General features: G+C 35.7%; 9 protein-coding genes and 2 long non-coding RNA genes across 12 annotated transcripts; 6 read left to right on the top strand and 5 right to left on the bottom strand.

Moving 5' to 3' along the window:
* Window positions 1–1,038: 1,038 nt before the first annotated feature.
* Window positions 1,039–2,875, top strand: LOC107042731 (the record flags this gene model as incomplete). The annotated part of the gene is given in 3 exon segments (XM_015263897.1): window positions 1,039–1,298; window positions 1,383–1,614; window positions 2,424–2,875. Coding segments are annotated over 3 exon segments (582 nt in total). The 3' UTR covers window positions 2,532–2,875.
* Window positions 2,876–5,982: 3,107 nt separating this feature from the next.
* Window positions 5,983–9,137, top strand: LOC107042729 (speckle-type POZ protein A). Its single transcript, XM_015263895.1, has 2 exons — window positions 5,983–6,036; window positions 7,987–9,137. The coding sequence occupies exon 2, from the start codon at window positions 8,008–8,010 to the stop codon at window positions 9,115–9,117; it is 1,110 nt and encodes a 369-aa protein (XP_015119381.1). The 5' UTR covers window positions 5,983–6,036; window positions 7,987–8,007; the 3' UTR covers window positions 9,118–9,137.
* An 82-nt stretch (window positions 9,138–9,219) lies between these two features.
* Window positions 9,220–20,870, bottom strand: LOC107042728 (intraflagellar transport protein 81 homolog). Its single transcript, XM_015263894.2, has 8 exons — window positions 20,616–20,870; window positions 18,068–18,210; window positions 15,703–15,814; window positions 14,110–15,190; window positions 11,348–11,496; window positions 10,318–10,398; window positions 10,090–10,253; window positions 9,220–10,018 (listed from the first exon to the last, which is right to left on the bottom strand). The coding sequence occupies exons 1-8, from the start codon at window positions 20,718–20,720 to the stop codon at window positions 9,922–9,924; spliced, it is 1,932 nt and encodes a 643-aa protein (XP_015119380.1). The 5' UTR covers window positions 20,721–20,870; the 3' UTR covers window positions 9,220–9,921.
* A 266-nt stretch (window positions 20,871–21,136) lies between these two features.
* Window positions 21,137–24,198, top strand: LOC107042730. Its single transcript, XM_015263896.2, has 4 exons — window positions 21,137–21,391; window positions 21,686–21,921; window positions 22,381–22,582; window positions 23,367–24,198. Exons 1-4 carry the CDS (start codon window positions 21,328–21,330, stop codon window positions 23,582–23,584), a joined length of 720 nt encoding a protein of 239 aa, XP_015119382.1. The 5' UTR covers window positions 21,137–21,327; the 3' UTR covers window positions 23,585–24,198.
* Window positions 24,199–25,606: 1,408 nt separating this feature from the next.
* On the top strand, window positions 25,607–31,961 carry LOC107042727 (protein AAR2 homolog). Of its 2 annotated transcripts, none has more exons than XM_015263893.1 (6): window positions 25,607–25,706; window positions 26,889–27,079; window positions 27,994–28,109; window positions 28,182–28,335; window positions 29,515–29,784; window positions 31,426–31,961. In XM_015263893.1, exons 2-6 carry the CDS (start codon window positions 26,889–26,891, stop codon window positions 31,832–31,834), a joined length of 1,140 nt encoding a protein of 379 aa, XP_015119379.1. In that variant the 5' UTR covers window positions 25,607–25,706; the 3' UTR covers window positions 31,835–31,961. The 2 variants fall into 2 exon arrangements, with proteins under 2 accessions (XP_015119379.1, XP_015119378.1); XM_015263892.1 differs by having other exon boundaries at window positions 26,886–27,079.
* A 5,278-nt stretch (window positions 31,962–37,239) lies between these two features.
* LOC107042722 lies at window positions 37,240–39,612 on the bottom strand. The gene is made up of 4 exons (XR_001461177.1): window positions 39,497–39,612; window positions 37,634–37,962; window positions 37,471–37,547; window positions 37,240–37,392 (listed from the first exon to the last, which is right to left on the bottom strand). It is a non-coding gene; the product is annotated as an uncharacterized LOC107042722 (long non-coding RNA).
* A 553-nt stretch (window positions 39,613–40,165) lies between these two features.
* On the top strand, window positions 40,166–43,858 carry LOC107042719. The gene is made up of 2 exons (XR_001461176.2): window positions 40,166–40,344; window positions 43,593–43,858. It is a non-coding gene; the product is annotated as an uncharacterized LOC107042719 (long non-coding RNA).
* On the bottom strand, window positions 43,771–46,811 carry LOC107042718 (apidaecins type 14). The gene is made up of 4 exons (XM_015263877.2): window positions 46,475–46,811; window positions 44,903–44,977; window positions 44,576–44,650; window positions 43,771–43,949 (listed from the first exon to the last, which is right to left on the bottom strand). Exons 1-4 carry the CDS (start codon window positions 46,607–46,609, stop codon window positions 43,941–43,943), a joined length of 294 nt encoding a protein of 97 aa, XP_015119363.1. The 5' UTR covers window positions 46,610–46,811; the 3' UTR covers window positions 43,771–43,940.
* Window positions 46,812–52,413: 5,602 nt separating this feature from the next.
* Window positions 52,414–56,527, bottom strand: LOC107042714. Its single transcript, XM_015263874.1, has 3 exons — window positions 56,211–56,527; window positions 52,956–53,267; window positions 52,414–52,730 (listed from the first exon to the last, which is right to left on the bottom strand). Exons 1-3 carry the CDS (start codon window positions 56,412–56,414, stop codon window positions 52,500–52,502), a joined length of 747 nt encoding a protein of 248 aa, XP_015119360.1. The 5' UTR covers window positions 56,415–56,527; the 3' UTR covers window positions 52,414–52,499.
* A 411-nt stretch (window positions 56,528–56,938) lies between these two features.
* On the top strand, window positions 56,939–59,275 carry LOC107042711 (mitochondrial import inner membrane translocase subunit Tim17-B). Its single transcript, XM_015263871.1, has 2 exons — window positions 56,939–57,039; window positions 58,569–59,275. The coding sequence occupies exon 2, from the start codon at window positions 58,601–58,603 to the stop codon at window positions 59,090–59,092; it is 492 nt and encodes a 163-aa protein (XP_015119357.1). The 5' UTR covers window positions 56,939–57,039; window positions 58,569–58,600; the 3' UTR covers window positions 59,093–59,275.
* Window positions 59,276–60,604: 1,329 nt separating this feature from the next.
* On the bottom strand, window positions 60,605–61,825 carry LOC107042721. Its single transcript, XM_015263880.1, has 3 exons — window positions 61,712–61,825; window positions 61,461–61,624; window positions 60,605–60,966 (listed from the first exon to the last, which is right to left on the bottom strand). The coding sequence occupies exons 2-3, from the start codon at window positions 61,572–61,574 to the stop codon at window positions 60,775–60,777; spliced, it is 306 nt and encodes a 101-aa protein (XP_015119366.1). The 5' UTR covers window positions 61,575–61,624; window positions 61,712–61,825; the 3' UTR covers window positions 60,605–60,774.
* Window positions 61,826–66,534: the final 4,709 nt, after the last annotated feature.

Below are 66,534 nucleotides of genomic sequence, written 5' to 3'. Positions count from 1 at the left end.
GATTTTTTTTTCGCCCGAAAAACGCGAAAATTTAATTTTTTCACCCCCTAGCACCCTCTTGGTCCACTCTGAAAGACTTGATGATTTTTCTGGGGGTAGGGGGAGTTGCACTGAGCATTTTTCCATTAACATTTATTTGTGGTTTTTTTTATTATGAGTCGGAGAATTTTTTTCCCCCTGAAAAACGCGAAGATTTCATTTCTCCACCCTCTAGCACCCCCTTGGACCAATCTGAAAGACTTGATCATTTTCCTGGGGGTCGAGGGTGTTTCGTTTAATCTTTTTTTATAACAATGTGCTGGTGGTTCTGGCTATTTATGGTGCACAAAATTTTTTCTTCCCAAAAAAAAGACAAAAATTGAGATTTTCATCTCCCTACCACCCCCTTGGCCTGAACAAAGGGGGTTGATCATATTGTGGAGAATGGGGAGGCTGNTTTGATCAGATTGTGGAGAATGGGGAGGCTGTTCCAGATCATTTCGGAATTTAGAACTTAAATAGGAACAATTTTCAGTTTTCGTATTAAGGTATGGGGCCCCACAGATCCTTGCTACGGCCCTGAACTTTCGCTGCCAAGTCGGCTGCTAACTTCAGCGTCATTTTCTTTGACCAGGTTCAAAGATGAAGGCGATAGCAATAATCGTTATTTTGATTTAGTCGAAAATTTTCAAAAATTTTTAAATGCTATTTCTCCATATTTTTTTTCTCACAGTGTATAATTGATAACGGGCCATTAATAATAATTGATAAAGAAAATCAGTGGTAATAATTGAATTCTATTAAAAAGTTTTCCGATCAAAGTTTGATCGAAGTTTTGGATCGAAATGACCCAAAAAATGATGGTCAATTGGCAACTATTAGACCATTTTTGGTCATTTTGTGTCGTGTCTAACGCAGCTTAACTGTGACGGTCAGTAATGAATTGATGGCGAAAAAAATGAGACATCACTCAGTGAAATGCTCACTGTCACATGCTGGCTGTCCCCACTTGTTTAGTATTCTATTATATTTTGTTTCTACTAATCGAATATTTTTCAGTTGATATACTAAATTAAGATGGAGGAGGCCGATCCCCTGGGTTTTACCAAGCACACAGCAATGATTCTGGAAGGCCTGAACGCTCAAGATTTGATCCCAGAGTTCAAAAAACGAAGTATTCCAACAGATGCTCTTCCAGAATTATCAAAAGAGGATTTAGTGGTGCTTGGAGCTAGTGAGGAGTTAGCTGAAAAATTACAGAAGCAGTTCAGGTCTAAAGTGAGGAAGATCGAGCCTATTGGGGACCATGATGAAGAGAAGTACTGAAAACATTATAATTGTAGATTATTTCTCACTCATGATTTTAGTTCTTACAGTACTAACTATGGATCTTATATTTCTAGAATTGGAAAAATATTGGATATCTTGAAGAAGGGAAGACAGCAACTGTATCTCATCGACACATTTCTATTATATTCACGTAGGAAATTGATGGAATCATCAGGGGATTATCTCATTGACAGGAATTTGAATGAACGAGCTAGCGAGGCTCTTGTTATGGCGATTAAGAGTACTCTGGGGGATTTGGAACGAGTGGAGCGTCAGTATAAGGAATTATCATCGTTTATTAATGAGGTATGATGATTTCAAAAGTAAAATTGTAATATCGAATCATTCAAATTTTTCACATCTTTCTAAAAGTTCTGTTAACATTTTCTTATGAAACCACTCGTTCTCAGGACAAATTCAGATACATGAAAAGTATCTAAAGTTGGTAAATTGATACAATACCCATCTCGATTTGTCTGATATGAAAGTTCGAAATGTCTGGTACGTTTCTGTTATTAAGTATTGATTTATGGATAATTATGGAGTTACTAAAAGTTGAAGAACCCAAATTTGACCAGAAGATTGGTCTGGGTTACGACGAATTAATTTCTCTCCTCCACAACATAAAATTGCTCATTTGTGAAAGCAACCGCTCTTTGCTTTTAACCCAGGAATCACGTCAAGGACGTGGCGGTGCTTCAGCTCCCGACGAGAAGAACCTAAAACAACACGAACAACCCTACGATAACGTGACTAATGTTTTTCAGACGAACCATATTCCTCCGCTGCCCTTCAACCAGCAAAATATTGCAAATAATTAATTGTGTCTAAATAGTTGGGAAATCTCCAAATCATCACACAAGTAACAATTCGACACTCGTCTCAGAGACTCAATTCATTACAACACCAAAACACGACTGAATAATATCGGACCTGTGTGTGGAAATCCTATAAATCCCCTTTTTTAGGATTTATATTATTGTTTGCACTGATAAACCATGAAGTTTGATGCATAAATTACTGAAATTAATTTGAAGTCATGTATTGTATCATATTACACTTAATTTTATTTATTCATAATTTTTATTTAACACAATTCTTTTCGTTTCTAATAGGAATCAGATGCTAAATCCTCCAAAGCCATTAAATATTCATTACTCACTGCTGCGGCTGTGCTGACCTGCTTCATGTTTACTTGGAAAATCTGTAAAGAATTGTCATAAAGTTCCAGTTTAGGATTATATAGAACTGTTGTCAGCGTCAAGTATATCGCAGTTCCACTTTCGAGTTTATCCTTCATTAAAGGGGACCCAAGTGAAATTTAAAAATCGTCGATTGATGAAAATACCTATCGAGCGATTTTTTATACATCATGGGATACATAAAAAACTAAGAAAAATTTTGTAGCCAACCCATTTTTTTCATCCGATTTAAACTTTTCGGTAGATTCCATAGAATAAAACTAGGGATTTTTTTTATTACCTCAATTAGATGATAGAAAAACTAAATTTTCTCGGTTTCGTCAACTAAAGATTTTTGTCAATTTCAAAAACGTATATTTATAATTTTTCTCCTGAAAACATCTTTTATTTATTATTTTGATGTTCAACTACTCAGAATAATGATTTTTATGCGGTATGGAAGAAGAAAAAAAATGAGTAACCCGAGAAAATAATAATTTTTCTATCTGATTGAGATAATCGAAAAAATACGTCCTTTTATTCTATGAAATCTAACGAACATTTTGAAAAAAAAAGTTTTATTCGGGCGAAAATTGTGGTACGAAGAGCATTTCAAAGCCAAAAACACGAAAAACGTTTTCGTCTGACATACGGAGTAAAATGGGTTGGATAAAGAAATTTTCTTAGTTTTTTAGATAGCCGGTGATATCTCAAAAGTCGCTCTATATCTATTTTCATCAATCGAACTTTCAAATTTAACTTGGTTCCCTCGTTAACGAGTTCAAATGAGTTTCTTATTATTCCATAATTTAAGAAGTTTCATCCAAGAAAGGAAAATGACATTGATTCAAAATATGTACAGGACGTTCATTGTAGTTACTTAATAACTTGATTATGCATTGATTTTTTCAAGGATTTTTCTAGATTTCGGTTATAATGTATTAAGTATGAGAGAAGAGTTAATCTCTTATAAGTGGACCCTTATAGTGATTTGTACAGTTAGTCGAAACTGTTATCAATTCAGATGCCAACGCAGTTTCGTACTTAACAGAAGAATCTCTAGGAGAGTCCATGTATAAAGGCAACTTTGATTGGTAATAACTTGAACGCACAATCTAGAAAAATTCAATTCATTATATCTGTAACTATAAACATCCTATATAAATTCCAAATTAATGTCATCACATATCTTTTTCAATCGAAATACGTTAAGAACATGACAGTTAAGGACAATTTCCTGCGTACATTATTTCAAAATGATTACACTAAAATGTATATATTTTGTAAACTTTTGTAAAAACAGAAATATGTGTTAGCGGTTGAATAAAAATGAGAATAAAAATACTTTGGTGGGTTTACTTTCAATGCGCATAAACATCATTATAAATCATTGATTGCACTAGCGCACGTGCGCTTCGCGCCCGTGGCTAGATAAATTTACATTATTTTATTTTATTTTGTTTTCTTTCCATTACCGTCTTTACAATTAGATTAATTTAGTTTTATCCCTTCTTATTCTTATTATATATATTTTGTTCCTAATTCACAAGTTATAACATTGAATGAAGCGGAAATATGTTAAAGATCAATCAAAATGGTTTTTTCTTGTCATCAAAACAAAGGGCATTCGAAATCTCATTCGGATAATACAAAAATCTCTCCATGCATTCCTAAAAATTTTTTAAATATATTTTTCCCCTTATATGGTAAAAGGATTCGTCACATTCCTAAGATCGGATTCCAATTATTATTATGAAAAGGAAATGAAAAAAGACCCAGAAAAGGATAATCGGCTAGAAAATAGTTATTTTCATCACAAGGTCCACAAAATATTTTATAAATCTTCACAGAAAAAGCACTAAATTTGAAACTAAAAATCTGAGATTTCGGCACATAATTGGTATTACTTTGGAATACTTGTGGGCGCAAATTCAGCTTAGTCGGTCAAGTAGTTTCCGAGATACAGCAATTTCTCAAAAATCTCAGTAAATCTAAGCGTCATGAATTTCAACAGGGGTCATTTTCCGGTTCAATCGATAAGTAATTCGTTGATTACATGTTGATTACACGTTGAAGACATTTTTTTTTCAAAGCATAAAATACCTCTTTGAGACAGAATTGTTGTGAAGAACAAATTTAATATTTACTGATTGTTAATTACAGACCGAGAAGACCATAGTTGTTTACCCTTGAGCACTCGCTCAATGAGCGCGGCGCCGCCCTTTTTCGTTTTTCTATATTTTAGCGTGTTTCTCGACGCTGAAAAATTCTGAAGAAATTAGAGTTCCTAGTTCAAACCTTTTATTAAGCGTTGGCGTTATCCGTTTTTTTCTCGGGAAATTTGTTTAGCTAAAAGAAGAAAAGAAACGTCGAACGGACAGAAACACGGCACCGCGCCGACCGGTGCGAGTGAGTTCCGGTCAACTCCTCGAGCGACAGCGTTGCTACATTCGCCGGCACCCGTGGAATGCGTGTATAGCGGTAAGCGCCAAGGTGGCAACAGCGCGGTCGGTTTAACCCAGCTGTGCCGCGCTAACCGTGCGACGGATGAAGGCTGGCGGCCGAGCGCGAGTGATCGAGGGTTAATGTTTTAATCACAAAATTCCTTAGAATTATGTACTATTATTATTGTTGTTTCTTTTTTGGTTTTTATTATTTGGTTTTACTTTATTTTGTTTTCTTTATATTCACTAACTCAAAGTTATCAAAAATACACCAGTATGAATACGCAAGTTATCTAATAAGAAAATTGAATCTATCCGTACGTGACTAGAATTTTTCCCTTCTGTTCAGCAAGGAGATGAGAATAGAGTTTAGAGCTAAATGCTGAGAGAGTGCTGACATTGCGAATATCGTGCGAATCGAGTTCTAGGAAGATGCGGCGGAAACTGAAAACGAACTACTTCCGAAATTTGTTTTCGCCTAATCCACTTTGAGATCGAGAGCAGACACTGTGTAAGCTCTCAGATTCATTTCGCTCTTATACCTAAGACGACTTGCGAGATAATATGATGATGTATTAAATAAAAGGCGAAGCGTCATTTTCCCTAGATAAAACATCCTTTGGTATTTGGACATAAGCAATTTCAAGTGACTACAGATTATGTGAAACTTATATGAAGTTTTTTTCCTTTCCATGAACCCTTATAAAGAAAATTTCACTCATTGACAAATGAAAAAATAAATTTGTTATGAAAAATATTTCAGATAAGTTATTGATTCATTTTATGATGATAAAATTGTAGTTGAAAAATGTTTCCTTTATACGTCTTCTATTACTCATCATTTGTAACCGTAAGTACGAATGGAGAGGAAACTCATCAATCAACTTTCTTATCATCCTGTAGTCAAAGGGCAAATTTTATGTATGTGAAGAGTTCGCCAGTTCAAAAGTTGAGTACACTTTTTATTTTGTGAGGAAAATGGCTGTGTAGAGATGATAAGCATAAAGTGAAGAAGTGGTGATTGCGTAAAATTAAAATTCCAACTCTCTGTTCGCACAGTCTGCTTAGCAACTTTGACCGTATAGCATACAGCATCTCAGGAAGTAAGTGATCAAAGATAATTTATTGGTAGTTGCTTATAATTTTAGCACTCAATTGTTAGTGGAGAGTGGGGTAAGATGGACCAGATTCAACTTTCAATATCTCTTGACCAAATGACACGATTTCGATGTTTCAAGTCTTAGATTTAATAATCATAAAATAACTTAAGAATGAAACAAAAAAATCACTCAACCCTGTTCAAGTTACCAATGATAAAAGACGGTCCGTTTTACCCCGCTCCAATATCGCAAGTTGAAGCAACTTTAATTTTATCGGAAAGTATAAATACAGATCAGTATTCCGGGATGTGGGTTCGATTCCAACTCGAAAATGTTCCCGGAAAATAGGAAACGGCGACGTCCCGAAGATTTTATCTCCCCAAAAACAAAAATAAATTTTTGCAAAAAAACTCGCCAAGAAGGGTTCCGAGTGTTCTGTTTAAAAAAGTGATGAAGTGCCAAGCACTGAATCCATACAAGTTCTGAAAACAACTAAGGAAAACGGACGGAAAAATGGAAATTATGAAAATAACTGATGATGATGTTTTGAAATTCACGTTTTTTGAAAAAACTTGTTTTGGCCATTACGTCGCTAAAAACGCATGACATAATTTTTTGTTGGACTCATTTTGAAGGTTTTTCATTATGCTATGAGCTCCGCAGTATGGAATTTCGGTACTTATGAAGGTAGCCCTGTTATCAGAGGAAATAGGAACGTTTTTTTACGAGTGAAAAAACCGCAAAATTTTTAAAAAATCATAGTTTGTACAAAAAACAATAATCTTTGACTAAAATTTTAACTGAAGCCTTATCTAATAATATCGAATCCAGGGAAACCATTACGAACATAATCGGAGACATCAATTTTTTTAAACTACTTATTTGAGGTGGAATCACTCATTATTCAATGAAAAATCGTTAATTGAAAAGTGCACTTTCTGAAGATCACGAGCGGACTGTGACGTCACAGCTGAAAAGACCCCGGAAGATGCTATGTCTCACTCACTCTCCTAACGGCGTCGCGCACCGTCTCCCACACGTTAGCAGGCTAGTAACTGTGGTGCACAATGTACTGGTCTCGGTAGCGTACATTTATGTGATCAACTTTGAATTCTTTATTAACGTGAATAAAGCATATAAAAATCAATTTTTTAAGGAATATTATTTATGACTCATAGAACGAGTTGAGAGGAAAATTTGATTGACAGAGCATCAGTCCGGCAAACTGGAGATGTGGGATCATACCCCACCTGAGTTCGACTGCATGTGCCTGCGAATTTTTTTGATTTGTGCATTGTTAATGATTTAATTGTTTCCCTCGTATGGAGGTTCGGAAAGTCGAAAGATAGCATATAGCATCCTGGTTTCCTTTGTAATTTGTACCTTAAAAAAACATCTAAGGTTTGACCGAGTAAAATAGCCCAGGCATAATACGGAAAATTTGATTGACTTAAAGGAAGTATATGTTTTGCATTTCCGGATGAAGTGGGTCGCTCATCACATGAAATCTTAGCGTTGTACTGTTTTCTTTTTTTGGTGGAAATTTTTTCCGAATTTATTTTCTTTGAGGTGTATTGGGACCGCTATTTACCGATGGTGGCGTGGTGATCGCCCTCATAACATGGACGACCGATAGTTTACCCGTTCAAACTTGTTCAAACCCTCACATTGTAGCTGACAGTAGTAGTTCCGCTTCGACTCATTCATTTCTGTATTGTTTTTTATTGTTGTACTCGAAGTACTTGAGGATTTGCAAAGTAATTGATTGAAGTACCAATGATAAACCATCGGACGGCCATTTTTCTTAGTGCAGGCGATACCCACCAGACATCGTAGCGATTTATAGCGTCCCCAATTGGACATTAACTGAGATTGGAGGAGTAACAATTTACCTAGTTTACCATATTTGATTCCCCAACAACATGCTAATAATATCCCATTCTTGATTTCCAGAGTACACATGCCAAATGAATTATGGCATTAAAACTCTTACTTTTCTTCCTTCTTGCTCTGGTGTCATTAAGCCATCCGGTCGGTTCATCAACAGTAACTACTATTAGACGTAAGAGCAAAGCTCGGACTGATGTGAAAGCAGAGCATCTCACTTACGAATGGACGATAAATGATTTTACTCTTCTCCCCCAAGAAAAGGGACAATACATCGAATCACCAGAATTTCATACTGCAAACAACGATGCAGGATGGAAACTACGCCTGTACCCACAAGGTTACAACGACGAAAACTATATGAGTCTTTATCTCCATCTTGCTTATCAGTCCCTGGGGAGAATGAGAATACACTGGAAAATTTTAATCATTAAATGCGACGAAGTTAAAGTCGATAAAACCTACGAGGACGTGTATGATAGGCCAAGATTGTTCGGTGATCCCCAGTTCCTGAATAGATCAGATCTCATTAATATGACGAGTCCTGAAGATACGTTCATCATTCGTGCTGAAATTGACATGCCCATGAAAACTGCTACAGTCCCAATCTCTATCACAGAATCCCTGAAGGAAGAAATGGAACATGATTTGGCGAAATACAGATGGACTGAACATTTTGCACGACTGTTTAAAGAGCCAAAGTTCAGTGATGTGGTAGTTATCGCCTCTAATGAAAGATTCTTTGCGCATAAAGTCATTTTGGCCACCCGAAGTCCTGTTTTCGCAGCCATGTTCGAGGACAATCGGACTAATGAAGTGAGAATTGAGCATATAGCGCCGGTCGGGGTCGAGGCGATGCTAGAATTCATTTACACAGATGAAGTTACGGATCTGGACAGACGGGCAAATATATTATTAGAAGCCGCTTACAAGTTTCAACTACCACGATTGAAAACCATGTGCGAAATGGTCATTTATAAAGCACTCAAGGCATCGAATGCTGCTGATTTGTTGATTCTCACGCACGAGTCCCACTCCAGCAAATTAAAGGACCATGTGATGAACTTCATTGTTGATCATTTTTCTGAAGTGATGATATCGAAAAGTTATGAGAGAATGGAAGAGTACCCAGAATTGTTGACAGAATTATTCCATTCAGCACTCTTGAAAAACGAGCCAAAAACAGAAAAAAAATAAACTTGAGCCATATATATAGACCTCATAGTGCATATCTTTTCACCCCCAGCGTATGGACTGAAGTCCAAATGATTTTATTCGAAAATAAATCTATTCAGTCCCTCTCATTTTTCTGAGAACTTGAGGCGGCAGTGGTTCAGGAGTGGGGGTCGGTGGAAAGTTGCGGATTTCTCGAAGGTACCCCTACAAGTCTTTCGATGCGCAACTAGCGAGAGTCTACTGTACACAATTTTCACATCGCTTATCCAAACACGTGATGTTTTTTATTGAATGTAACCCAGTACAAGCATAACTGAATATTTAATCAATTTTGTTATTCATTTCCATGTTTATAAATATTCAGTAGGGATTAAAGAAAAATTTGGAGAAATGAAAAAACACAACGTTCGTTAATTTGTCATGAATGCGACGTATTGCTAAATATTTTAACTTCTTCAGACTTTGGAAAGAAATTACAAAACAAATAAAAACTACTTGTCTTTCAAAGGAGTATTTACTCTTCGTTCTGTGATTCTTCTGGAAATAATCTATTTTCCACATTTGACTTTTTCAGAATAGAACACTTTTTTCCTCCCCCTATTCCATGATTTTCCTGGGCCTCTTTCTCTTCTTTAGCCTTCATTTATCTTATGTGTTCGGTTTCTCATTCTAATATGCTGACAACAAGACAAGATTATTCATAAATTTCCTGGACGACTTAATTCTCCAGACTCCAGATCACATCGAAAAGACATTCCTTTACAAGACTGACATCGAAGAATTTTTTCATCATTTATCGACAAAATGAAATGTGTCTGTAGTCATCTACTGAAGTATTAATGTCTCAGTGCCTTCTTTACGCACTACAATTCCATCTCGTTTCTTGCTTTCCCGCATGTAGTGTACTTTGCACTCGAAGATTCTAGAATAAAACGGATCAGTATCAGCTCATGGAATTCCAACCAGAATGATTATGTTTCCGAGACAACTTACGCGACCAGATGATTCCACTGTTGTGTTTGATATTCATTCTGCTCCACAAGTTCTCGCACTATTTTCTCCTCCTCCTTCAACTGCTTAGATTTCTTCTCCTCAGCGAGGATAGATTCATTTAACTTGTCTCTGAAGGACGGACCACCACTATGACTCGCATACAACTATTAAACAAACATTGCGTATGTCAATTACAGAAGTATCCTTCAAAATGAGAATATTACTCACTCGCATTTCCTGTTGAATTCTCTCCTGTGCCAATCGAAGTTTCGAAATTTCATCCCTCAGCTTCATTAACTCTGCATTGTCCTGGAAACACAAATGTTTACATTAATGACAGAAATATTAAGATCGTGATGACGTACAGGGTGACGTCAGAACGCTGTTTCCAAGTTTCAAGCAGTTAGAATAGAAAATCGGAAAGTCAATGGTACAAAAATTACTAAATTTGGATAATAGACTTTCAAATGGTGAACATTCGAATTTTTCAATACTTCAGCCAATTACATTGCGATTGACTGCCGCTATGGTTGGAAGCAATGACGCAGTTGTCAATGGGACTTGAAATGACAGTTTATATCGCTCCTCATGTTGATAAAGTTGATGGTTGCATTTGGCGATGCCGCGAGATGCGCGAGAGACGAGACGAGACAAATGAGACGAGAGACACGACGAGACGAGACGAGAAGAGTCATTCGAGACAATGACAGAAACGAGACGAGACGAGACGAGAAAAGCCAGTCGAGAACGAGAGAAACGAGGCGAGATGAGAGTCGAGAGAGCCTCCTCCTCTTTACCCCTCTACGTATTTTTTTCTGTGCATTTTGGATTATAGAGACGAGATAAGGCGAGACGAGACGAGAAGAGAGAATCTCTCAATTCTCGACGAGACGAGAAGAAATTCCTCTCGTATTTCGATACGAAATAAGAGAGTGGTTTCCTGACACCGAGACGAGACGAGAAAATGCATCGTCTCGTCTTGCGGCATCACTGGTTGCAATGAACATTGCTCAAACTATTGCACATAATGGTGCTCCAACTATCATGCATAATGTCGCTAAAATCGTGGCAGCAAACATTGCCATAATTATCGTACCATCATCATTTTCAATCATGGCGGCATGGCGGGAGACTACCATGATGTTATTGGGTAAATCATGGAAAAATTCTAACACTCACCATTCAAAAATTTATTATCGTAATTTCATAATTCTTATGCCATTGAATTACTGATTTTCAACCTGTGGATATTGAATACCTTGTCAATATTTTCTTGAAGAGTTTTAACTTCCTCGGAAAGAGTCGAAACTGTCCCGTTGACGCGGGCTTCAACAGCTTCGTGACTCCGCCGAGCGCGTTCATATCTGTCCTCTAAATCTTGTGCCTTGATCCTCAGCGGCTGTAGTTCTGACAACACGGAAGATTAATCAGTACTAGAGGGGTTCTGGCGAGCGAAGTGAGCAAAGTGACCAGCTCACTTCGCTCGGCGATCCAGGGGAAGGCTTCGCTCCCCCCCCCTCTCCCTATGACTTTGTGGCTGCTAGTTTTTTTATTACAGAAGAAATATTGTTCAACAAAGCTCCCACCAATGGCGTTCATTATGAGATGTAACGTCCAAAAATAATTCTTCATCATTTTATCGGGAATTCATCATCGTCTTAAATATTAGTGAATCCAGTATTGAGAAATGGCCGACTTTCCGTCGTCATTTCCCAATCTTACTTCTTTCACATACATTTTCCACCCGTAAACTCAACGGAATTGAGACCAGTTAGCATAGCCCATGCTGTTGCTACCTGATCAGCAAAAATTCAAGCGTTGCACCACACAATTTAAGAGGTTAATGCTCATTTCCACAATCTAAATCAAAAACCCAGCCAGTCGTTTATCGCTCCTCGTCCCGAGTGATCGAGTCTTAAAGGGGGCTTCTCTCCCTTTAGGAGAAATCCAAATTTCTTAGTGATCGCGAAATTATTGAACTACTGGTGGAAAATGTTCACAAAATCGATCTACCTTCGCATTTCTTCCCATATAGTAATTCGCTTAAGTTGATACTGTGCGTGGTAACCTATCGAATTAATAGTAGATAGTTATCGGGCGTGTTTGCGTAGGGATACAGCATCCTTAAATCGAGAATAGTGTCTTTTCTTGCATATAAGGGACCTTCAATATTTTATTTCGCATTTCATACCGGCCCATCAATTTATTTCTTTTCAATTCTACACAAACCTCTTATTATTTATCCAAGAGTGAAAGAGGGTAGACTAATTGAAAGTAACGCCACATGGTTTCGTTGCCGGTGATGAAATCGTTAGTTTACCGATGAATTCATATATTAATTTAAGCAACGAATATTTTTCCATATAATTGTAAAATCTTAATCAATTACTATAAACCGAATAATCAATGCAAAGTCATTTATACTAATGTTGCTAAAATTCCGACAGTAAAATTTATAGTTCTGATAAAATTATAACTTCCTAAATCTGAAAACGTGTAAACATCTAAATATTAAATTGGTTAGAACTTTGAAGCCGATTAAATACATATAATAAATTGAATCAATCTTTTGATTCTAAATAAAAATTCAATTTATTTTTACGCCTGAAAAGGACTGCATAGCGTCGCCCTCATAATAAAAACTAAAAGAGATGAAAGATAATCCTTCAGATTATTCTTTTATTGATAATTCTTAGATTATGTTTCGAGAGTATTAAAATTAAAATATGAAAGTTGTCCTCCGACGCTGACAACATCTCCGGACATAACAGAGATACAACCATTCCATATTTATTTTTTTACGAAATAAGTTTGCGAATTTCTGCGGGAATCTCCAACTGGCCATCGGCCAAGGGCCTTCAGGTAACCTTTCGATATTTTCTATTAATCTAAATAGAATATAACACAAGACAGATATTTCGATGCAAAAATATCCCTCTCGAAACTATACATAAATTAATGGAAAATATTATCGTTCATTTATCTCATCTTTCACCGCTATAAATCCCGAATGTACAAGAAGCTGACCTCTGACGCATTCGGCACTATTTCAATTGGCCAAAAATTATTTTTGTTCGATTTTTAGATATGTTGTAGAAGAGGTTCAGAAATGTCTGTAAACGCGAGGAAAACAAATTTTTTTTTCCAAAAGTTATGCAGAACACAAAATTGGAGGTGTCTCTAGGGAAGGTTACTGTATTTAACAGGTTATGCCAGCGTTTGGTCGCTGGGCCAATTTCTCCTATGCTTTATGACGGTTGGTCCAGCGGCAAAGATCATACGCTAGCTTAATCTGGTGAATCTAGTAACCTTAATCTTGGAGTAAGCAATTGTTTAAAACATCATTACTCGACAAATGTTGGTTGTATCGAAAAAATGTAGCAGATTCCTATAACAATTTTATTGTTGCAGGAATGTCTAATTTACAATACGTGCGTTAATAAACAAATTGAAAAGTTGATAAAAATACATGTTTGTAGGTCTCAAAAATTATGTCAGAAGACTCTAACTATTAGTATCCTGACCCCTGAGACCATTAAATACTTGGCCTTGATCTACATAAATATTAAATAATAAATATATAAAATATATAGCTTTAACCCGGCTGTGTGGCGCACTTAGTAGCAGCATGAGATTCACAACCTCAAGCTCCCAGGTTCGAGCCCCGGCCGGGCCAAAATTCCACAGCAATTTTTCATCATAATTTTCCACATAATATTCAACTGAAAATTCAACACAATTTTCAAATCGAATATTCCACGGAATTTTCAACTGAAAAATCCACTCCACATTCAACATTCCTTGGCTGAAGGCCCTCGGGTGATGGCCGCGTTGGCAAGTTAACCCTTGCAACGAAAAACCAGTGAAATTTGAAATTTTTTATATGGCTTTTAATACCCTGATCCTCATAACTCTGTCTAAGCATCACGAAAACTTTCATCCTCCTTCTTTCTTCATTATTTAGAGAGATACCAAACCTGATTCTAGAAAATCACAAAAAGCACTACATCGCATACTCACCATTCAATAATGGCGCCAGTTTCGCCTTAAAACTAATCACATCGTTCTTGAACTGTTTATTAATCTCCTCCGCCGTTTCCTCAGAATACCCATCCGGCAGAGTGCCCTCCCTCCCCAACTCCTCCTTGTCATCCTCACTGGTCTTGACCTTCCCCAGCTTTCCTTCCAGTATCGCAAGAGTTCTGCTCAGAAACCCGGCCTCGGCCCGTAGCCCCCCAAGCTCAGTTCTACATTTTTTATAAAGAACGCTCTTAGTCTTCAATCTAGTGACATATCGCTTCAGCTCCTCCCCCTTGGGGACTGAGTCCTGACCGAGTCGTTTGGTCTTGTCCCTCTTCTCCTCCAGTTTATTCATCAATTCTTCTAAATTTTGCTCCGTCTTCTCAAGACGCTCTAACGTATTCCTCTTGACGCCAGCAATGGCCGCCGCTTGTTGTCTGAACGGCGCCATCTGGTCAGTTCCACCCTCGCTGACTTTCGTCTCGGCTAAGGCTTGGACTTCTCTGGCTATCACATCTAGCTTCTGTCGCAGCTTTATTATGTCGTCAGGACCCACGTAAGTATTCGCCACTCCATTCAGAGCGTCCACTCGAGATTTTAGAGTCGCCAACTCTGACGGTAATCTTTCGTTCTTCACCGCTGTCAGCAGCATCACTTCTTCCGAAAGTCTTTGTTCCAAGATCTGAGGGGAAAGTTCCACTCCCGCTTCTTGGAGCAGACGAAGCTTCCGCTCTGCGCGTTCGAGGGACACCTGAAGGTTTGATATTGCTTCCTTTTCCTGAACTCTTTGGAGAGACAGTTCGTGATCCCTGTCGCGTTCCAGCCGGAGTTCGTTGGCCGCTTTCAGGAGATGGGAGTTTGACTCCGTACGAACCTTTACCTTCTCGAGACGGTCCAATATTACCTCACGTTCTTTCTCCATGGCTTTTAGGTCAGTTTTTAGTTCTGCGGCTGCCTCACCGCTTTTTCGACCGGCTTCACGCTCTTTGTGGACCATCTTGAAGTCTTCTATCAGGTTCTCGTAGCGCTCGTAGAGCGCTGCGGTTTCCGGGTCTGCGAGGTATTCCGGAGGAACTTCCACCTGATTTTTGCGGGATGTTAAAATTGAAGTCCACATGAAAGACATCACGAGACTAAATCGTGAACTCGCATTATGAGAAAACGACGGATTTAAGACCAGGTCTTAAAACGAGGAGGGAAAATGTTTCTGAGTGATTCTCTCCTCAGTTTAGGAAGTCAAATCACAAGATAAACTCCTGCGAAAGTTCAATCAGGAGAACAATAATTTGTTTTCTCGATGATTATATCAGTTATTTTCTCATAATTCGAGTTGATGATTTCGGTCACGTAACCTTAATGTCGTTATTAACCCTAGTCTGGCAGGCCAGGCATATGTAATGTCATAACATAGATTGTCACAAAGGAAGGAATTTTCCAATTGCATTTTCCAATGAAAAGTATGTATTATTTATTCGGAAAAGTATCCAAAAGTCTGTTTCCAAAAGCCTAAACTTTCATGAGATTTAAGAATTAGTGTTCATGTAAAAACCCTATTCAACAATTACCCCGTTTTAATCTTCATGATTTTTTTACCTTCACCAGAAATCTTGACAAATATGCTCGTTGCTTGGCAATGTCTTTGTTGGTGAATAACCATTTTAGAACCTCGTAAATAGTTTCTTGATCACCTTTCACCAATCTTTGTCTAGGGGAGGAAGTAAAAACATCTTTAATCTATTCAACACATGACTTTCGACGACTCATGTTTTCATGCTCAGGTTTTGGGTTTTGAGACCCAAAAACCTTGACCAACATTTTAGGGGCTGAATGAGGATAAAATTCCGAATCGAAAATTTCTCTTCGACAATTGACTTCGGACGATAGTTAATGAATCCTGAGTTGCTGAAGTTCGAAAATTACGGGAGCCGGGATGCAAAATGACGTCATGTTTTGAAATCCACCAGGTCAGAAAAAAGTGACCGTTACGTGACGATCATGTGACGTCAATTTTCTCATGTTATAATCTCGGTCATACTTTCTCCTGCTATTCAGAATCACCTCGCTAGATGTAAACTGACAGTCGTGAATTTGCTGATCATAAAAATTTGTCACACATGGTATAATGATCCAGACTTTTAATTACTTATTTCTTCTTGTTTTTTTATTGTTATTTTACATCGCTTCGATTCCATTGAGTATATTGCGATGATGATCAAAACTTTAAAATGGTTAAATCTCACCATTCTACCCAATCGGGATTTGAACTCGGAATCTTGCGCACGTGAGGCAGCGGCCTTACTCACTGCGCCAGGCCGTCGGGCTTTACTTATTTCTATTTGAATAAATTGATTGTATATGATTGATAATCCGCTGAACGCCTCGTCATTATGAAGCCATGAAGTTAATTCCGAATCCCAAATTATTTTACCACTAGTTAAATGTAATGTGACGGTTAAAAAAGTTTAACGTTGGGACAATGTTGACAACCAACGCAGGAACAATGTTGAATTCAATGGATCATTGAATTCAATCAAAAATACATCTTATAGAAATTCCAATTGGAAGCGGATGGCTAATTTTTTAGCAAAAGTATATTGACTATGCTGTGACGAGAGCACCTTCCCACTTATTATTGACAACTCTGAATTTTATTCACAGGCTACTAACGAAACTAAACAGAGATTAATCAGAGCTCCTGCGTTACGTGTTGCTACATTTTCACTGAGATACTTGGTGCCTGTCATCTCCTCTGAGACAATGACGGGCCAAAAAGTATTAATTAAATATTAAATAATTCAATACTGGAATATTTACTCTTTAGTCACTTTATTTCAAACGTTATTACTGCCCTTAATTCTGACCCTTTCGTTTAACCAGTATCTCTTACTCTTACGCCAGATCCTCGTGACCCTCAGTTTTGATCCTTGTATATTTTTGACTGTTATTCCCCCCCCCCCCGCCGCCCTTACCGAGTGGAAATTTCACTCAGTTAGCTTGGATCTACATTAGTTTTAGGTTCCAAACTGGTCAGATATTATTGGTTAGGCTTTCCGATCAGGATTTGATGAGATTCTGAATAGAGTATCTGTATCCATTGTGGCGGAGTGAATTGTGATCCCATTCTGATCAGTCAAATCTTGACTAGATCCGTATCGGATCCGGTACTGTTCAGGAAGATCGAATCCTAGAATTTTGACCAGGCATGGACCTAAACAAGCGTTACATTTCTGATTCAAAATTGATCAAAATCATTTTTTACTCGTCAGTCTCTTATTCTATCCTAATTTGAATTTCCACTCGAGTTATAGTAGATTCCTCATTTTACGCCCCCTCCTCTAACAAAATTTTCATAGCTAAAAAAGAAACAAATACTTGATACTAAGGACTAATAAATAGTTAAATGGATAAGTATTTTGTATTTAGGGGAGACCTAAATATTAAATAGTTGACTATTGTATATTTAAGAGTATTGAAAATAGTAAATATTGAAATATTTAATATTTTCCCAAGTTTCTAAGTACTAAATGAATTGATATTTAGTATTTAAATTGGCAATCAAATAGAAAAGTATTTAGTTTTGTCCATCATCGCTCTGAAACACGTGATTTTGGAAATATGCTCTGAGTTACGTAGTTTCCTTTAGGAGCCATCCAAATGATCCATCATCAGGGTTAGCCAAAACGTCGATGGAGTTCTTTAAAAAGTGGTGTAAAAGTGCCTGTGTTAAAGTAATTGCAGTTTATAATGTTGTCATGTGTCAACATTGTTATAATTAGACTAGTTAACTATCGCCCCAAGCCAAAAGGCGAAAATGAACTATTGACTCTGAATTTCATCCTCTTTCAAATGAACCCAGTGGAGAAGGAATATTAATTTTATGCCTAAAATCATTAGTTTCATTATAAGTTTCATTCCTCAAAATTGCAATCAAGCTTTTGGGAGCATCCTGCCGATCTACCTGAATAGAGCGGGTTCTTTACTGGGTTGATATTTCAGCACTCGCAAGATAGTGAGTATTCTCACTGCTGATTGATCCAGACTCTCGTCCCTCATATCCACTTTGGGAGTTTCCGTCACATCCGACAGAACATCACTCAATATCTAGAATATAGAAACGCATATGTACGGCCACTCTTCATTGTTTATCAGGGTGAACAGTCCAATTGCGGAACCTCCTCAGTTAACGTAACAATTGAATATTTTGCCAGATTTTTGAAATATTTACATATATATCGAATCGATTTTGTCTAAATTAAGTCGATATTTCCATTCATAATGTGAGAATACATTTGAATCATTGCTCATTACATAATGTGTTTTTTCTTTTTTTTTCTGAAATTTACTGAATTTGGAATCGAGCAGTATTTTTTTTTATATTTCTTCAAACAATAGTTTATTTCCAAACCATCGTATAAACCTCCGAAGATCCTTGAGTGTTCCATAATTAAACTGTTCACCATACTTCGTACGATTTTTTATCACACTGTCCGTAAAACGTCATTTTACGGACATTGTGATGAAAACGACTTTTCAGTTACTTTCGTTTACGAGTGAACGAAATAGTATATTTCGATACGAATGCGAAAGTGTTTCTCGCCTTCGGCTCGTGCTATAAACTTCCCACGAGCCAAAAAACACTTTTCTCATGATTGTTGAACGATATTTGATGTGTGGAAAAGGTACCTTTTCGCATAGTGTGATGAAAAATATGTTTTGACAGTGATGTTATATTCAGCAAGTGGCCAAACTGCCTTTTTCGTTTACAAGTAAACGAAGAGTTTTCATTTACGTTTTGTTTACGAGTCACCGAAAAGGCATTTTTCGGCACGAAGTGAACGTAGGAGCAGTGTCAAAATAGTACATTACATGCCTTGGAAAAGAGATCACCGTCCCCCACATGCAAGATTGCCTTCCGAGCCGAAGGCGAGGATGGCAAGCACGTGGGGGAGGGTGATATGTTTTCCATGGCGAGGTGCAGAGATGTGTGTATATTAATTTTCAGGTCCCGTGACACGAAATTAGTATATTTCGTAACGAGTGCAAAAAAGTGTTTTTTGGCGAGTGGGAGGTTTATATCACGAGCCGAAGGCAAGTGATATAATCCCACGAGCTAAAAAACATTTTTTCACGAGTTACGAACAATATTTTTCATCACAATGTGGCGGAAATTGGACTTTTAGGCACGCGGAGTGTGCCGAAATAGTATATTTTGTCACTGCTGCTAGGTTCAGCCCGTGTCGAAAAGTGGCTTTTCATTTACTAGTAAACGAAAAGTCGAAACATGTAAACGAAAAGACTTTTCGTTTACTAGTAAACGAAAAATGGCACAGTTCGGCACTCGCTAAACGTAACATCACTAACAAAAAATATAATTCGGATACACGTGCAACGGGGTGTTTTAACTCGTCGCACTTGTATCGAAATATACTATTTCGTAACGAGTGCGGAAAAGAGGCGCCTTCGGTTTGTGCTATAAACCTCCCACGAGCCAAAAAACACTTTTGCCACGAGTAGCGAACAATATTTTTCATCATAATATGTGGAAAAGGGACGTTATAGGCACGCGAAGCGTGCCTAAAATAGTATTTTCCGGCCTGTTGCGATGGGGTTTTTTACTCGTGTGGCATTAGCCTCCGAGCCGTAGGCGAGGACTGGCAAGCACGTGCAAGATTGCCTTCCGAGCCGAAGGCGAGGATGGCAACCACGTGGGAGAGGGTGATATGTTTTCCATGGCGAGGTGTGTATAATAATTTTCAGGTCCCGTGACACGAAATAGTATATTTCGTAACGAGTGCAAAAAAGTGTTTTTTGGCGAGTGGGAGGTTTATATCCCGAGCCGAAGGCAAGTGATATAATCCCACGAGCTAAAAAACATTTTTTCACGAGTTACGAACAATATTTTTCATCACAATGTGGCGAAAATTGGACTTTTAGGCACGCGGAGCGTGCCTACAATATATCTTTCAATATATTTACACCATTCATTAGAAATAATCAATTCCCCGCGAACATCAGCAATTGTGCACTAAAATTAAAAAACGAAAGACTTTAGCTGCACCGTTTGTTGTGATACTGTTCCCATAGCATTCAAATAAGGTTTATTACTCGTGTAGCGTTGGCCTCCGAGCCGTAGGCGAGGACTGGCCAACCACACGAGTAAAAAAACCCCATCGCAACAGCCCAGGAACAATATTTTTCTGTAGTGATTTTCAAGTTTTCGAGTTTGGGAAGTATGTAATACCAATTCCCAGACCAGAAATCGTGAGAAGCAGTACAGAAAAGTTACTTTTTCTCACAGCGTGATGAAAAATATTGTTGGAGACATGTGAGACGGAAATTGTCACGAGTGTGAAATTGGCGGCCAGAGGTGAAGCTGTCTCACTCGTATCGAAATATACTATTCTGACTCGCGTGATTGCATTCCGCGGCTTCGCCTCGGTCTGCAACCCTCACACTGCTGAAAAAAATTTTCGTCGGCCTTGTGACGTAGATAGCTATTCTCTCACCTGTAATAGATCTCCAGACTGCACAGACTTGAAAGAAATCAACGTATGAATCTTCTTGAATATTTTATTCAGCTCAGCAATGATAAACTTCAAATCTTCGTTCATTTTTGCAGCTTTTTATATCACAACTGCATAAAAAAACAACGATCCCTCAAATTTCTAGAACTCTTTAACTCAATATATTTACACCGTTCATTAGAAATAATCAATTCCCCGCGAACATTAGCAACTGTGCACTAAAATTAAAAAACGAAACGAAAGACTTTAGCTACACCGTTTGTTGTGATACTGTTCCCATAGCATTCAAATAAAATACATCTAATGATTATGGAATCGACCAATCACAGGGGAGCTAATAAAAACGCGGGAGCCACTCACCACGAAAAACCATTCTAGAAAGGACAAAAATCTGAAAACTTATTCAGATCAGTCGATAAAGTAGAATCTCCTTCGTAAAACTATGGAGCAAACATTCCTACTGGGTTTCCCACCGAAGGCAATCTCCGTATTCACAGACGTGACGTCATATTCTCGCATGCGCAATAGTGTTTTTACTTCGACGGTTGGACAATCCTGTCGAATCAATCGCCATAACAACGAAAATCGAAGCAAGAGCAACATCGAATTCGCCTGGAAATAAAATTACTTGACTTTGTATTTGACATTCAACGAAATTTTGACGCTTTTCGGAGCAAAAGAACATTGACACAAAATGTCTGGCATCTTCAATCTATTCGGGGGGACAAATGTGACCTCCAGGAATCAACAAAAAATTGGTGAGTCGAAATGTTTCAGCTTACATTTTTCCCGAGCAATGAACCTTGTGGAATCATCCATATCTGCTGACCCAACGATGCAATTCGAATAAAACAGCACTTATTTTAAAGGCTATGAAAATATCTTTGGCGTAAAAGCAAAACTATTCAATTTTACTCTGCCGATCTTGAGTTATTGCAGATTAAAAACTGATGTTCACTTCTCTCTTCATTCCTAAAGCTTTTCGATTTTATTTTCGGCTGTTGAATTTCATTTTTGGCTGTTATTTTCACCAATTTTTGGGATTGTTCTAGGGTCCACGGATGCACTGGGCAGATTCTCGGTGAAGACGAATGCCCTGGGGGCCGGTGGTGGGCCTCTGAAGCAGGGGAGCACTCCCAAGCCAAAGGGGCTATCCATTCGACCCAAAAGTGAGTTAAATGTTTGCACTCCATCCCAGAAGACATTCACTCTGGCCAAGGGCAAGGTCAACACTCTTGATTGTGCTATGCGTCCTTCAACACCTCGCCAGAAGGAAGTAGTGTCGAAGGTGATTGTTATTTTTGTTCTGTATTCTATTCCAAAGGTCGGAAATGGAAATTCTTCATTCTTTTCTATTATCTCTCCAACATTTCGATATTTCCTGATAAAACAAGGGGATTGCATATTTCTTTTTAAAACAAGGGTATCTCAAAATTCTCGTTAAGACTAGAGTATCTCAAAATTCATGTGAAAGCTGGTTGTTCACATCCATTTTGAAGTCTCATGGAGCTCGCAAATCATTTTATTTCTCTTCCAATGTGAACTACTTCATGTTATTTGTACTTTTTAATGCATTCATACCACTGATACAGCTATCAACAGAAGGAAAACTCGAAAAATGAATTTCGAGATACCCTTGTTTTAAAAATAAATTCGAAATAACCTTGTTCGTCGATTTCAGTGCCGCTAGAATTTTCCATTCGTATTGCATTGATATAATTTTTTATCTTCATTTTCATTTCTTCAGCTTCAGATTGTTCGTGAGAAACAATTGAAAAGTCTCTCCCCAACATCCAAATCCCCTTACTTCAATCTGACAATTAAGCAGAAAGGAACTGACGATCTTCTCTTCAGAAAGCCAGTGACACCGAAGAGTAGCGAGAAGACGAGATTCGTCTACCCAGAGCCTGAGTGTTTCCCCATCTATACAGATGACCACTTGGTACCCCGTATGTACCAATTAAATTCTATTTTTATATCTAATCCAATTAAATCAAATACAAAAACATGAAAATAGAATTCTCACATTTTACCAAATCTGAGTGACTCTAGACGAAATGAAGATTATTTTAGTGTTAGTGCAACGAAATATGGTCTAGAAAGTCTGAATATGCAATTTTTAGACGGTGTCTGTATGTATGTAAAAATGCAAAAAAAAAAGTGGGCGGAAAGAACTAAAAAAAATAATTTTTCAATGCCTCCAGAAGGTCTTAAAATTGATTTTTTTTTCGAATAATGAAAGAATACCCATAAATTCGATTTCGAATCCTTGTCTTTTGATAGAATGAATAGAATTATATAAATGGCAATGAATTGCAACAATCACGAATTGGAGACTGAAAATTTGTGAAGAGGGATAATCGGCTAGAAAATGGAGAAAATTTGTTTTTCTTCATTTGTGTCAGTGAAAACTTGGAATCACTGGTTTTTCTTCGAATATGAGCAGAATATAAATATTTTGGAATTTTATGATCCAATTTCCACGAGAAGAAATGAAAAAAATTCAAAAAACGTAGGCGAGAAGAAATAAAACATTAATTTTTCAATGTCTCGCAAAGTTTTAAAATCGATTTTTTTCGAATAATGAAAGAATACCCATCAATTCGATTTCGAATCCTTGTCTTTTGATAGAATGAATAGAATAAATGACAGAAATGGGAAATTGGAGACTACAAATTTTATCGGATTATTATTACGTTATTATTTATTCTCGTTTTTTATTGATTTTTTCAGCATATTCATTGGACAGTGATCTCGAGGCATTGAAAAAAATACGTAAGGCTAAATGTGAAGTACAAATCGTACCTGAAGGCTTCGACTCAGATCCTGAATTGCCACTAACACCACCAATGTCACCAGTATTATCATCGAAATTTGAACTCCCTGATGTGAGTCTTGATTTGGATCCACCAGATATACCAGTGTTCTCTGACAGCGATGACGATTGGTAGATGCAACGACAGATCATCCAAGTATTCATCCTAATTCATCCTGCAACACCACCCATCCATCATTCTACTATTTCATATTATTTTTGACAATTTCTCAAACTATTTTTTTCGATCAACTTCAGATGCTCGTCCCCTATTATTTATTACAATCAATTTCTGAAATTCTTATGATTTCTCTATTAAAGTAATTAATCCTGACCGAATTGACAATAAGAGATATTATAATTAAGACGTAATTTATTGACCATTATTCCACGACAAAGAAAATTGATATTAAATTACAAATAGTTCTCTCGAGTTTGAAGAGTGAATTCTCTTGAAAATAACAACGTTGCCCAATTATACAATCAGGACATTATTTCATGATTGAGGTAAACAGACTAAAGAATATTAGTGCCAATCTCTGAGGGAGTCTGATTGATACGAGAAGAATAATCGATAATTAATAAGCGAGAGTAATTTAATATTGCGTTTTCTTCTCTGGTCAGTATTTCGTAATATATTGCATAGTGATAAAATGTTATTATTGAAAGTAGCTTAAGATTTAATATTTAAAAATATGTTTTGTACTGAGATTTGTGGACATAAATAAAGTGATTCTTATTTTCATAAAGAAGAAAATTTATTTCCAGGTGCAACAATAAATTACCTAATCTTTCTTCTTGACTTCTCCTTCATTTTTGATAGTTTTTAAATTTTTTTTTCTTATGAATTCATTCTTATCCTCTACTTATTCCATAATCGATTGTTTTTTATATTAAATTACAAATTCTTATTCCAATTGTTTTATAATTTAACGAAACACACTGATGAATATTCACATCATCTCTCTGAGAGAATCTGCTTGAAACAAAAAGGGTTGATTGAGAGTTTAACCAGAGTAATTTAATATTGAAGTTTCTCCTCTGGTCAATTTCCGTAATATATTGCATAGTGATAAAATGTTATTATACAAAGCAGCCTAAGATTTAATATTTAAAAACGTATTGTATTCAGATGTGTGAACATAAATAAAGTGATTCTTCATAAAGAAGAAAATTTATTTCTAGATGCAACAATAGATTACCTAAACATTCTTCTCGATTTCTCCTTAATTTTGAATAGTTTTTGAATTTTTTTTTCTTATAAATTTTATATTCTTATCCTCGATTTACTCCTCAATCGATTGCTTTTTATATTAAATTACAAATGCTTATCCCAATTATTTTGTAATTTGACGAAACAAACCGATGAATATTCGTATCAACTCCCTGAGGGAATCTCCTGGAAACAAAAAACGTTAAATTAATAAACGAGAATAATGATTCCTATTCGCATAAAAAAGAAAAAATTATTTCTAGGTCGAGCAATAGATTATGTAAATATTCACCTTCATTCCTCCTTCATTTTTTAGTTATTGAAATCATTTTTTCGTATGAATTTTATATTTTTATGTTGTTTAATTCAGAATCGACGTCTTGAAAGTTAATCCCAAATTTCAATTGTTTTATAATTCATGCCAATTTCTGAGAGAATCTGATTAAAACTAGGAAAAATAAATGCATTGACAGGACTAATTTAATATTAAATCTCCTTCTCTGGTCAGTATTTCGTGATATATTGCATAGTGGTAAAATATTATTTAAGGACAGCCTAATATTTAACATGAAAGAATGTTTGGTATTCAAAATTGTGGACATAAATAAAGTGATTTTATTTTTGCAAAAATCAAAATAGTCAAAAAATTTTTTTTTATAAACTTTTGATTTATGAACTCAAAGTTCTATAGGGGAGGATGGGGTAAAATGGACACTGGACTTGTTTTTAAACTCATAACTCAGAAACAAATTTATCAATTGAGCTCAGTTTAGGCTAATTACAAAGGGAAAGAAATGTTCTTTGCATTGAAAAAAAATATTGAATTTCATCAACATTTCAAGCTGTCTTTAACATTTGAAAAAAGTCAAAAGTGTCCATTTTACCCCAAGCTCCTCTATATGATCATTTGATAGTGGTAGTGTCTCGACACTGCGCCCACGTGTCCATGCGATGATGTGATACAACACCACAGGACGAATGTAAACAACTTCCGAGTCATTCGGAGAATTTCATAGTGTGAATCATTTTAATCATCAAATATTCTGTAAGTATAATTTCCTCCCGTTCATTATTTATTCATCGCCATAATTAGAATAAATAGTAATCAATTTCGTTCAAGCATATATCATGGAATAATTTTTTGAGGTTAACATCAAAGTAATTTTACAGAACAAAATAAATTATTTCATCTTTATGCAGTGGCAATCATTGCAAATTCCTGTTTTTTATTTGAAAAAATTAGCGGCCAGTTATATTACCCTCCAATAGCGTGATTGCTTCTCCGTAAAAATGACCTTGAAGATTTTTGCTTCCGAATTGAAGCATTGTAATCGTTCAAATGGTAGATATTGTTGAACCGTAGCAATCACCATTAATTAAAATTTAATTCATTTATTTATTTTTTCAACTTTAACAATTTTTCAAATTTGTTTTTTTTCTGATAACTAAAAAACAATGTTCTGAATTGATTGAATGATGGCTTAAAAAATTTGTTTAGATGTTCTTTTGACCGAGTTCGAAGATGAAGACGATAGCAATAATCGTTATTTTGATTTATTTGAAAATTTGCAAAAATTCTGTATTTTTTGAAATTCAGAATTCCCGGGAATCTTTGGATATCATACTTCAAATGAGTTCAATCATAGCGTAAAATCTTTGTTTCAATGCCATTAAGTCGAAGTTAAAAGATGATTACGGTAGCTATATTGGTTGATTTGATTTTTATAATGATTATCGAAAATTTCGAATTTTTCATGAATTTCCCTGAAAGTGAGTTTTCTGATGGTTTCTTCATATGTGATGTTTCAAATTCATTCAATTATGTATAAATAACATTTTTCTATTAACATTTTATCGAAGGGCTGAGAGGAGAGATAGAACTGTACAAAAGACAATTGGTTGTATAGAAGAAAGGGATAATAAAAATAATAATAAGAACATTCAACTAAGTTGAAAATCTGATAAAATTCGTTGAAAAGAAATCTTATTCAATTTAATAAAATGAAATAAACAATGAATTAGACATGATTGAAGGAAATGATGTGCCAAATAACCATTCGGAAACATATTGCTAATTTATTAGCAAAAATCACTATACTATATTCAATACAAGAGCAATTTCCTAGTTATTTTTAAACGAGATTGTTATAAGAAACGTTTACCTGCGGTCGTCTAACTAATGTTTTTCATTGAAACAATAAGTAAAATTTTTTTTTAATCGCAGAAGATGGCAACGAGAGATGCCTTAAATATGGCACCAGAACTAGCCAAATATCTGTTCGAAAATGGAGGGACGATAATCATCACTGAAGTCCCCAAAGGTACAGATTTCGGTATTGACTTAAAGTCCTGGAATACAGGAGAAAACTTCAAGGGGATGAAGATGATACCTCCTGGATTGCATTTCATACATTACAGGTAATAGTCACCTTCACTTTATCTCTCTGAATCTGTGGGAGATGAAGAAATTTTTGTAGGAATCGTTTTTAAGGATATTCATATACCTTTGAAAATTTGGTATAGACCACAATATACACTGAGAAAAAGAAATATTTTTGCCAAATATCTATTTACTTGAGAAAAGTATTTATTTTTTCAATATCGTATTTCCCCAGTCGAGGCAATCCTCATTAGGTTTCAATTATGACAATTATATTGCTCTAGAGGATGATCATATTAGTTATGACCTTGAGTGAACTTGAATAATTATCATCATTAAAAAATTAATTAAAATTCTTCCCTCTAAAAACTAAGAAATTCAGGAAAAAAAGAATAATGAAATGAAAAATCATTGGAGGAGTTCATCCAAAATCATGTGCAATATAGTTATCCTTTAGAGCAACATTATTCTGATAATAGAAATCTAATCAGACTCGCCCGGGAATGACTCCATTGCAGAAATACCATTTTGAAAAAAATAAATGCTTCTCTCAAGTAATTAAATATTTGGCAAAAATAATTTTTTTCTCTGTGCTGAATGCCATTATCCCTTTGCCATAAATAGGAGAGGCGATATGATTTTTCTATCAGGGAATTGCATTGAATTGGCTGGTTTTTTTTGATAACTCATAAACAAAGTGTCGAGGGCAAAAACTTCAGAGTTTTCGTCACCAAATAAGCCCCCGCCCCCCAATCTATTCTTACGATATCTGCGATGAGTTTTGGGATCCCCTGTATATTTTATTCTCAAAAAAACTCACTATTATGTGACAGTCAACAACTCACTAATTTTCTTTCCCTCTATTTCATTCCTGAATATTCACTTGCAATCAATTCCAAAGATAAAATCACTGGCCCATAAATATGCACTAATTTGCTACATCTAATTTTAGTGCAGTAAATGAACTAGGGGAATTGTCCCCTAGAGTTGGTTTTTTCCACATGTTCAAGGAGAAAGAATTACTCGTCAAGAAATGGAGTAAAATGGCTGAGGATCTTGACGATCAAGGTGAGGGTTGAAATTAACATTAAGAACGTACGATTGAAATTTGATCCAATCCAAAGGGAATTTTTATTACAGAAGTCGATGAAGAAACCGTCATCAGATTCAGGGAGAATTTGAAGGATCTTGATAAATTCCTTGGGCCATATCCCTACGACATGTGGAAGCCTTGGAAAGAATTGACTAGTAAAATCGATAATAATCTTATGGAGAGATGTCGACCACTATGTGGGTGAGGAGTTCTCACTATCAACATCAAAATATGAATTAAAATAATGTATTTTTGCTTCCGAATGGAAGCTTCGTTTTTGACCAATTTTTCGTTTTTCTAATTTTGATTGTAAATGGTCTATGTTATGAAACGTGAAAAAATGATGCTTTTAGGGTCATTGCTGTATGTATGTATCTGACAACTTAGGTTTTTGGTAATTAATTTTTAGAAAATTCAACATAAATACGGTAAAATTTGTCGATAAAAATCTGAAATTTTGGCTCATTGTAGCTATTATTGAGCTTAACTTTGGCGCACTGTTTCAGCCTGATCGGTCCAGTAGTTTCTGAGACGTAACAACTTGTATGAATTTCGTTTTTCCTCAAAATCCGAAAAACTACAACACCGATTTCAATTTTTTTTTTTAAATACTCGTTTTGATGGCCTCTATATAGGTCACTCAGAACGTATGGACTCTTTAATATACAGTTTCTACACACGATAACTTGAGAAAAAGAGGAGATAGCAAGTTGAAATTTGGTATGGTTCTAGCTCTTATAATACTGAATGGTATTTTCGATGGGCGCAATCAGCCGAGCGATTCCTGAGATATGCAACCTTTTGTGAAAATATATTTCTTCAAATATCTCATGAACTACTTGACAGATTTCAATTTTTTCAAAATACTCGTCTCGACAGCCACTATCTAGATCAATCAAAATATATATATCCGTTCATACAAAGTTTCCTCGTTTTTTCGTTTTTAAATTTTTTCATTCCTGTACGCAGGATAACTTGAGAAAAAATGGGAATAGGAAATTACAATACTCTTACAATACTGAAGATTGGTATTTTGGATAGGCGCAACCGGCCCAGCAGTTTTGGAGTTATTTAACCTTTTGCACAAATCGTTTTCATTAAAAAGTTGAATATTGTCCTGTAGGCACCCGGTAGCATGTGGTTACGGTTGTATGCCTGTCACAGGGATAGGGAATTACTAGGAATCCATTCGGAAGATTACTACCAATGGAATTGGTAGAAATAAAAAAAGAAAAAGACGAATAACGCAAAAAGTTACGGTCACATGACTTTTGTCGGATTCCTCTTCACTTAACGAAAGAAATGTATTGATCTTCGATTGAGATGAATTCAACGTTCAAATTCAAAACGTTTCACTATTGTTTATCATTTAAATAACAGATACGTCAGATCTGCGCTGGAATTGGCCCACTGTGACGATGCATCTCGTCCAAGAGGCACTCAAACTCGTAAACGGAGACGCCCAGTAATGACTCTTGAAGAAAAAGAAGACCTCTTGCTACCGGACATGAAGCCCCTACCAGGGACGGAATTAAGATTGACCGAATTACCGGACAAATATTACCCCGACGATGCGACACCCACGGAAATTACTCAACACTCGTTGGACTCGAGTTACGCACTCAACATTCTGTTCAAAAAAGTCAGAGAGTGAGTAGCAAAATCATCTTTCGTGCATGAAGAATTCTTATGAAATGGACATTAATTTAGGGAATGAGTGTTACTTCTAGATTACTTCATTTCGAAATGTGTCCATTCGCACATTCAAAATTTTCGAAAATGAATAATGATATAAATAGAAAATAATGATATAATGGGTGATTTTATAAAACCCCTTTATTCAATTATATTCTGAACTAGCGAACGGGCGCTTCGCGCCCGTCGCTGGATTATGTTATATTATATTGATTTATTTGATTGTTTTCTCTCCAATTTTTTTTTCTGGTAAGATTAACTTAAATTTATTGGATTCTATTCTTATTGTAGTATACAAATTGTGGGAACAATTTTTCTCATTTTTAAATGAAGAGATATTTATGTTAAATAATATCAGTATAATATAATAATTCCTCAATGAAATCAGATCATGAAAATGAAATTTTTCGTTTTCATGATCTGATTTCATTGAGAGGAACTGAGAAAAATGCAGGGAGAGATTATCAGCAAGAAAATAAAAGAAAACAATTTTTTATTTTTCTAAAAAATTTCAAAACTTTTTTTTTTAATTACGAAAAAATATCAATATATTCCCTTTCTATGATCTAATTTCAATGGAAGAAAGTGAAAAAACGAACAGAGATACGTGATCAGCAAGAAAATAAAAATTTCGATTTTTCAGTGTCTCCGGAAAGTTTTAAAATTGATATATTTTTTCAAATAATGAAACAATACCCATCAATTCAATTTCTATTCTCAAATTTTGATAGAATACATGAAAAAATAGCAAAGAATAAAAATCGAAGATGAAAAATTTTATCGAATTAATATAATGTAATGAGTGATTGAATCGAATTCATTATTTCATATAAAAAAGGAGATGTCACACTTTTATTCCTGAATGTTCTGCAAGAGAAATCGCATGCATGATGGTAGTGATTATACTGATTTGGTTGACGATATTGGTAATGTTGGTGTAAATCTACGGAGAGAAGTTCTCAATCACGGACAATTATATGTAGCTCTTTCGAAAATTCGATCATGAGATCCATTGAAAGTTTTCACAAGACAACAGCGAAAAAAAGGCAAAGTCAAAAATTATGTCTACAAAGAGTTATATCTTTGAGTAAATGGTATATATGTCTGTTTGGTTTATATGTCTGTATAAAAGGGACTGACTTGATGGTATTTAGTGTCCGAGATATTCATGGTTTTCTATCGATAATGCCCGTATGAATTAACATTGAACTATTTTCTGATCTTCGATACCAACATCATTTCCAACAGAACATGTGTTGATCCTCCATTGAAGTTTTCGATGGAAATTTCCATCCCTTTTCAATAAAAAAAAATTCATGGATTTTCAAAAGAAGTTTTCATCACTTCCCACGAATTTCACCTTAGTAATACTATAGAAATTTGTATAGTGAAATAACATTGATTCAAATCAACTTACAATAATAATGCGATGAATCATATAAAATCAATTATAGTGATAGACGTACGGAGCGCGCCTTCGATCTCGTGACTAAAATAACAGATGTCTCCTCCATGAATAATGTTTGGAAATTTAATAAAACTTTATTCTGCTAGAAAATAAGCGAATTAATTCCTCTTAATTGAAAAAATTCTCAGGCCAATGGAAATCATAGGTGAGCTGCAACTATCCTTCGTATGTTTCCTCGTGGGCCAGAGTTGGGACGCCTTTGAACACTGGAAAAAACTCATCTCCCTCATATGTCGTGCCGACAAAACTATTCCGGAGCGTCGCGCGATTTATGTTGAATTCCTACGCACACTTGAAATACAGTTGACCCACGTCCCTGAGGACCTCCTCTGTGATATTGTTTCGAGTAATAACTTTGTTTATCACCATCTCCGCATCCTTTTCTCCAACATTGAATCGAATCCTGAGGTTGATGGCAGATTGAAATCTGAGGCTGTGAGAGCCAGGAACAGATTGACTAGCAAATTTTCGTGGGACTTTGAGAGCTTACAGGATGAAGACGATGACGAAGCCCCTGTAGTTGTGGCCATTGAATAATTTTTTTTATTGCGACAAGGATGGAGAGCAACTTATTTATGATACAATCTGAAATAATTTTATTGTTTTATGATAACTGAATAAATGTGTAAAATACTGAAAACGTATTTATTAAATTTGCGTTTATTAAAAACTTGTGTGCTTTATTTATTTATTGAACAATCATTTGTTGATCATTAAAAATTTACATAAAATTTCATGTGTTAACCCTAGTCCGGTCACAAAGTGCGACTCTGCGATTGGTCACCTCCGCGGGGATTCGCCGCTGTGTTATTTAGGCTTTAGCGTTGCCGAATTTACTCTACACTGCCCGGGCGCGTTTAGCGAGTTTCCGGCAACATCGCGTCATGGGCAATTTCATTTAATATGGGAAAAAATAATTCATCTGTTCGAAATAATTTTTTTAGGAACTTTGGGAAATATATATTGTTCTAAAAACTACTATAATTTTTTAGAAACTTCAATTGACAAAGTCAAATTTTTTTCAATTTTTGTGGTTAGCCAGTCAATTGTAATCCTATTCTAAAAAGAACATACACTTAAAGTCGATAACTATCGATAGCTCGAATGTCTGCCACGCCGCTTATTTCTCGTTGGTTTGAGTCATCTGAGGCGGCAAATTTAATTCATGATTAATTTAATTTTGAGATTTTCAATTATGACTGTTACTATTACAGCGCGCAGCGGGGTTTCCCACATAGGGTGACCAATCTAGGGTTAAAAAAAAGAAAAATATATATGAATTGATATCTCAGGTATTTGAAAGGTCCTCGACAGTCACCTGCGAATGAAGTCAGTCATTTATCAAATAATCGCATGCCTTTGAATGATTTCAAATTATTGCAAACGAAAGTGTTTTTCTTTACATTCAGAGTGTCCAGTGGTGATCCTTTTCTCCTCGGTCTCTTCATCATGGAGACAATGTATGGATCGAGTGTCGCCTATTAAATATACAGAAATGAAACAACTTTCCGAAGGGTCCCATCATGAAAGGATTTTTCTAAGACTCCGAACTTATTCTATTTTTTTGAACTCTTGTTAAAGGGATACGTCGGTGAATTTTAAGTTTTCACTGGGCCTTGGGACCCATTGAACAGTTTGTGATATATGTCGAAATATGGGAATAACTAGAGAAAATCGCGGACGTCAGTTTTTCCTGTTTTTATCTTCAAAATACTCCTTGCGCCGTAGTTTTCATGCGATTTTAGTTTTTTTCAATGTTCGTTACAGTCCAAACAATAAAATTAAGCATCCGTTTTACTTTCTTCTCAATAGATCATGAATAAATGAATTTTGAATTTCAGATTTTCTTTTGAACCCGCCTTTTTGCTTCAAAGTGCCATTTTTTTTTGTTCATAAAAATTTGATTACGTATGATTACAAAATTCAATTACTAAAAACAATGAATTTTTAGTCCTATTACTCTAGAAAAGCGAAAAATTTATGAATCTCAAAATTCATTTATTCATGGTCTTGCGAATAAAGTAAAACGGATCCTTAACTTTTTCTTTAGAGTTTAATGAACATTAAAAAACAAGCAGGGGTTCAAGCCTATTCGACAGAAGGCATGCGACCGTTACTTTTTGACTCATTAGTCGTTTTCTTTCTTTTATTTCTACCAATTCCATTGGTAGTAAGCTTCCGAATGGATCCGTAGCGCTTCCCAGTTCCTAAGACAGGCACACATACGCAACCACATTAATTCTATTTCTACGTGGAAATTATTAACTAACACTTGATATTGAAGAAATTTAACCTTCAAAATTAGATATTAGATTGCTGGATTCAAGATTGCTTGATGAGTAGGCCTATTAATAATTTTCTAAATCTGATATTGCTGTTTATCTTGATGATTTTCAACTAATATCTCCTTTTCTTATAAAATAAGCACAAAGCAGATTTTTATTCGGTCAATTTTTCGTTTTTCTAATTTTGATTGCAAATAGTCAAGAATGTTATGAAACGTGAAGAAATGTTTTTAGGGTCATGTCTGTATGTATGACTTTGGTGCTTTGTTTCAGCCTGATCGGTCCAATAGTTCCTGAAATATATCAACTTGTTTGTAATTTGTTTTTTGTTTGTAACTTGTTTTTATCCTAGGCAATTTTTGGAAGTGTCTTTTAAAAGTGTCTACACTCTGTAAAGTGTTCAGGAAAAAATATTTAACCTTTTGATAAAACGGATTTATAAAAAAATGAATATCTTCCAAACCACTTGGCCGATTACGCCCATTAAAAATACGCACTTTTAATATTATGAGAGATATAATCATACCAAATTTCCGCACAAGAATGAAAAAAAAACGGGAATATCTCGGAAACTTTTTATGAACGGGTATACATATTTTGATTGATCTAGATAGTCGCCGCCGAGATGAGTATTTTGAAAAAAAAAAAAGAAATCCGTCGAGTAGTTCATGAGTTATTTGAAGAAATACATTTATACAAAAACTTGAATATCTCCAGAACCGCTTGGCCGATTGCCTCCATCCAAAATACGAACCTTTCATATTATAAAAGCTAGAAGCATACCAAATTTCAAGTCGCTATCTCTATTTTTTCTTGAGTATCGTGCGCACAAAATTTTTAATGAAAAAACGGAAAAACGCTAATATCTCCAAACTTTGTATGAATCAGTATATATGATATGATTCATCTAGGTAGAGGTCATCGAAACGAGTATTTTGAAAAAAAATTTAAATCGGTGCAGTTGTTGGTGAGATATTGAGGAAAAAGGAAATTTAAACAAGTTGTTATATCTCAGGAACTACTGGACCGATCGGGCTGAAACAACGCACCAAAGTAGAGCTCACTTATAACTGTCATGAGTCAAAATTGCAAATTTGTATCTAAAAATTTCACCGTATTTATGTTGAATTTTTTAAAAATTAATCACCAAAAACCCAAATCTGCACATACATACATACAGACATGACCCTAAAAACATAATTTCTTCACATTTCATGACACTCTAGACCATTTCCAATCAAAATTAAAAAATCGAAAAATCGACCAAAAACAAAACTTCCATTCGGAAGGAAAAATCTAAAATCGTATGAAAATTACAGCACAAGGAGTATTTTCAAGGTCAAGCAAGTTTTTTGTAGTTACACCGGGTAAAAACGATCCGGTCTGTGATTTTCCCTAGTTATTTCCATATTCCGTCATACATTACAAACTGATATTTTATAATATTGCTCAATTATAATATTACGCAATTACATTCCTGGGTTTACAGGAAAACTGAACACAGAAGTGGTTAAAGTCTGTCTAAATTATTACGTACTGATTCGCTCTCCGCAGAAGGTCTCTCAGCTCCAAGGATTCCTCTGTCGAAATCCACGAATTTCAAGTCATCAGGTTTTACCGATCTGCTCACAACTATGGCACAAACCGTCAGAACTCCAAAAATTACAAGCCGCATTTTTTCTTGCACAAGTGTAGTGGGCCTACGAGACCGGATGCTTTTATACCTAGAGCCTCGTCCGAAAAAACTGCGTCATTACTCTATTTCATCTCTGACATTAGGGAGGAACCACTCGATTTGTCATCGCGTGATTCGTAAATTAAACTCTACGCTCATAATGCGGATGATTACGTCCATCCACTAAATTTCGTGAAATTGATCGATTTCATGGTCCAGCATGATTTGGGGGAGTTGGGTGAAAAATATAGGGTGTCCCATGGGAAGTTTCTGAGACTAATCAGTCATTATTTCGCGGTTTATAGAGAAATTGAAAGAAATTAGACAAATGGTGAGGGGAACACGTGGATGTTTTTACTTATATATGAACCATTTCACCAAATCTCGCAGGGAAGTCCGGCCTCAAAATTTTCGGTATTTTTTTGCGTTTCTTCAGAATATTTATGGATAAAAAAGGAGATTTCGCACAATTCGACTCTCAATGCTCGAAAATACCTAAAAAAAAAATCAAAACGTAGGTTTTGATCAGAAGTTTTCTGAATTTTTTAAAAATTATAGCCATAGTTTTCTGATTATTCAAGTATTATCAATTCAAATGTTCCAATTTTTAACTATTTTATTAACCAATAATTGAGGTAGTAAGATTGATGATTATTTGTGTAATCAAAAATCCCCGTTTTAAGAAATTTGAACTATTCATTTAATGGTAAATTTACAGTTCCATATAATCAAATTTTAATTAATCCTTAATCGAAAAAATTAGATTATTAATATTATACTATTTATAAAATTTGATCAACATGTTCTTCACCCTCATTAATCTAAGGGTCAAATCCTTGTAATATTACTGAAATTTAATATTGATGGTGATCTCTGCTTCATGGGGGAAATCGCAAAACAAAACTTTAATTGTTGACGTGAACCGATTCTCCACTTTTTTCTCGAAATCTGATAAATTTTCCCAAAAATTCAGAAGATTCCCGATCGACTTTATGTTTCAAAATTGTTTGCTTGTATATTTTAATAGTATATTGTGTTACTAGTGCGTAAAGTTCCACCTTTTTGCACGCACGTGTAATGCATCCTATTTTTGTGGCACCGAGTTTACTGCTCGGGATGGTAGTGGGGGTAATATGTTTTTTTATGGCACGCCGTGCAATAAGTCGAGCTTATCACACGCAAAATTGACTTCTGCACGATGTGGCATAAAATAGACTAGACCACTCGGGCATAAAGTTCGGTATCAACGAATGTGAATACAGACCTCGCCTTCGGCTCGGCCTGTAAACTTCACATTCGTCGAAAACGAAATTTGTGCCCTTTTACTCCAATTTACTATTTGTGCACGAGTACTTAAAGCCAAGCTTTGCGCACGAGAATTTACTTTACGCACACTCGTGCGTTAGAACTGATTAGATTCTGAACAACATCGCCGCAGCTGTTCTTTAGATTTTCGAATAAAACTTGTGAACAAACGTCGCAAAATAACATTTTTTTACATATTTGATGATTCCTCTGATAAAAACGATGAAATTGATTTCTTGTCATCATAATTGATTGCAACTTTGTATGACTAAAACTTCAGTGAAATTCCAACAAAATCGTCTCAGCGGTTTCGGAGTAATTCGAACATGAATTTTTTAAATTTTAAACTTTTCAAAGATTTCTCAATATAGATAATATTTTTTCATTATTTTTTAAAATTTTATTTTCCTGTTTTTTTTTATTAAGAAAATCAAACAACAAAACTTAGCAAATTTGAGCTGAGTAAATCGAATGAAAAATATCTCAATAAAATAAGTTGTATAGGAAAATCTAATTTTTATGAATTAATGAGAGACAATTAGTCGGGAAGTTATTGTTAACCCAGTCGAATGTCAACCCACCCGCAATGGGAGTGATCGAAGCGAGCAACCAACAACACAGTATAATTTTTCCATTTTTTATTTTGGTCTAAGAAATTCATTTTTCAACCTCTTTCTGTTTATCCTTCAACAATGAAAAAACACCGATATAATAATTTCAAATCCAGTTATCTCTGCATAGCCTTCGTCAACATCCGGTTTTCCTTTTAGCTAGCACACGTACGTCCCAGTTATTGGATGTTTGAATCAAATGGGTCTCTCCGTGCTCTCCTGGAACGTCATAAAAGATTGGTAAAACCAAGTGTAGAAGAATCGTGATCATGAAGTTTTATCAAAAATGAAAGTTACCATGAAAGTGTTGGACGCGGCCGAGGGGGAGCTGGTGCTCTGATGATGAAATTGTAATTCGTAACAGAAGAGTCCTTCTAATGAATACAGATAGAAAACCAATTAAATTATGCAACGTATTATATTATTAGTCCATTATTTACATTATTTATATTAGACTTACTCCAGTGGGAGATCCCTCATGGAAGGGCACAACAATCGCTCCAACCCCATCCTTGACTTGCTTCAATCTCGCATCGATAGATCTGCCTGTTCCCGAGACAACACAGATCATCAAAATCGTGAATATGATGAATTTCATTTTTCTCTACGACACAACTAATTAACTATAGCACTGGTCCATGCTTTTATAACTTAAACTTCGTCACGGCGAAATTTCCCGAGCGATCACTTCCTGATCTCTGACGCTCGAGAACAAGTTGATTCTGTTATCACCGCGCAGTGTAGTTTACGTAGGAATTGAGCGTCAGACGAATAATCTCGGTAACTGTCCTGTCGGAAATGTAGTAAATGAAAAACTTATTTTCGTATCCATGAAGCTCACGGACCTCAATCTATCGGGATTGATACTTAGCTGTGCAAATATTTCGATCACATGTGGAATCATTATTCCACACTGAGTAAAAAATTTCCTAATACGTAGGGTGAAAATGTGTGAAAACCAAGTAATCGAAATGCGTATTCTGGAATGGGAATATGCTATTGGCGGCGTGTCATCGAAAACTGTTTTTTCCGCTGGTAATAAGGTAACTTAGACATTTTCAATCATCACAATATCATTTGGAAATGTCATAATTTTATTTTTCATGTATAACGCGAGGCATCTCTACCTTCTACTAATTTATTTTATAGAAAAAGTACCAATTAGTTCGATTACTGGTCTGATTCGAACACTGGTTGGTTCACCCTAGACCATATTTACTTGAGAGAAGTAAATTATTTTCAATGGTCTTTCAATCTCAGAATGTTTGCGGTTCATGGAACTCAAATGGATTCTCTTTTATCACTATCGTTGCGAATTATATCATGAATATATTACATATCGAAATATTGGAACTGCATAATAAAAAAATCATGAAAACAATAAATACTTGAAGATGGATGATTCTTCTACACGATTTGAGTGAGTCCATTTACGACAAAATCACACTTGTGTACAACAATATTGTGAAGTATGAGACCTTTCTCGAGCCACGTGAGTTGAGATGTCGGAGAGAATTAAACAATTGAAGAACATTACTTGTCTCAAGAAATTATGTTTCAGATATTAGATGTTTTTTCTCGGTGCGTCTTGGTGCTATTTGTGAAAGATTCAATCTCCGAATCTAAAATTTTTCTTTATTTTCCATTCTAAAAAAGCTATACGCCAAGAAAATATATTTAAAAAATGAACGAAAACAATCTATGAGATTTGTGTCGGCCATGTTCTCCGTCGCATGTCGCTCCGTAGCCATATCCATAAATTATAATTTCCGTTAAATTATTAAGTAGTCAATCCGTTAATATTACTTTTATTGTAATCATCAATTTAAATATTCAAATTCTGAATTGTATTGAAGAGACCGTCTCGCGCTAAAAAAAACTTGGAAATTTTGGTGACTGTCTCAGTCTCAGAAGGCATACTATTGTCTCCTCTGGTTATGGCTTGAAGATAATTTGTGTCGTCACAGTCTCCACTTTTTCTAGTTTTTTATGTTTGGTCTCATATTCAGTCTCGGTTTCGGTCTCGTATACGTTAAAAATCGGAAAAAGGAAAGAACGAGACGAGATGAATTTTCTTGGAGTCGTGAAAGCGGGAGCCAATAATATGCCTTTCGAGACTGAGACAGTCCCGAAAACTTCTCTATTGTTTTAGAGCGAAACGATCCCTCCAAAGCGCCATATCACTATTCATAATATATTTCTTGGAAAATCTCCGTCCGACAGAGAACATGGGTGAGACGAAGTTCCCATTAGCTTATCGTTGAGCACATAAGTATGACATGAGAATGAGTTCAAAAAATCGTTACTAAGGTTTAATATTTACAGTGGAGGAGTAAATCATGAAGATTAAGCGAGTTCATTTATCATAATCGCAGCTATGCAGACTGAAGAATAAAAAATAACTTCCAAGGTTCGCTTCGCTGTGTCATGCACATTCGGACAAATCACTTCATAGGACCTCAGCGCAAAAAAAAATAAATAGAATTTTCCAATGGAATTTCAATAGAAATCCTATAGAAACCCCCAGAGAATTCCTATAGAATTCCAATAGAACTTTCTAGCGAATTCGATAGGTTTCCCAGTGAATTTTTTCATACGTGTTAATGGGACTTGCACGATTAACCCACGTTGTGGTTTTTCCTGGATCTTTATAGTACCGTTGGAAGTACCTATATTACTTTTCTTAATTTGTCTCTTCGTATCACAATCCACGTCACCATGAAAAACAGAATCATTTCATCTCGACGATTCGCACTGAACGAAACGACTTCTTACAATGTTTTATAGATGGTCAAGTCAGAATTATCAGACTCACGATAACGACAATTCATTGCATCCGTGAGCTCATATTTTGACGCTTGAGTCTCATTTATTCTCTCTCAAGTGTCGAAAATATTCCATTCCCTTGTGATAATGTTGTCGTCCATTTTCCAAAGTGACACAACAATGAAAATGCTAATGACAATCCAGAGCTACAAAAGCCGAGTCTGGTCTAGGAGAGTTTATACCAACGACAACCGTGTAAGTCGAATATTCAAATTCTTCGATCAAAATTAGTGAAACTATCATCATGAGACTCTTAGCCTTCTCGTTCTTAGTGATGGCTATTGTCATCGGGTTAGTTTCATGTGCTAAAAACGAAATCTGCACGTTATCGGACCCTCCGATTTGGTGAGTAATATTCACAGCTGGATTTATTCGACGAGAATCAACGCTGAGGGAAAATTATTCTTAAGGATATCCAAGTAGTTCAGGCAATTTTTTCTGGGGGAAATCCCCTTCAGAGTTTATAGACTAGACCAAGAGTATTTTTTAGGCGCAGTATAAACTTTAGTTTCCGAACATATTTTCGAGAAAACGATTTTTGAAAGAATGAAATTTAACACATTGCGTCCATAAGAGCTGTATACTCCCACCTTCAATCCAATAGTTCATAGTCTTAAAGCGTTTTCTCGTACACATAACCGTATATGACTTTGTTCGTTACACTCTCTAGTTTTTTTTGCGAGATTAAAAAACATAAGTTTCCGAACAGATAATTGCAAACAATCAAATTAAAAGCTTCTTGATTGGTACGACGGCCATATTGGGTGGTTTGAATCCGTGCATTCCTAACGTCTGGCAACAGTCCGCTCAAGTGACTACTCGGACCGAATTTACGAGGTTGTATACAACACATGTGCAGTGTTGCCGTATGATCATTAGAAGTTAGACCAACGAGAGTCAAGTGTGAAATTGAATAAACTATTGTTCACAATATTCATTGAAGAAATTCCCGAAAAAATGTATTCAATAATGAAAAATCTGAAAAAGTATGGGGACGGCAAGATTTTAGACAAAACTGAAATCTTGCTTGAAAAAAAGTTGCCAATTTGAACGAAGTACTTGGATATCCTTAAGGATATCCAAGTACTTTGGCTATTTTTTCTTCAGTGAAATGTGTCTGAAATGTTCACTGAATGTGCTTCTCCTTTTGAAGTCGCACTCAGAGCTTCCCATTTGATCCTACTTTCCGAATATGTTACAATGATTTTATTATTTAAACTTTGCAGTTCTGAATTTGAATCTCGATATTGAATCGTTAGAAAACATTTTAAAAATCTGAAAACAAAAATAGAAAGTTTACTTTTGGAGCAAAATTGATGAAATAATTAAAAAATGTTTGCAAATTACGGGCAAAATCATTTGTTCGGAACTGTACAAATTTATTCATATCTTTAAATTTAACCCAATCCTTTAATTAAGTGTTGGCGTTGTCCATTTTTTTTCTCGGGAAATTTGTCTAGCTAAAGAAAAAGAAACGTCAAACAAACAGAAAAGCGACGCCGCGCGGTCCCTCTCGGTGGCTCGAGCGACAGTCTTGCTAGATTCACTACCACTTGAAATGCGCGCGCAGTGCTAAGCGCCAACGTGGCAACAGTGCGCTTCTTTTAAGGAGAGTCTACAATAAGCGCGCGTCATTCATTTGCATCACGTCGCTAAGATAATTAATATATCTATATTTATTGCAACGCGACGCAAACAGAAGACGTACATCGATTATAGATTCGGCCTTAAGGAGCGTCTATAGTAAACGCGCGTCATTTGTTTGCGTCGTATTGCTAAGATAATTAATGCATCTCTATTTATTGCAACGCGACGCAAACGAAAGACGTATGTCGATTGTAGACTCTGCCTTAAGGGGAGACCGCGGTGAAATTTGAAAGTCTCGGCTCGGCCTTAAGAGCCATTGGACGACTTTTGATATATGAAGGGATATATAAAAAAGTGAGAAAAATTTCGGACCCAACCCGTTTTGCCCCATATATCCACCAAAACCTCGTTTTTCACGTTTTTAGCTTAGAAATGCCCCTTGTACCACAGTTTTCATCCGATTTCAACTGTTTTTTTTTAATGGTCGCTATACTCCAACGAACAAACCCAAGTATCCGTTTTGCTTTATATTTATGAGATCATGGGAAGATAATTTTTTTAGTTTCTACTTTTTCCTCTTTTTAGCAAATGCTAAAATTAGTTGTTTTTCGTTATTCCACGTTGTAATCATACGTAATCGAAATATTATAACAAAAAAAAATGGGCGGAAAACAACGAATTTAAGCATTTGCTAAAAAGAGGAAAAAGAATGAAAACTAAAGAAAAACATTTTCTCATGATCTAATAAATGTAAAGCAAAACGGATACTTGGGTTTGTTCGTTGGAGTATAGCGAACATTTCAAAAAAAAAAGTTGAAATCGGATGAAAACTGTGGTCCAAGGAGCATTTTTAAGCTACAAACGTAAAAAATGACGTTTTTGGTGGATATACGGCGCAAAACGGTTCGGGTCCGAAATTTTTCTCACTTTTTTATATATCCCTTCATATATCAAAAGTCATCCAATGGCTCTTAAGGCCGAGCCGAGACTTTCAAATTTCACCGCGGTCTCCCCTTAAGGAGATTCTACAATGAAGCGCAACGCAGGATTAACGCGACGCGTGCAACTGTGTGAATCAATCATTCAAGTGTTTTTTCATTATTTTGACAATTTCATGCGTTGCGTCAAGCCGGCGCTGCGTTCATTGTAGAATCTTCTTAAGGCTCCTGAACTGGCGTTCAGTGCCCATCCGAGTCCACTGGCTCGGTGAGCAACGCGCCGCCCGCGTTACGGTTAGCGCGGTGTTGCCACATTTTTCTCGAATTAAACACCATTTATGCTTTAAAAAAAAATTGCATTTTTATGAGACGCCAAACACGGCACGTGATAGAGATGTTGACGTTCCTAGTATATCTGAACTGAAACGAACGACGTGGCAACAGCGCGCCTAAAAACCGACTACACGAGTCCACTGACTCCGGGCGGCGAGAAGCCGCTTTTCCGTATCAGTCTCACTAAATAATTATTTTTCATGGTATTCATGGGATTTCTCAAAAGATAGGAATTTTACTAGTCCATTCTAGAGGGTTTGAACTAGGCATTGTAATTTTTACAAATTTTTCCATACATAATTTTGTATGCAACAAGAAAAAATCGAGAAAAGGCGGCGCTTTGTAAGGCAGAGTCTACAGTCGGCATTGATCCTCCGTTTACGTCGCGTTGCAATAAATATAGATATATTAAGTTAGGAAAGTGACGCGAACAGATGACGCGCGTTTAATGTAGACTCTCCTTAACCCACTGGCGCTGCGCTAACCCTGCAAAGGATGAAGGCTGGCGACCGAGCGCAGTTGAGCGCGTGTGATCGAGGGTTAATTACGAATCAAAATGAGGAATAGTAGGGGAAGGTGGGGCAATGTGAACAATTGTTGTCGACTCAAAATCCCAATATCTCTGTTTATAAACAACGATGTCCAGACGTTGATCTTTTGGAAGAGTAATTTCCCCTCTACATGGTGACTAACCGCCGCTGCTGATGACGCTTTATTTTGTTTTTTGTTGACCAGTTTTTCAGTGCCGGAATTTGAATCAAGCGCAGAAAGTAAGAGTTCCGAGGCGTCCTAATCTGCACGGAGCCTCCCACATGGCCCATGAAGAACGACTACGTTTGTAACATCGTAATCGAAGAATTGATTCCAAGAGCAATTTTAATTGATTATAATAAATTATCTCGACAACATTTCATAAAATTTTGTACTGTCTGGCTATTTATTTATCATGGAGAATGCATAGTACAATATACACAATAATAAATGTCTGTTGAAGAATTCAATATTACGATCGTTTTACATCCAGTAGTTTTGCCCCCAGAAAATGGTCCATCTTGACACTGAGGCCGCACTCTATGTGTTGATTTAAAGTCTCTGTAAGGAGTGAAGCATCGATAAGTGTTTTTCATGACCAAAGTCGGCTTCACGACAAAATCTCACATGGAAAAATATCACAAAAAAAAATCACACGACAAAATATCACACGGAAAAAAAATCACACACCAGAAAAATCACATATAACAATCACACGACAAAATATCATAAGAAATATCAACAAATGATATGAATTGTGTTTTTATTAAATGCAAAAAAAATCAAAATTGACATCTTCTCTAAGGCAAATCCAATGCAATGCCTATCAAAAAATCGAAAGCCATCATCAAATTACATCATTTAATCATTTCAAATATTTCTAACAGACATTTTTAGAGATTTAGTGCGATGCCTTTCAAGAAACCCAAAATATTATCAACGTCAAAACTAGCAATTAAACCTTCCAAAGCACGATCCTTCTCAATATATATACGACGACGACGCTATACGAATGACCGCATTGTAATATCATTTGATATTTTTGAATATGATATTTATCTAAGTGATATTATTTTATTATGATATTTTTCCATCATGATATTTTGTCGTGTGATATTTTGGCAGTGATCATTTGACGTGACCCCCCAAAGTCAATTGCAAATCTTGATATCAGCGGGGATACTTACGGGATGAGGTGGACGTGGAGGTATTGGCAGGGGTTTTGGGCGACTTGGCTCGGGCTCAGGTGCACGACGAAGTCTCTGATATAGGAAAAATTCACATAATCAGAAAATTGTGATTCAAACGACTGGAGAACAAATTCAGTATTGAAGTGGTAAAACGAAATGAGTTTCACAAAAATTCTTCTGAAACTTCCTCAAAATAGACATCGAAAAAATATACGCCGTCCCTTTTGAACTTGGATTTATAAAAAAAATATCTAATGTTGAAATACTATATCCATTTTACAACTTCTTCCCTGAAATTTGGAATAAACTAAAATATTTTCTCACGGGATGTGGTGGACGGGGAGGCACTGGCAGAGGTTTTGGACGACTCGGCTCTGGTTCAGGTGATCGACGAAGGCGCTAATGACAACAGAGAGAGAAAAACATGAAGAAATATATATAATACGGACCAATTTCATATACAAGATGTTCTAAAACTATTGATCGGAATTTTGAAGGATGGACGAGATTGAAATTCTGAGTCGAAAGTTCTTCTTCGACTTTTGGCTTTGGGGTAAATAGATAGTTAAGAAGTTATTAATTAACGAAATTCGCGGAGAAAAAAAATAGGAAAATTGTTGTACTGACACTGTAAAAAAAAGGGTTCATGCCACAAAACTCGAAAAAATTTACGTCCCATAATTGTTCTTATATTTTCAAAATGTTTTAACGCAGGCGGAAAGAAATAAGAAAATTAATTTTTCAGTGTCTCCGGAAAGTTTTAAAATCGATATATTTTTTCGAATACCCACAAATTCGATTTCTATCCTTCTCTTTTGATATAACTAGATCTGTGCGCGCGCTCATATTTTTGTTGTGAAAATGTCTCATAGATGTTTTATAAATATTGATAATGACTTAAAGAGAATTAAGAGAATGAAGAGAATGAAGAGTGAAGCATCGATGAATAATTTTTAATCTTCGATTAATTCTTTTTTTTTTACTTTTTAAAATAATCTGATTAAAATTTGTAATTGTTGAAAAATCAGGGGAGGGTTATGAATTGATTTCCTAGAGAACTGAAAAAATTTCTTGAATTCTTCGGAAAATTTCAGTTTTCCAGATAACCGTAGATCACAGATTTTTCTCGAATTATTTGGGAAATCGCAGAATTTTCGTGAATTTTGTAAAGTTTAGAATTTATGTATGAAAATCTGAAAAGCAAGAACTGATTATTTTGGCATGTAATAAATATGAAAAAATTAAAATTTGGGAAGTGAACAATAATTTGTGAGTTAAAAAAAATTAGAAATACTGTTTTTTTTTCTCATGATCAACAATTAGGCAATTGAGATATGTTTTGATATAAAGATCAACTTCACACATGAAAAAATTAAAATTTGGGAAGTGAACAATAATTTGTGAGTTAAAAAAAATTAGAAATACTGTTTTTTTTTCTCATGATCAACAATTAGGCAATTGAGATATGTTTTGATATAAAGATCAACTTCACACATGAAAAAATTAAAAATATGACGCAGAAAAAATTTTTGGCGTTTGAAGAATTTGAAAATACCGGGGTTTTTTTTCAGCGACTACTTCACGTGACTCATTGACCAATCAGAATTGAGGATTAGGGGTCAGGCAGTTTCGAGATATTTCGATATAAAACAACTTCACGTTTCTTCATCTTTAGTAAGTAGGATGAATGGAATAAATGACAGAAATTGAGAATTGAAGACTAAAAATTTGGTCTGATTATTATTTTTTTCCTCGTGGAATTAAATGGATGAATTTGAATACATTGCGACATTTCTAAATTGTTTTATTTATTGAATCGGAGTTCGTCGCCTCTGGAAAAGTCGATAAACTTGGACGAGTGTAAGAATCAAATCATAGATAAATGCATCTTCTTACCGGATGAGGTCTCACTGGTCTCACCGGAGGCCTAGGACGAATGGGCTTGACCGGGCGTGGCCTAGGAACCCCAGCAGGTTCAGCGGTAGCCACAATGGCGAACACAACCAACAATGCAAAAATTGCGAACTTCATTCTTCAGTCTGATGCTCTCGACTTTGTCTGAACGAGAAGACTCAAGAACTGATGCTAGTGAGGGATGAAGCGGAGTCTTTTATAGTTGGACATATATCATTTTTGCTCTTACTTTAGTATTTGTGCAGTCGGGGAACCACCGATTTTTCTGAGCCGGAGGCCATTTGTTTTTCTTGTGCGTTCAGCGGGCACGTGCAATGTTCGTACACTGATAACATGCAGAGATGATACACTCTCGCAGTCAATGTGTGTTTAATCATTCATGGATTCATTATGAATTCGATGTACACAAAGGGAGGTTAATGATAGTCGGGGGATTCACCTATCAACTGCTTCAGTTAATTTATTAACAGAGGATTGGGTATTAGTACTATTTTCCATTTGATATGATTTGTGTCATTGCGAGTAGTTGATAAATTTAAAAAATGGGAACGGTCACGGGATTTGGAACTAGAGATGCAAATGCGTTACATAATCCGTCATATAACGGCTGTCACAATTCCTCTCCCCCTACTTTATAACCATCACATTTTCCAAAAAATATGACAGTGATTTTTTGTCTACATAGATGCAACTTCATTTTTCCTTTATCAATTTTTATTTGAATTCATTTTGGATTAGTCTACTGTATATTTTGAAATGAACACTACTCTCATTTTTCATCTCTACAGATGAAACTTTTTTTAAATTTATAACCGTTATTATACATCTATGTGAGAATCCGCCAATTCTCTATATGAAAAATTGCTTAAAAATTTTAAGACTTCCCATTATTTATTGGAAAGTATAGTCCAAAAGAAGAAAAATGTTTGCAACCGAAGATCTTTACCTCAATTACCGGCGGAGATATTGAAGATTCAATTTGTTTTCTTCTAAAAACTTCTTTTTCAATTCTAATTACGAGTCACTAAACACAACAAAAAAAATTGAACCTATTGATTTTGGCGGAATTTTTCTCAATTTTTTGAGAGAAATATATTTTTCCATGTATCTATGTATTTTTACATCTAAAATTCAAAAAGAAAATTTCAACCGTTCATTTGAGGTCGTTCCGAATTCTTGTTGTTTTTTTAACGATAAGTTCTGAAAAATTCCTAACCAACTCCTATTTTTATTTTTGGCGCTCTAAAGAATCCAGAGGTGAAATAAAGAGAAAAACAAAATTTAGTCCTTCCAAAAAATTAGTTTTTCCGAAAATCTCTCGGAATGTAAATGAGACAGAGAAATTTGTGTATAAATCTTTCAAAGTATCATACCTCCTTTCTGTAATAATAACGCAAAAAGTCACATGCATTCTGTCGGATAGACTTCAACCTCCCCTTGTTTATAGAGCAAAATGAGTCCGACAAAAAAGCTACGATAAAATTTTTTCCATTTACCGTAGGTTCAAAAATATTCATTGAAAACCATCTCCAGATTCAGTAGCCAATTAGTTACAATATCTCAGGATCGAAGCAAAATATCGCTTTCTCGGCAAGAACCTTTTTTGTATGGAAAAATGACATCTATCAAAAAGCTTATTGCAAAAATCCCTCTACGTCATTTGCATTCTGAGATGTTCAAAATAGTATATTTCGTCACTAGGCCGAAAAAAACTTTTTTGTCATTCCGGCCGTGAGGCAGCGCTTCACGGACGCTCCGCTCCGCGTCCGTGAATCTCTGCCTATGGCCGGAATGACAAAAAATACTGTTCGTCATACGGTCAAAAAAAACTTTTCTAGCTCATATGATTGCAGCCCTCGCCTTCGGCTCGGGCTACAAACTCATATTCGCCAGAAAAGTTTTTTTCGGCCTAGTGACGAAATATACTATTTGTCATTCCGGCCGTGAGGCAGCGCTTCACGGACGCTCCGCTCCGCTCCGCGTCCGTGAATCTCTGCCTACGGCCGTCATAACAAAAAATGCTGTTCAACTCATATTCGCCAGAAAAGTTTCTTTCGGCTTAGTGACGAAATATACTATTTTGGCCGTATGACGAACAGTATTTTTTGTTATGACCGCCGTAGGCAGAGATTCACGGACGCGGAGCGGAGCGTCCGTGAAGCGCTGTCTCACGGCCGGAATGACAAAAACTAATTTTTCGAATAAATGGATGGATGGCATGCGTCCGTCCTCTCTCCTAATATGTAGAATATAGATATCGATACCCCGAATGAAGGCCTAAAATAATTGAAGAATAGTAAATTAATTCATTAACTCTTCTCATTGGAGTTACACATTAGTTAATTAATTGTTGATAATCGCATTCGTGGATTCAAACAAAAACACCCCGTGGTATTCATATACTCCAAAAAAATCCATCTTCATAAGAAATTTCAGATACGCCAGTGGACAGCGTGATTACAGATCAGAAGGATTCGCGATCGAATCCCACCGGGGGCAATTTTTTTTAAATTTCATTATTCTCTTCACGGAGAGAAATATTTAATAAAAATTACGTATCTTTTCCGCAATTTTTACCTCAATCTCTTGTGAAAGATTACGATGTCGTCATTTAAGTTTTCTGATTCGATTTCGTAATCGATGAGCGAATTGTGAGTTCCGTAATTTTTACTGAACATTTCTCTCAGTGTTTTTTGGTTCACTGGAATGGTTAAGAAGGGTTATAAAATGATTATAAGTGAACGATTTTTACTTTTTTTTTCACCGATGGTTGGCTGATGATTGATGCCAATGTTGGGCGTACATCGGCGTCTTTGATGGCCCGAACTCGGGGTTTATCATCAGAATAAATTAATCATGAATATTATTAGATTATTATTAAAAGTTATTATTATTAACTCATCATTAAATTATTTCATTGGAAACATTTATCAATCCTCTTCTAGTTTCCTTTTCAAGATTAACATTTCAATTCGAAAAATATTGGAGTTCGAAGTTTGGAGTCAACAATTTAGCCTCTTTTCCATTGTCTCTCTGAATTCCCCATTCGGAGCATTTTTTGGACAAAAACTTGCACTAAATTCTTCTACTGGTGATCGTAACGGAAAATTTTGTACTTTTCCCCACACGTGGACTTATAAATCAACTGGTTAATCTCCACGGTCTACGTATCAATTTTTTGGATCCTCCTTTTACCTTACCAGGATACCTGGATTATTGCACCATATGTGGTTCATATTGCCAGCACCTCCACCAATGTCGATACCTTCTGGACATGCCTACCTCCCCCGCCACCCCTTCCTTTCAGTTTCTAATTTTTTTTGCATAGTTTCATACTATTTTCACGATTTTTTGAAAGGGTCGAAGAACTCTGCCCTCCGTTTTCCTCTCATTCCGAGTTAAACATCGTCTAGAACACATCGCGAATTTCCAACCAGTCATAGAGTGTCGTTGAGTGGGTGTTACTCAAGTGAAGTAAATATACACGCGATATTTGATTCCAATTGTGTAGAGGAAAGTTTTCAATTGAATTGTGATCTCAAATTCAGACGATGAAGCGGAAGAATAGACACGATACGGCACATGATTCACGACCCGCCAAAAAATCTCACACTGATTTTAACGAACAGTTAACGTCTTCGATTATACCGGCATCCGTTAGAATCGAATCCAGCAGTGATCATTCTCTTGTGAGTGCACAGAATGCCAGGAACATTGTCCGTAGGGCAAGTATTGGTGAAAAGTGGAAACCTTATTTTCAAGTAGAATTTATAAACAATATGAAATTTGGAGAGTGTAAACTTTGCAAAGACAATGATATCTCAGTGAAAATCAAAATGTTGAATAGTAATACATCTGGACTGAAATGGCATAACGTCATCAATCTGGCGGTCCAAGATATTTTGAAGATGTTGAGATTGGGTCCAAATGAAAATAATGACGATGACTCCGAGGATGACTTCGAGTATGACTCTGATAGGGAATCCACTGAAAACGAAATAGAAGATGATAGCGTGACCCACACTGATTCACCGATCACACGACTTCGAAGTATCTATAAGAAAGTGAAGAGATCCGAGCAGCGGAGGAACAAACTGACTAATTATTGCACAGCTTTCCAAGAAAATTTTACCAATTTGCCTTTGGATGTGTCTACACGATGGAAATAGTACGCACGATTTGATTGCAACAGGGATAAAAATGCAGAAATCCATTTCAGTTTTGGCACAGAACAATGCTATGGTGTCTCATCTATTCATTTCACAAGATGAATGGATTTTGCTTAGACAGTTGAAGAATTGCTTGGGGTGTTTCAAAAAATTTTCAACTGCTTTGGGAGGCGAGCAATATCCAATAATCTCTACAGTCGTTGTAGGAGTCAACATTTTGCTTGATACCACGGAAGCATTGTGTAAATCCTTGGATGACAACCTGACCGACCTGAAATTGATGAAAATCTCATACTCGCATTCCAAGCAGGACGTGATAAATTGATCAAGCATTATAATAAGGCTAATTGGATTTATGGTGCACTATTGGTTTTAGACCCACGACACACCTGGAATGGTGGTCTAAACTGGAGACAAATTTTCCGGTTGGCGAGAATGGCTCGTGATTATCTTTCAATTTGTGGCTCCAGGGTGCCTTCAGAACGATTGTTCACCAAAGCTGGACTGATTATTCGGAAACAGAAATCGATTATCTAACCGAAATATTGAGTCACTTTTGTGTATGAACTTTTGGTTCACGTCTGGACTGGAGTCGAAAATAAAATTACAATTATCGAATATCGAAGAAAAAATATGAAATCAGAATATTATGATGTTAATGTCAGATGACGATGACATCTTAGAAAGTGTGAATACATGTTCTGTTAATAAATATAAATACAATAATTTTTTAGCTTAAAGATGTCCAGTTTGATTTTTTTTCTATCATTTTTCATCAATTATAACTTGTTTATGTGGCAACTGTGATATTATACCCCTCAAATACACGCAATCCAAGATTTCGCTTGAAATTTCTTAACAACGTAGTGGAACAATGAGCAAACGCTAGCTTAAATGCAAGAAGGAAAGTTTGAGGTCTCCTGGCAATAAAAAATTCAGAGTTTTCTTCATTCACTGCTTTCACCATTTTCTCTACACTGTTAAAAAAATATCTGAATTTTCCAGGAAATGACACTGAATTCGATTTAACGGAAGAAAGTCTATGAAATTTCAAGTTTCCCTGAAAATTCAAGGACATTTCTGATTTTTCAGTAGAAGAATTATGAAAATTCAGCAATTTACATGAATGTCCAATATAAACATGAAAATTCAACAAGAAATTTCCCTTAAATTTCGAGGAATTGAAAATTGAAGGATATTTTCGCTTGAATTTTCCCGATTGTCATTAATTGTTATGCAATAATTCAACTGAAATTTACAAGTTCCATGAATTTCCCATAAAAACTATGAATTTTCAGTGACAAAATTCCCTGAAATTTCAGTGAAACTGTCACTTGTTGGATATCTCAAGGCTAAAAACTGGAATATTCAGTTGAAATTTTTTAACAGTGTATGTTTAATAGTTTTTTCTTCTAACCCATAATCAGTTTATTATAACCATATTACTCCTCTGATTATAGACATCCCCAGAAATTAGAGTGATTATGAAAAATAATTAAAAATAAACATCTACTACATCGCTACATAGGGAAAAGATTTTTTGTTTACCGATAAACAAAAAAGCACATTTCCACACGAGGTGACCGTAGCAGTAGTGTCAAAAACGTAATTTACAAACTCGTTAGGTAAAATATGATTTCCACGAAAAATATTCAGTATTAATTCTGAAAAATATGGGCTCATGATGCTCATGAGCATCAGGGGCTCATGAGATCGTAAATTGGCATAAGGTGTGGATGTAACCCATTTCCATTGATAAGAAAATTGTTGATATTTATTCAAGATTGATAAACTCAATGGCCTCCACAACATCTTCGACATTTGTACAAAAGTAATATTTATTTTCCACAAGAGTTGTTCGCAGTTGTCTCAGTCGGGCTACCATTACTCGTCAGTAAAGAAACTTTTTCCTCGTATTTTTTCCGGAGATTCTGGAAAAGACCAAGCTGAGTCTCGTACTCAGTTTTGAGATCGGCGTTCAGTCTCGCGGTTGTGTTCATTCGACTTATCATTTCGTCGTGTCGGGAACGCTCGGCTGATATTTTTGATTCCATGCTGTCTACGTCCTCCTAAAAAATGAAAACGAAAAAATTTAAGACAATCAGAACGATTAGTTCAAACACTTTTTGTAGCTGTCGATTTTCTCCACTAAAAAAGATTTGAACCTAAATTTTTCGAGATTACGATATATTTTGCAGAAGCTGATCTTCACTTCTCGATTATCGCATCAATTTAGGTGTAATTATAATGACGACTCCTTTCACCATATAGTAGTAATCATCCCTGATAATCACCTGTAAATGTTTGACTTCCATGTTACGAATTTCAAGAAGATTCTTCGTGATGGCCACTACTTCCTTCAGCGATGACACCTGCTTCCCCAGGGCACTAATCTGGCATTCCTGATTGGCGATAAAGCGACTGCGACCCTCCAGTTTCTGCTCAGCCTGACTCAACTTATTCTTGAAGTCCTCGAGCTGACGACGGAGGGACATCTCATCGTCTTTGTTAGATGTCACTGCGTCGTACGAGGCTTCGAGGGCTGATAGCTTAGCCTCGGTTTCATCCAACTTCTTCTTGTACTCATCACGCTCCTTTGTTCGTTCCTGGAGTGATCATCAATGTATTAATGTCATGGACTAGTATATTTCATCATTAGGCCGAAAAAAACTTTTCTGGCGAATATCAGTTTATTACAGTCCGAGCCGAAGGCGGTTTGCAATCATATTAGCTAAAATAGCTATTTTCGTCACAAGGCCCAAATAGTAGATTACACACCTTGGCCAGTAAAGTAAGGAATGTCTCAGATCACATGTAATTGTCGGCCGAGGCGAAGCCGAGGTCCACAAACATGTAATCTGAGGCTTTCTTATTTACTGGCCAAGGTGTGTATACTATTTTTCTGCTCGACGTAGCCGGAAAGTGGCAACTTCGTTTAGCGCAGCGGCCAGGCAGTTGACGCTTTCCGGCCGGAGGGCAGAAAAAAACATTTCTGGCCCGAGCCGAAGGCGAGGGTTGCAATCCCGCATAGAAAAAAACATAAGCCAAAACTTATGAGTGAGATATAGTGATTTTGCCGGAATTATATCTTGAATATATCCGCCTTGTATACCAGGTATATGCTACACACATATATCCAACATATATCTCAAATATTGCATTTTTTGCCGGAAAGTATACCACATATAAGCGGATATAAGTGACATATATTTCTGTATATATATTTTTTTTCTATGCGGGATCATATATGCTACAACAGTTTTTTTAGACCGTATGACGAACAATATTTTTTGTCATAACGGTTGTAAGCAGCAACTCACCGCGTAGTGTCCGTGAAACGTTACCTTACGGCCGGAATGACAAAATCGTATATTTCGTCATTAGGTCGAAAAAAACTTTTCTGGCGAATATGAGGTTTGCAGCACGAGCCGAAGACGAGGGCTGCAATCATATTCGTCAGAAAAGTTTTTTTTGGTCAGAAAAGTTTTTTTCGCGGAGCGTCCGTGAAACGCTGCCTTACGGCCGGAATGACAAAATAGTATATTTCAGTACATGTGGGGCAATATCGTCTTTAACGTGTGTGGGGTTTACAGCATGAGCCGAAGGCGAGTGATGTAACCACACACGTTAAGGACGAAATTTCCCAACAAGTACTGAACAAAATTTTATGTCACGAAGCCTGAAACCGGCTGGATTACACACTCGACGCTTCGCGTCTCGTGTCTAATTCAGCCGGTTTCAGGCATGAGTGGCATAAAGTATTATTATACATGCCCTTTCATCAACTCGTCTGTAGAGAGTCACTAAGAAAGTCTGTAGAAAGTTTCTAAGAAAATTGACTTTGAACATGTGAAGTACGACAAGAATTTTAGGAAATATCACAATTGCAACGATGTTTTGGAAAAACCCATATCATTCATCATAATTGTGATATTGTCTCATATGCCAGGTTCATATTTGAGCCACACGCTAGTAATAATCTTAATCCTTCCATCGGGGCATCCTAGTGAGAAATTAATGTCTGAAAATCACTTCTTGGAACATTATACTTAGGGAAGAAACCTGACCATGTGAACTTTAATCGAGATGTTGCCTGGGTTTAGACACTCAAGATATTGAAAAAAAACCACAAGCCATTTACTTGAGACTATGGAAAATCTATCGCCGGCGAAAACAAGTAGGGGACCGGGTCATATAGGCGTGATATCTTCGATTAATCTTCGAATTCCTGTAAAAAAAATTGACCGTCATTACGAGTCGAGCAACGCGACAACACCGCACAACAGCTGATCGAGGTCGGTAAAGTCGGTGACGATAATTCAGTGCTGGAAGCATATGGACACGTATAACACACACAAACATTCATCTCACTGTTACAACCCCACTACTAGCCGAAGCGTGCGATGTTGCCCGATCAAAATTCGACTGTTACCACTGCAGGCACAAGTCCTCCATTATTTATGAACACTAGATCTGTGCGCGCGCTTATCTTTTTGTTGTGAAAATGAAGAAATCGAATGTATTAAACTCCATATACTCATAGATGTTTTATAAATATTGATAATGACTTGAAGAGAATTAAGAGAATGAAGAGTGAAGCATCAATGAATAATTTTTAATCTTCGATTAATTCTTTTTTTTTTTACTTTTAAAAATAATCTGATTAAAATCTGTAATTGTTGAAAAATGAGGAGAGGGTTATGAATTGATTTCCCAGAAAACTGAAAAAATTTCTTGAATTCTTCGGAAAATTCCACAGTTGTCCAGATAATCGTAGCTCTTCAAAGATTTTTCTCGAATTATTTGGGAAACCGAAGAATTTTCATGAATTCTGTAGCATTTAGAATTTATGTATGAAAATCTGCGAAGCAAGAATTGATCATTTTTGCGTATGATAAATATGAAAAAAGTAAAATTTGGGAAGTGGAAAATAATTTGTGCGTTAAAAAAATATTGAAATATCATGTTTATTTTCTCATGATCAACAATTAGGCAATTTAGATATGTTTTGATATAAAGATAAACTTCACACATGAAAAAATGATAAATATGACGCAAAAAAAATTTTGCCATTTGAAAAATTTGAAAATACCGGGGATTTTTTTCAGCGACTACTTCACGTGATTCATTGACCAATCAAAATTGCGGATTAGCGGTCAGGCAGTTTCAAGATATTTCGATATAAAACAACTTCACGTTTCTTTCATCTTTAGTAAAATAGGATTTTCTTTAATTATTGTTTTTGAGACCGGAAAAGTATGCCATAACACTTCCAATTTGATGAGAAAAATAATTTGTAACATGAATGATTTATTTAGTCAATTTTATTTTTCTTTTCAACTGAGTTGTCCAGTTGATAGGTAAAACATCCTTAAAAAGGACTCAAGTCAAGTTTTGGAATCAATTATATCGGCAGCGAATTTGACTTTATCATAAAACATCATAGGATCATTTTTGTAGCTGAGAAAATTCCCAACAAAAAATATTTTCTTACCATTTATCTTTAAAACAATTATTTTAATTATTACGTTCCCGATTGTTTGACTTACTTGCAATTTCTGTTGGAATAACCCGACCAACTCATTCGCCGCAGCCTCAGATTTCTCCACTATTTCGGGTTTCTTGTCCGCTAGAGCTATTCCAGGCTCCCCTGCAGCTGCGGTTTCCGTATTCAACTCCAACTCTTGTGGAACTTCCTCTCTTTCACAGGAATCGCCAGCTGCGTTGCAAGAGTCTCCAATAATTTCCGACATTTTCACTATATTTTGTTATTAATTTCGGTAGAAAGTGGAATTCAACGGCTGATCAGGCTATTTAGCGATGTCTTCCCAATTCTGACGGTTCTGCGTGTTACTCCAAGCCACGATATTCGTAGACTATGAAACCAAGCAGGGAATACTTATTTTTAGACAATTCCACGGCGGTCACTCTATTTTAGATCCAGCGGCACTATGACAGCACACTTCATCCCATCGCGATACATTTCTCACAAAATATCATCAATAACAATTGAATACTAATTCTCTCGTAACGAAATCCACCCCAAAATACAATTAATCCATTCGAACTAATTGATTTATACCTCGCGCTCTCTATTTTCAATTTCAAAACATTTAAACTTTCAGAAGTTCCCGCTCTGCACGAACAATTCAAAATATAACTTCTAAAATTATCTCTGAAGTCATTTTCCAAGTTTGTTTAATGCAACAATATTTTAAGGAATTTTAAATATTGAAAAAAATTGAAAAAGGTTTTTGGTGATGCAAAATAATAAACATGAACTTGACTCATCATTAGTCGCTCATCCATCAGGGGTCGAATAACCTGCGTTTGGGCGCAGGAAAAGCGTGACTGGGGCATAAGAAGATAAAATCTCAGGTAATTTATCAAAAAAACGAATTTATAAAAGTTGAAACCCTTTGAGAGACTCATTTCATTGAGAAATCCTTGAATTTAATTCTTGTAAGACAGTTGTTACCCTTGATGTCATCATCCTAACCTCAAAATTGCTCGTAGCAATTTCACAAGTGACCCCTGAGAGCTCTTGAATTAAAAATACGAGACAAAATTCAATTTGAAAATGTGATGGAACAAATTATCAAAATTACACACGTGTTAATTGAATGAACTCAGTCAAAGCCACGAATACCAATCGTCACTAGTGAGAGTTGAACGATTAAATTATGATTTCTAAAATCAAGGAATAAAGGATTAATAAATACAAAAATTGAATAGAATTCACTTCGATAAATAACAACTAGTGAAGCATTATATGATTCTAGTGAACCGTCTAGTGTTCGAGCAAATATGAGTGGTCAAATACCAGTGACTGAATAAAAAAATTCGGTAATAACTTGAGGTTATCCAAGTGCTTTGCCTATTTTTTTGCTTCCGAATGGAATTCTAATCGTCCAATTTTCACATTCTATAATTTTGATGGGAAATGATGTAGATCGGTCTGAAACATTGCAAAAGTTCTTAAACAAGTCTTATGCCAAGAAAATCGTTTTTTGAAAATTATAAAAAAAGAATTTTTTTTGTGCCAAACATGCAGAGAGTGCGCCGGAATGAAAATTTTTTGTCGCAAAAATAGATTTAGGAGTTTAAAAAAAAATTGCATTCTCTGCATTTAGTCATGAGAACACGTATGAAAAAATTCAATAGAAAACCTAGCGAATTCGCGAAATAATTCTATTGGAATTCTATGGGGGCTTCTATAGGATTTCTATTGGAATTGTATTGAAAAATTCTACTTGCTTTTACGCTGATTCTATTGGATATTCAATAAGAAAAAATCAATAGATTTCGTTTTTTTGTTTGGATCTTTCTCTTAGATTTTTTCTATTAAAATTATTGGGCACAAATTTTCCAAGTTTTTTCCCCTGGATTTTGCTTTGTTTTGCATTGCAGAATCCGAGCGGAAAAAACTTAGAAAATTGATGCCCAAGCATTTTTATAGAAAAAATGTCAAGAGAAAAATTCAAACAGAAATTCGAAATCTATTGACTTTTTATTATTAAATATCCAATAGAATCAGCGCAAAGAACAAATAGAATTTTTCAATAGAATTCCAATAGAAATCCTATAGAATTCCACTAGAATTTTCTAGCCCATTCGCTAGGTTTTCCATTGATTTTTTTCATACGTCTATAACTTTGATTTTCAACTAAACCAACGAATTTCTGGAGTTAGCAAAGTTTTGGCTAGAAAGAAATTGAATACTCTCATTATTACGAAGTTCGATTTCTCCCAATCAAATGTATCTCAAGAAGAGATAACTGGTATTCACTATGAAATCATGTTTATTTGAAAATTAACAACCGAATGATAGTGGGTTCAAATAATATTCTCTTCATAAAATTGATTTCTTCTGCCAATGTAATTGAACTTGCAATATTATCCCGCAGATATTCAACAACAAGGAAATAAATAAATCAGAATGGAGGAATATGCAAGAGAGCCCTGTCCCTGGCGCATCGTTGACGACTGCGGAGGAGCATTCACAATGGGCGCAATCGGGGGTGGAGTATTTCAAAGTATAAAAGGATTCCGTAATGCCCCAAGTGGGATCAACAAACGTCTCCTAGGCTCCCTGATGGCCATCAAACAGCGCTCCCCCATCATCGCCGGAAACTTCGCCGTCTGGGGTGGCATGTTCTCGACAATCGACTGCACACTCGTTCACTTCAGACAAAAGGAAGACCCCTGGAACTCGATAATCAGTGGAGCTGCCACTGGTGGAATCCTGGCTGCTAGGAACGGACTGCCTGCTATGGCTGGCAGTGCCATCATCGGGGGTATGCTCCTTGCCCTCATCGAAGGCGTTGGCATCCTATTCACGAGGTTATCTGCTGAACAGTTCAAACCACCCACGTTCGACGTAAACGACCCTTCGCAACTAGGACCCCCTCCTCAAGGCTATTCCTCGTAATGATGACGGGAAATTTTTTCTGTTGGTGGAGTCAACACGACAATTGCTAGAGTTTAATCCAATTTTAGATCATTCTGATGTTCCGTCTGAGCCTCAATAAAAATCCTCACTCATTTATAGGTAGTGTTACGTTCGTTGTACAGTTAAGGACCGAAATAATAATTGTAATGTTTAAGGATAAAATTTTTGTGTTTTTTTTGTGTTGAACGTTTTGTCAAGAAACAACAGGATGTCTGCAGGAAAATATTCACCTTTTTACTGAAATAGATTTGTGCAAAAGGTTAAATATCTATGGAACTGCCCGGCTGGTTGTGCCTATTCAAAATCCAAAAACCAACCCTCAGTATTGTAAGAGCTATATTCATACCTAATTTCAACTTGCCATCTTCATTTTTATTTCCAAATGGAAGCCTTGTTTTTGACCGATTTTTCAATTTTCTAATTTTGATTGAAAATGGTCTAGAATGTTATGAAACGTGAAGAAATTGTGTTTTTAGGGTCATATCTGTATGTATGTATCCGACAGCTTGGGTTTTGGTGATTCATTTTTGGAAAATTCAACATAAAAATCTAAAATTTTGGAAAAAATGAAAACGATTTATTTTTCGATTAGCCTTGACCTAAAAATTGAGTTTGAAGGAGAAAAAAATCGAAAATGTCTCACTAACTATAATTGGCATACTGGGGTATTTTTATTTGAAAAGTACTTGAAAAAAACAAGAAGAATCGTCTTTTATTTATTCAAATCCGCTTATTTGTTCGCAAGCTAGATTTCTGAATATTGGGACTATTGTCACGAGTGTTAGACGAACGATAAAAATTTACAGGAATTTTTTATTTATATATCTTTGATTGTGAATGTTTCAATTTACGTTTATGAAACAAAATAAGCAGGTGACAACGATCATGTGACTGAAAATTTCTGTTTATCTTTCTCTACCACCATAAATTGTTGGCAGGCTTCCAAATTTTGGTTGTTTGATGCATTCTTGTGGGATAAATAGAATCGGTTGAGCAATTCTAAAGATATTCAATAAAACAAATTTACATACAAAGTTAAATATCTAGAAATTTCTCGAAAGAATAGTGATTCTTACATTAGGGGGAGACTACTATGAGTTTTAAAAATCGTGGGCAATTAGAATGAAATTTCTCATACATTGAAGATCGATCTTCCATTTCTAAAAAAGAATAACTAGTGCAAAAAAAATATTTGTTTAATGTTAGTTTGCCCCGCAGACGCTTAAAATATTAAAAATAGTCCCGGACCTCCAATTTTTGAGCTACAAACCTTTTTTTTTAATTTTTAATTACTAATTCAAAATAGTAATTCGTAACTACTAATTCGTAATTGTTACTGTACACATTTTTTCAAAATTTTTGAAAAAAACCTCTGCAGCTGAAAAATTGGAGGCCCTGGACTATTTTTAACATTTTAAGCGTCTGCGGGACAAACGAACAATGAGCAACTATTTTTTTTTGCACTAATTATTCATTTTTAGACATATTTAAACGATCCTCAATGCATGAGAAATCTCACTCCAATCGCCCGTGACTTTTAAAACTCATAGTAGTCTTCCCTTGAGAGAAATGTTGAGGTTGTTTATGATATAGAAATACTCAGTCTTTATTATCATTGAAGCTTATATGAACTTCAATCGGTTATCGGATACATATATAAATTAAAGATCTTCATCTTCTTCTTCTTCTTCTTCTCCCTCTTCCAAATACACCTTCATATGAATTGGTACATCGAGGTCGAGCTCTTCAACTTTGGTTTCAGTCCCTGCTTGAGTGTTTGCAGATCCCAATGTTTCCTTTGGAGATCCCTTCGAGGATTTCTTCAGCAATGCAATTAAATGCAGCTGTTCAATCTGTTGAAACAAGGTACCAATTTTTAATTACACAGACACAACGTTTATCATTAACCCTAGGGTTACGCTTGCCAACCCCCATATTCTGACCCTTGTGACCCACAATCTGACCCTCCTTATTAATCTGACATTTGTAATCCTTAATCTGATCCTCATTATAATCCTCATGACCCTTAATCTGACCCTTGTGAACCTTAATCTGACCCACATAACCCTTATACTAAAATTTGATTCGTGTGACCCTTATTCTGACCCTTATAACCCTTATTTCGATCCTTGTGACCTTTATTTTGATTCTCATGACCCTTATTTTGACCCTCCTGATCCTTATTCTGACCCTCATGACCCTTAATTTCGAGGACCAAATTTTTATCGCTAGAAATCGATTTGAATTTTTATCATATAGACAGATTTATGGACAAATTTGAAAGATTTTTTTTTTAAGTCTATAGAGACTGACAATTAGAATTTTGAAATATTGATTCTGTCATTACCTGAAGAACATTAATTTGCTCTTCGATTTGGGCGAGACTCTTCTTCAAACATAACTCTTCAGCAGCAAGTTGTCTCTGGGATTCTAATAACTGAGTCGATGAATCCATCATCATGATTTGGATACCAATTGTCCTTTGAATCTAATAATTAATTGTAGCTGATGCTGCAGGAAGAATAGGTTATCACAGACGTCCTTTGATGTAACTTCGGATTAACGACATTGTTCGAAGCAATTGATTGATACCAATACCTGGGATTCCGTCCAAATTTGCAGAACACGCGGAGTTATATTGTTAATGAAGGTATAACTTGGAATAATTCAAATTTTAGGCGATGAGTGAAGGGCACAGCCATGCAAATTCTCGATAAGTTACCCATTGCGCAAACGAGGAACATGCTTATCGATTGAAGAAAACATGAGTTTCTGTGATTGATGGGTGCAGCCCTCTATAGGAAGGCGGGATTTTCATCAAAATTCGAAAATGAAAATAATAACATGTTAAAATGTGGATCATGGGAAATCCGAAGAAATGAGTAGGGGAGGCTGAAGAAATATGGAGACCAGATTTAAATTACTTTATCTTGAATTTTCCCAGGATTCCGCACGCATTTGCCTAGAAATAGATCGCCGCATTGAGAAGATCGAAATTTTATGAGTTAGCTGAATTTTAAATGGGATCAATCCATGTAGCGGTTATTTTTTTATTATTTTCTTTAAACAAGCGTTTTGGCACTTTTTTGGGACTTTAACATTTTTTCCGCAACAACGATCGCATTTCAACAAAAACGGAGAGGAGATTCCGATTCAGCGCTAAAAAATCTATCTACAGGTAGTAATTTCTTATTTAAGAGGTAACGGAACCCGTCGAAAAGAGCAGATTGTGTTCACGCTTTTCTCTGATTCTATTCAATAAAAATGGCTGAAATTTTCTCCACATATTGAGGGAAGCATGAGGGAGGTTATGTAACCCTCCATTTTTTTAATTTTTGCAAAAAAAATTGTTATGAAAAAAATTGCAAAATTTTCTCTTATATATGAAGGGTTACAAACCCTCCCTTATGCTTCCCTTAAAACGTGGTGAAAATCTCGGCCATTTATATTGCATAGAATAAAAGAAAAGCTTGAACATAAATAAGTTTATTTGGACGGCTTCCGTTACCCCTTAAGGCAAAAAACATCTAAATTTTGTAGAACTGTGTAATCATACCAAATTTCAACTTGCTATCCTCATTTTTTTCAAGTTATCATGCGTACAAGAATGAAAAAATTTAAAAAACGAAAAGAACGGAGATATCTCGGAAATTTTGTATGAACGGATATATATAATTTGATTGATCCAGATAATGACTACCGAGACGAGTATTTTGAAAAAAAAAAAAAATGAAATCCGTCAAGTAGTTCATACATATTTGAAAAAATATATTTACACGAAAGGTTCCATCTCAGGAAGCGCTCGGCTGATTGCGCCGATCCAAAATACCAACCTTCAATATTATAAGAGCTAGAATATACCAAATTTCAACTTGCTATCTCCTTTTTTTCTCAAGTTATCGTGCGTATAAGATTTTTCATGAAAAACGATAAAACGGCAATATCTCCAAAATGTGTTTTAAAGAGTCTATATATTCTGATTAACCTACATAGAGGTCATCGAGATGAATATTTTGAAACAAAATCTTTGAAACCGGTGCAGTAGTTTTTGAGATATTGAGGAAGAACGAAATTTAAACAAGTTGTTATGTCTCAGGAACTACTGGACCGATCGGGCTGGAAAAGCGCGCGAAAGTTTAGACCAATAATAGCTACAATGAACCAAAATTTCAAATTTTTATCTATAAATTGCACCGTATTTTCTAAAAATTAATCACCAAAAATCCAAGTTGTTGGATACATACATCATGTCTTCACATTTGATAACATTCTAGACCATTTGCAATCAAAATTAGATAAGGAAAAAATCGGCAAAGACAAGGCTTCCATTCGGAAGCAAAAACGAAAAAACGGGGATATCTCGGAAACTTTCTATAAACCGATAATATATATTTTTTGATTGATCCAGATAGTGGCTGCCAAGACGAGTAGTTTGAATCCCGGTCTTTCTCTTGTAAATTAATGTTGAAAATTATCCTGGTTCCTCTCTTACGCTGATAGAACGGTTTAGTCGAACCAAACGAGATTTTTGAATTATTACCACGATTCGTTAACTATTAACGACTCGTGGTAACAGTTAAGAAGCCTCGTTTGGTGCAACTGAATCATTCCACCTTTACTATCAGTGTACCTACCCAAAAATCCTATCCAACAATATCCTGTGATGTTACAAGATATGGAATGCTATATCAACTCCCGTCTTCTGTGAAAAATCACCATAATTGAGGAGAAATAAAGGACATGAACCCGGCTGTGTGGCGCACTTGGTAGCAGCATGAGATTCACAACCTCAATAAGAGCGCCTTTTTTTTCTCCATAAATACGACCAGATTAGTTATCTTCACTTTTTTTTCTTTTTTAAATCCTTTTTTTTTTGGGGCGCATGAAAAATACCACATACAAAATGCTACCGTATGGAGCACAAAAGCCAATAAACTGTTATGGAAACATCAATAAACAACCAATACTCTGTTAAAACTCGAGAGTCACAGAGTGACCATAGTTATAGAAAAAAACCCAATACACTACATTAATTTTTTTATATGCCTGTTTTTTTAATGTAAATATCTGTAAATAAATGTAAATATCCTGTTGTACTGTTGAATAAAAACATGGTTAAAAAAAAAAAATTCACAACCTCAAGCTCCCAGGTTCGAGCCCCGGCCGGGCCAAAATTCCACAGCAATTTTTCATCACAATTTTCCACCTAATATTCAACTAAAAATTCAACACAATTTTTTAACCGAATATTCCACGGAATTTTCAACTGAAAAATCCCCTCCACATTCAACATTCCCTGGCTGAAGGCCCTCGGACGATGGCCGCGTTGGCAAGTTAACCCTTGCACCGAAAAACCGGTGAAATTTTTTTTTTTAAGGACATGGAATTCTTCCATTATCTTTCCCGTAATCCTGGGGAAAAATGGTACGGAAAACATGTTAAATCGTGTAAACAAAAAAATTCATGCACACAAGGACATGAAAATTTCCAAATTTTTCCTATATTCTCAAACATGAGAAAAAATCCGGCAAATCTTTGGTCCCCTATTCCATCAATGAAAAAAATGGATTTGAATGAAAAGCCACCATTTCATGTTTCTTAATATAATATTTATTTTCTCTACATATTTTCAATAAGCTACAATCAATTACCACTTAATTTATGACTGATAGACTCAAGATTCTTCCGCTGCGAGGCAGTTCTAAGGTTTTCGTTTTACTTTACTTCACCAGTAGCATCGAATCGATCGTCAAATTAAAAAACTTCGGAAGAATTGTTCTAACAATTCATGAAAACCGTCGAGCTCCAATCTAATGATGTTGACTCGCGAAGAAAAATCGATGTTTACTCATAACTTCGTACTTACACTTCATCCAAATCTATTTGAGTTCTCACTCGATTAATCGCTACCCTTAAATACTCATCATTCCAAATTAAGACATATTACGTTTGAAAACACCACGTCAAGCCGTTATGCATGGCGTCTATGTATGAATCTTCCTCTTCATTCAATAGTTCTAGATATCTTATACAATCCATCGGTTTCAAAACCCTCACACAATTTAATTATTTACATCCAAGTTGATTTATAGTAATATTGAGTATTTTCGAAATAAACTTTTCACCATCAGCATCACTCCGTTATTTTATTCATCAATTTATTAATAAACTAATGATCGTACATATAGTCGGGGACTATCACAATAGAAATGAGTACTACTCGCAAAATATTATATTCCATATTTACCTCGCAACTCCTCTATTCAGAAATAATCTTGTAGGATAAAAGGATCAATAAGTTGATTAAAATTTACATGAAGTACACGATAACAAAATTATCATCTTTGCGAGATACTCGGTGGTAACTTTTGGTGTTTGAAAATATATATTTGACAAAAAAATCATGACCCGAGGTATTTTTTCGGTTGAGCTTACCCATCTCTTCAACTGTTGATCGATGATAAATTCTAAATAAATATAAAAATCTCTCGGTAGCATATCTACACAATCAACAAAGGAATAAGCACTCCAGGCGGCCAGACAAATAAGTTGTAGAGATTTTTCATATTATTTTTGTTACGAATAAACTTTTTTTTTCCATTTTTTTTTCAATGTGAAACACGAAAGAGTCCACGAAACGAGACACGCCAAGTGAAAGCCGCGAGTTTTTTAAATTATGGTTGCGTGATGACGGGGCGCACAAGGTAAAAATGGTATGAGTGCAGCGGGTGGTATGAGCTCCGTCTAAATCCCATGACAGAGAAACAAGAATTCAACGTTAGTCAATGAGAGGGTACTTAATCCCTCATTCTCTGCGTGATTTGTTATATTTGTTTCTTTATATTACAAATTCTTAATGGAAGGTGACAAGAGGAGAAAAATAATCTCATGAAAATTACTATGCAATACAATTTATCACGAGCATTTTCACTTTTTTTCTATGAGTTATCTATGATGATCCTTCTTCAATAGGACTTCCATCGGAACATACTTTTACTAGTTTGTAATATTTGCAAATCGACGATGCCAATTTGTAATGGACTGACCAAAGCGAGGGGTTATTCACTACCGAAGATCGTGACACAATGATTGCTGATTTCAAGTGATTTCATAGAATTTTGTCCTCGATTTCAAATAATTTCAAATTTCTAAATTTTTTTTTCCCACACGGAGAGAAATATTCAATAAAAATTACGTATCTTTTCCGTAATTGCGGAGCGAAATGTGGTTGTAGGGAATTTTACGGAACTGTCACGAAATTTTTCCAGAGCGTTCCGTAATTTTTATCTGAATCTGCTGTGAAAAATTACCATACCGTCACTTTATTTTTTTGAGTAGATTTCCTAATCGGTGAGGGAATTGTGAGTTGCGTAATTTGTACTGAACATTTCTTTCTGTTTTTTATGAACTACAGTACCGAA

The sequence above is a fragment of the Diachasma alloeum genome, unplaced genomic scaffold (genome assembly GCF_001412515.2).
Source record: "Diachasma alloeum isolate Michigan unplaced genomic scaffold, Dall2.0 Dall_scaffold_00513, whole genome shotgun sequence".
Classification (NCBI taxonomy): Eukaryota; Metazoa; Arthropoda; class Insecta; order Hymenoptera; family Braconidae; genus Diachasma; species Diachasma alloeum.
Note: the sequence above shows the minus strand (reverse complement) of the source record. Positions and strands in the feature narration are given on the sequence as shown.

Bases quoted from the DNA above. Each gene is read 5' to 3' on its own strand.
- LOC107042728 (XM_015263894.2), bottom strand. From the start codon at position 20,720: ATGAACGAAGATTTGAAGTTTATCATTGCTGAGCTGAATAAAATATTC. The intron at 11,497-14,109 runs GTGAGTATGCGA...CCGTGTTGTCAG, and splicing joins ACTGGCGCCATTATTGAATG to AACTACAGCCGCTGAGGATC. The intron at 10,019-10,089 runs GTAAGTTGTCTC...GTTTTATTCTAG, and splicing joins CAGTGGAATCATCTGGTCGC to AATCTTCGAGTGCAAAGTAC.
- LOC107042729 (XM_015263895.1), top strand. From the start codon at position 8,008: ATGGCATTAAAACTCTTACTTTTCTTCCTTCTTGCTCTGGTGTCATTA.
- LOC107042714 (XM_015263874.1), bottom strand. From the start codon at position 56,414: ATGTCGGAAATTATTGGAGACTCTTGCAACGCAGCTGGCGATTCCTGT. The intron at 53,268-56,210 runs GTAAGTCAAACA...TGATCACTCCAG, and splicing joins TATTCCAACAGAAATTGCAA to GAACGAACAAAGGAGCGTGA. The intron at 52,731-52,955 runs GTGATTATCAGG...TTCATTTTTTAG, and splicing joins TGGAAGTCAAACATTTACAG to GAGGACGTAGACAGCATGGA.
- LOC107042718 (XM_015263877.2), bottom strand. From the start codon at position 46,609: ATGAAGTTCGCAATTTTTGCATTGTTGGTTGTGTTCGCCATTGTGGCT. The intron at 44,978-46,474 runs GTAAGAAGATGC...TGTTGTCATTAG, and splicing joins GACCAGTGAGACCTCATCCG to CGCCTTCGTCGATCACCTGA. The intron at 44,651-44,902 runs GTGAGAAAATAT...TTCCTATATCAG, and splicing joins CTCCCCGTCCACCACATCCC to AGACTTCGTCGTGCACCTGA.
- LOC107042721 (XM_015263880.1), bottom strand. From the start codon at position 61,574: ATGATGATGGATTCATCGACTCAGTTATTAGAATCCCAGAGACAACTT. The intron at 60,967-61,460 runs GTAATGACAGAA...TTGTTTCAACAG, and splicing joins AGCAAATTAATGTTCTTCAG to ATTGAACAGCTGCATTTAAT.
- LOC107042730 (XM_015263896.2), top strand. From the start codon at position 21,328: ATGTCTGGCATCTTCAATCTATTCGGGGGGACAAATGTGACCTCCAGG. The intron at 21,392-21,685 runs GTGAGTCGAAAT...GGATTGTTCTAG, and splicing joins CAGGAATCAACAAAAAATTG to GGTCCACGGATGCACTGGGC. The intron at 21,922-22,380 runs GTGATTGTTATT...TCATTTCTTCAG, and splicing joins AGAAGGAAGTAGTGTCGAAG to CTTCAGATTGTTCGTGAGAA.
- LOC107042711 (XM_015263871.1), top strand. From the start codon at position 58,601: ATGGAGGAATATGCAAGAGAGCCCTGTCCCTGGCGCATCGTTGACGAC.
- LOC107042727 (XM_015263893.1), top strand. From the start codon at position 26,889: ATGGCAACGAGAGATGCCTTAAATATGGCACCAGAACTAGCCAAATAT. The intron at 27,080-27,993 runs GTAATAGTCACC...ATCTAATTTTAG, and splicing joins TTGCATTTCATACATTACAG to TGCAGTAAATGAACTAGGGG. The intron at 29,785-31,425 runs GTGAGTAGCAAA...AAAAATTCTCAG, and splicing joins CTGTTCAAAAAAGTCAGAGA to GCCAATGGAAATCATAGGTG.